Source organism: Cavia porcellus, unplaced genomic scaffold (assembly GCF_034190915.1).
Source record: "Cavia porcellus strain 051 isolate PalLab524CR breed Dunkin Hartley unplaced genomic scaffold, mCavPor4.1 scaffold_24, whole genome shotgun sequence".
NCBI classification, from domain to species: domain Eukaryota; kingdom Metazoa; phylum Chordata; class Mammalia; order Rodentia; family Caviidae; genus Cavia; species Cavia porcellus.
The window spans coordinates 1,811,171-1,883,259 of NW_026947507.1; the positions used below are offsets into that span (position 1 = coordinate 1,811,171).

Here is a 72,089-nt window from a genome sequence, read left to right on the forward strand (position 1 = left end):
CTCTTATGGAATACCACCACTTGATGAAAGGTAACTAACTACAGAACGAGGACCATCACAGACCGTGAAACCTCTGTATCATCTCAGCATTGTGCAGGAGAACTGTATTCCAACTGGGTTGCCCATTGGTTGGCTGATAATCCTCATTTGTAATCCCAGAAGCCCATAACTGAGGCAGACCCTTCCCTAAGAAAGTTTCTAGTTCTCTGACCAGTGAGGTGGCTGAACCTCCCAAACGGATGGCCCAGCCCCACTGTAGGAGAGCCACTCCATAGCAGCACTCTGTAGAAAGGGTTTGTTGGCCCACTGGCTCCCCTATACGGCCCTCAGACTTTTGCAGTTGCTTCACTGGTTACACTCTTCTCACCCCAAGGTGTTATCACCAGCACATCTGCACAAAGGTCCTGTAAAAAGGACATATGAAAAATGACTCCGTGTACAACTGCTCCAATGAGTTTCCATTTAAGCTTCAACCAATGCATTCTGAAGGTCCTAGGAACAAGGAGAGTCAGGTCAGGGACCCTTGGGGAAATCCTTTGGGCCCCAGTAGGGGCCATCTTAAGGCAGGCCTGACCTCCAAAGTCACATGTAAATGGGGGGATGAATTCTCTTCCACTGCCTTTGTAGCAGCATGGGGGTGGGGACATACTCTGCATTCAGGTCCTATCTTTAACAGAGCCCTGAGTCTGGCAACTGTCAGAAAATCATCAGTCTCCCCTGCCTGGCACATGAAATGGACAAGGTTGTGGGAGTAGCTACTGGAGGTACTTGAAAATTCCAGGCTGTGGTTATCTGACCTGACATTGACCCGATTTTGGAGACAGTCTAGTTTCCTTGGTGTTAAGTTTCATGCCAGAAAATGCTTCTGTTTTATAAATGACTGCCCAATCCTCCCAGGCAGATCAGTGCTCTGAGCATCAAGGCTTAAGGTAGTTAAGTCAGGAGAGTTGAACAGAAATGACAGGTGTTTGATAAAGGGAAAACTCCTGAGAAATCTGAGAGATGGTAGACTCAGAGCAGAGTCTCACATTAGCCAAAGGAGAGTGCGATCCACAGCAGCCAATCAGAGGCAAGCATCCTCTCAGTGAAAGGAAGCCAGAAGCTATCTCAGGTCGAAAAATCTAGTCTGACCTGTTGGATGTCCTGGATCCAGAAGAAAAGAGGGGGGAAAAATACCCTGAAAGATTAGTAAGATCTAAAATGTACAGTAGATATTGTAGTAATGAAAGGCTAATAAAGTGCTCAAAAAAAAAGAACAACTGGCATAGGGAAAAGGAGAAAAAGAAGAAAGGAAAAGATTATATGTATGTAGGTATACACATATAACTATGTATGTGTACATATGCAAGATAGATAACCATACCTAGCCTCTGTTAGTGCATCAAAAGAACAGTTTATGCTGTCATTGTTTGATTGCTTGATTATCTTTTAGGCCTAGATCTTGTATCCTGAATAATTACTTCTAAGATAACAATATACAATATACTAACTAGTGTTAATTTCCTTCTTTTTAAAGAAAATTCTGTATCATTCCTATCTTTTTTTCATTTTGCTTTTTAAAATAAAAAAAAACAAGAAGGGAAAATGTCTATGGGGTATATGTGTTGGATTGAAGGCTGGCTATAGTAAAGAAGATAAAATGTTTCCTCTAAATATTGAGTCTCTTGAAAGGGGTTCATACCTAACACCCATGTCCTCTACCTGAATTAAAATCCATAGATAGAAAGATCCAAGAAGTCATCAAATGGAGAGTAACATGGCAGCTTTATTACCAATATGCTGGCTGCTGACTGTGGTTTTAGATCTTCACCTCTGGGTTGTGCCCACAAGGACCAACCCAGTTCCGGGCAAGGTTAGAATCTACCAGGTTTTCTCCACAGAACTGCGCCCTCTGCAGAGACCAGAGCACCAGAATGGATCTGCTCTTCCTGCAGACTCTGAAGCAGGAAAAGACCAAGAGTAGCCAGGCCACAAATGCCCAGGTTTTTCTCCCATTAGCATGCCAACGAGACACCTTCCTGACAGTGAGGGCAGATTAAGGCTGCGGGAGGAGGACGTGGTACCTTAAAAGAGGTTGCTCCTTATAAAAGCACTGAGGAAGGGCAGGGTCCTCCTAATCTTTAACAACTCCTGTGAATGCATAAAAAAACATCCAGAACCCGTATTGTGCACACGATTTCCTTGGTCTGGAACTGATCTAACAGACAGAGGTTAAGTCCTTCAGATTTTCAAGATGAACATTGCTGGTACTATTGTCACAAGCCCAGAGAGGCGTGTATGTGTGACAAAGGCAGATGAGGAACGAGAGCAGAAGATACATGCTTGTGCAGGCCAAGGGGTGCTCTCAAATCTTCCCTGAACATCTTGTGTTTCCTCAGGTCTGGTTTACCTCAGTCAGACTCCTTGAGAATATGGTGGCCATGTGACCCTTCTCAGAAGTGATTCTCCTCAGTCTGTACTCCATAGTTCAATGACCAGGCCTTTGTTTACCCTTGTGTGACTGCAAACTGGCAGATCCAGATAATCCCCTGGACTGTTCTGACCAAGCGTGATCTTAAAGACTGCAGTGCCACAGTTGGAAGGTCTCCTTGTTAGATCTCTTACTCCTCTGAAATGTCTCCCTCAACAATCCCTTTCAAAGAGTTGCTTACATGACTTTCCACAGCTTTCTACAGTAATTGTGCTGAATCCCCTATTAGGTTGGTGACCGGTCTCAATTAGCTGAGTGCTTTGCAGCAGGACTGTGTTTAAGTTTAATCAGTATCTTACTTGTTATTTTAAAGTTTCTGTGTAGTACAATGTTTCTAAAATGTGTTGGCTCTGTGTTAAAATAGACAATTAGGGTCTTAGTGCTGAGCTCTGTGGTGGGATTAACCTGAGACAGGACTATGCTATGGGGTGGAATTGAATTTGAAGGTGCTGGTAGGGTTGGAATTAGAAGACAGGCCATGAACATGAAAGAACAGATCCAGAATGCTAAGCAGCATGCAAGCAGAGAAGATGCTAAGATAGGTAAGGACCTTCCATTAGGGCCAAGAATTAGAAATGTGAGCGAGTCTGGGACACACAAAGTGTTGTGTCACACACCAGCCAAATGCCCTGCACTCACCTTGACTGCAGGATTCTCACTGGTGTCTGGTCCTCCCCTTCCCTTTAGGATCTTGGCTTCTTCTTGCTGTATTAGGAGGAGAATGTGAGCACACCTGAGGGCCTTACATTACTCTGCAGAAGAATTCTAAACATAAAAATCTTTACACAAAGCCTTACTTTTATTTATTTCTGAAAAGTACTTCCATATAAAGAAAATGGTAGTAACATATTAAATGAGATAGAGCATAAAAAAGAATATAGATGGAATGAAACGAGTTATTGACATCCACACTATGAAAAATTCAGTGTAAATGCACTTAATTTTATTTTTCAGCCATCATCCTGGATGCTATAATGGAGAACATGAAGACTAGGGAACTTCCTGCAAGTCCCTGCTTAGACCTAAACAACCTGCTGTCTCCCCGACTGCAGTAGATGTGAGTCATCTTGCTCTTTTGCAAGGCCATGGAAGAATTCCAGGTAAGAGAAGAGGACATGACTTTAGATAATGATGTTATTCATGAGTCCAGTTTATGTCTGGACTCCTGAGATTTAAGAGAAAAATACACATATATGTGAAAATTATATCTGTGAATTATATTCCAGTCACCGTTCCTGTCACTTTCCTTTTGCCCTTTAATATAGTTGAAATGCACCAACACGAGCTAGAAAACAAGTCTGCTTCTTGATTAATCCAACTGCACGCATGTTGTGATATTCATAAATTCTCCAAATTTAGTCCACTGGAATCTTCTCAGATTGAAATCAAATGCACTTCTGCCTGGCTCTCAAATCCCAAGTCAGCAGTATCTCCCAGGGCACACAGCCTGTATGTGACATTTTTGTGGGAGGTTATCAAAATGTAAGGACTGGGCGAGTGCACAGGGCTTATCTAATCAGGCTTTCTTGACACTTGTTTTATTATGATTAAATCTCATGAGCTGATCAAGTGACTGGAGTGGTTAGTGAGCTGTGAGAGAAAAAAGCTCTGTGCAAATGCTTGCCCTGCTTTAAACTGATTCACCCCACAATCGAGAGGGGGTTTGTCTCATGGCTCAGGCTATCTGCTTCCTTGTCTGACCCCTGATTTGGAAACCTGCGCCCAATTCTTTCTCTCTAGTTTTAGAAAACATCTCTGAATAGTGTAGGTATTAGACAAGATGATTTCTAATTTCCTTTGTCGAGTTTGAAACCAAATTGCTACAGCCCTTAGTGTAAGTCCTGCCTGCTTCCTGCTGTGAAATAAGCACTCAGTAAGTGTAAAACAAGCGAGTAAGTAAAAGAACGAATGGATAAACAACTGAGTGAATAGTCAGAATGTCAAGTGACTGTTCTCAAGTGCTTTTCCCAGTCCTTCCATGGAGAACCATTTTCCTTTGGAACAAATAACTTTTAAAAAAAGGCCTAGAATGGACATGCTCCCTGAAAGGTCAGAATTCCCACAGTAGGCAGCCAACCTTCCTTGGATTTCTTGGCACATGGAGATACAATCGATACTCTTCCAAGCAAGCAGGGTTGTCACCTCACACCCAGTATGACTGCTATTGTCAAAATACAGAAAAGAACAATTGTCCTGAGAGTGTGGGAAGTCAGAACTCTTGTGCACAGCCGCCCAGGGTAAAATGGTGCAGCTCTGATGGAAACCAGTTCGGCAGTTCTTCAAAAGTTAGATATAGAATCCAGCAATTAACACAGGATCCAACAACTTCACTGCTAGGTAAAAACTCAAAAGAATGAAAAAAGAGACTCAAGCTGACACTTTACCCATGTTCATAACAGCATTATTCACAATACCCGGAAGGTGGGAACAACCCGAGTGTCTGTCGGTGACTGAATGGATGAACCAAATGCGTGCATATATACATACAACAGATTATTATTCAGCTTGAAAAAGGAAAGAAATTCTGATACATGCACGATGGGGATGAATCTTGAAAATGATATTGCATGAAATAAGCCAGACATAAAAGAACAAGCGTTGCATGATTCCACCATATGAGGTACCTCACAGGCAAACTGCAGATGACAGGAAGGAGGTTTTCAGGGTGGAGGAGGGGCGAGGAGAGAAGAATGCAGGATTACTGTTTAATGATCAGAGTCTCAATTTGACATAATGAAGAAGTCTTGGCTATGGGTAATTGCAGTGGTTGTACAATGCTGTCAGTATATTCAAGGCCATTGAGTTGTACACCTAAAAATGATCACGCTGCTGTTCCAGACTGTTCTTGATGTTTGCATGTTGCTGCTTTTTGGAATTTAACTCAATCCAAAGCAAGGATAGGGAGAAGAAAAAATGGTTACAATGATGAACTTTATGTTATGTACATTTATTTAATAGCATAGTAAAAACAGAAAAAAATCAGATAGAGTAGTTGAAGGAACAGAGGTAGAAAACAGACCTGGAGTAAATTAGGCCTCAACATTCTGCTCACTGCTGAAGCTAGCCTTTCACAGCACACTAGGCTTGCAGGTGTGGTCCCTTCCTGCTGTCTCCATCCCACAACAGACACGGGGGTGGTTAGCCCTCTTCACAGCGAGGCTCAAGGGCTGCTCACTGCCACCGTCTTGTCACAAGTCAGTGACAGGGCTGTGGCTTGCATACGTGGCACCATGCGTAAGCCCCTCCCTGATGTGGTCACCACACAGGTGGCAGAGGTGGAAGCCCAGCAACAGTGAGTGATGGTGGTGGGCTTGTGAGATGTGCTGACTCTAAGGACAACAGTCCAGCCTGTATCCCTATTGGCCAAATGTCACCTCCTCTGGCAGAGGAATGAGATCCTGAGCTTATAGTTATGTCAAGGACATGAAATGAGTTGGCTCTGAAGATATATATTGACTATAAATAAACAGATCCCCACACACTTCTCCGTAATGTTGCATATATTCCAGGATCTTTTTATGACACCGACCCCAAGTTTTAATTTTCTGCACGTCCCAAGCCAGCGCTTCTCTCACAGCCCATGGGCACTCTGTCAAGAGAACTTGTCCGTAGTTCGACAGTTAAACCCAGCATCCTTGGCAAGCAATCACTGCTTGCAGGCATCACAAGGAGTTTTCTCCCACCTGGTGAAATTCATTCAATTCATTTTCACATTGTACACGAGGTTAATCTTTTCAGGGCCCCATTTAGCTTGGAGAGAGCCATCTATCTCCTGATTTTATGATTGCAGAAGCCACTCCATCAAACCATCCACAAGCTTTTTTTGAGCAAAGCAAACCATCTGTATAATTAGTCCAGGCCATTTGTCTGCCCAGATCCAGCAAGGGCCATTCCTCCCACTGCTATCCATGGCAGCTTGAAATATGGCAAGGAAGCCCCTTGATTCCGATTTTCAGTCCCAAGGCATCTACCCATGGAGTTCCTGTTGTTCTTGGCATTGCTGTGTGCTGTTAATTAAACTCCATAAATAGTTATTTCCAGACAGTAGCTGCCTTGGGGTGCCAAGGACAGGCCATGCGTTCTCTGCTGACAGTCCATCTGGCCTAGTTTTGCAGGACATTGCCTCTGGGACAGTGATCCTTTGGTTTACAGTCCTGTTAGTGAACTTACTCATGAACCACAGTGGGGGAGATACAGGGGAGCCTGATGGTGGGCAAACATAGTGTCAAACCAGCCTGCTGGGTTTGCATCCTGATTCTAGCATGAACGATTTTGTCATACTGGGGACCTGTTTCCTCACTGAAAAGTGGAGATGGCAAAGACACATTCAGGAGTAGCAATAATACACTCACTTCTTTGGTAATTCTGATTAAATAGATTTTAAAATATGAAACATTTTGAATAGGGCCAATAGAAGAGTAAGAGCTCAATACAAGATTTTAAAATTTTATTTTAAAAAGATTAAGATAAAAGAGGACATAACAAAACAGATCAGAACAATTTAAGCAACATAGTATTTCACTACAAGATAACCCAACATAATAGTAGCTACCATAATGTCTTTTCCTTTGAAATATTTGAGTATACCATCATATACTATAGTATCAAACCTAACAAAATAGTATAAAACCATTCAAGAGAATGAAAGCATTACAGGGAATTCAGAACCAAATAACTGAAAATGAACAATGGTTACTCTATTATCTTCTTGTCCATAAAAATTTTGTTTATACTATCACATATAATAAAATCCAATAAGATATAACATGATAGAACCAATGGAGACAGAAGAACAAAAGCATGGTAGGACTTCAAAACAAGATGATATTAAATCAGCAATGGCTATTATAATGTCTCCTTTTGTTCAAAATAGCTGTTCATACCATCACAGACAATAAAATCAAACAACCCAGGATAAAACCATTCCAACTAATGAATGAAAACATTATAAGGCTTCAAAGCAATGTAAAGGGGAATCTTGATTACTATATACTTTTATGTATTCTTACCATTTCTTACAATAGGGAGACTATATAATATTTATACATGTGAGTGTGATTTATTTTGTTTATGAGTATGGTCTCAAGTTGCACCCATTTATTTACAAATATCTCAATGTGATCATTCTTTATAGCTGAGTAGTATTCCATGGTATAAAAATACCACAACTTTTTTATCCATTCCTCAGTTGTTGGACACGTAGGTTGTTTCCAAGATCTGGCTATTACAAATTGTGCTACTAAAAACATGGGTGCACATATATCACTGTGATATGATGTTTTCAGTTCTTCTGGGAATATGCCTAGAAGTGGGATAGCTGGAAGAAATGGGACTTCCAATCCCAGCCTTTTGAGAAATCTCCAGACTGACCTCCACAATGGTTGCACCAGTCTACACTCCCACCAACAGTGCAGGAGAGTTCCTTTTTCCCCACAGCTTCTCCAGCATTTGTTGTTGGTAGTTTTCTTGATCCTGGACATTCTTTCAGGAGTGAGATAGAATCTCAGTGTGGTTTTAATTTGCATTTCTATAATGAGTAATGATGATGAACATTTTTTCAGGTATTTATTTGTATTTATTCATCTGAGAACTGTGTATTGATCTTAGATGCCCATTTTTGGATTGGCTCTTTGAATTTTGGGAGTCTGATTTTTAAAAATTCTTTATATGTTTTAGACAGAAGTCCTTTGTCTGAGGGACAGTTCACTAAGACTTTTTCCCAGTTTGTGGGTTTTCTTTTCACTATGCTGGGAATTTCTTTTGACATGCAGAAACTTTTTAATAAGAAGTGATCCAGTTATTGATTCTGGGAAGTATTTCCCATGCAGTTTGATTCTTGTTCATGAATTCTCTACCTACTCCTATGTCTTCAAGGTTTTTACCCAACTTGTCTTCCAACAGATTTAGTGTTTCTGTTTTAATATTCAGATCTTTGATCCATTTAGATTTTAGTTTAGTACAGGGTGATAAACATGGGTCTAATTTTAGTCTTCAGCATACGGAGAGCCAGTTTTTCCAACACCATTTATTAAAGAGACTGTCGTTCTTCCAGTGAACATGTTTGGCCCCTATTTCAAAGATAAGGTGGTTGAGTGTGTTTGTAGTTGTGGTTGTATCTTCTAATCTATTCCATTGATCTTTGGCTCTGTTTTTATTCCAGCATCATGTTGATTTTACTACAGTTGCTTTGTAGTATAACTTCAAGTCAGGGATTGTGATATTTCCTGCCTTGCCTTTGCTGCTTAGAATTGTCTGTTTTTCTGGGTCTCTGCTCGCTCCAGATAAATTTTAGAAGTGATTTCTCTAGATCTATGAGGTATGTTGATGGTATTTTGATTGGGATTGCATCAAATCTGTATAACAGTTTTGGGAGAACGGCCATTTTCACAATATTTATTCTTCCTATCCATGACCAAGGGATGTCTTTCCATTTTCTGAGATCCTCTTCAATGTCTTTTTCAGGGTATTATAATTTTCCCTGTATAGATCTTTTACTTCTTTCACGGGATTAATTCCTCAGTATTTCACTGTTTTGGTTGCTAATGTGAGGGGTATGGCTTCACTTATTTCTCTCTCAGTGATTTTGTTGGTAGTGTATAGAAATGCTATTGATTTTTGAGTATTGATTTTGTATCCAGCTACATTGCTGAATTTATTTATTATATCTATGAATCTTTCAATGGCATTTTGGGGGTCTTCTATGTAGAAAATCAAGTCATCTGCAAATTATGATAATTTAACTTCCTCTTTTCCTATCTTTCCTCTTTTATTTCTCTCTCTTGTCTAATTGCTCTGCCTAGTATTTCCAGTACTAAGTTGAACAGGAGTGGTGATAAGGAACATCCTTGTCTTGTGCCTGATTTCAAGGTAAAAGCATTCAGTTTTTGGCCATTTAGTATGATGCTGACTGTTGATTTGTCATACATGGCCTTTATCATTTTGAGGTAAAGACCATCTATTCCAATTTTCTGTAAGGTTCTTATCATGAATGAATGTTGGACCTTATCAAAAGCTTTCTCTGCATCTATAGAAATGATCATGTAATTTTTACGTTTGGCTTTATTGATATGGTGGGTTACATTTATTGATTTACATATGTTGAACTATCCCTACATGCCTGAGATGAATCCACTAGGTCGTGGTATATAATCTTCTTGATGATTTGCTGCAACCTGTTTGCCAATATTTTATTGAGGATTTTTGCATCTGTGTTCATTAGGGAGATTGGCCTGTAGTTCTCTTTTATAATTGGGTATTTCTCAGGTTTTGGTACTAGAGTAATATTTGCTTCTAGGAATGACTTGGGAAGGATTGCTTCCCTTTCAATTTCATTGAAGAGTTTGAGGAGTGTCGGCATTAAGTCTTCTTTGTATTTCTTGTAGAATTCCGCAGTGAATCCATCTGGGCTTGGACTGTTTTCTGTAGTAAGGACTTACTTACATTTTCAATTTAATTAATACAAATTGGGTTATTCAGCAGTTTTACATCTTCTTGACCCAGCTTTGGTAGTTCATATGTTTCTAGGAATCTGTCCATTTCTTCTATGTTATTGAACCTATGAAAGTAGAGGTTTTTGAAATAGGTGTTGATGATCTTCTGTATTTCTACAGAGACTGTAGTGATTTTGCCTTTTTCATTCCTTATTACATGAATTTGAGCTTTTTCTTCCCTTTTTAAAATAAGGTTGGCTAGGGGCTTATTAATTTTATTTATTCTTTCAAAGAACCAATTCTTTGATTCATTGATTGTTTTCTTAGTCTCTATTGCAGTAATTTCTGCTCTGATTTTTATAATTTCCTCCCTTCTTTTGGCTTGACTGGCCTTCTTTTTCTAGATGTTTGAGGTATGGCATCAGGTTATTTATTTGGATTCTTTCTGTTTTCCTGATGTGGAAACTCAGTGCAATAAATTTTCCTCTGAGGATCACTTTCATTGCATCCCACAGATTCTGGTAAGTTGTATTTGTATTTTCATTTGCTTGTAGCTATTGTTTAATTTCTTCTTTAATTTTCCCTGTTACTCACTGATTGCTCAAGAGTGTGTTATTCAATTTCCATGTATTTGTGGGATTTTTGCAGTTTCTTTTATCGTTAATTTCTAGTGTCATGGTGCTATGATCGGATAACATGCATGGGATAATTTCAACTCTTTTGCATTATTTAAATATATTCTATGGGCTATTATATGGTCTATTTTAGAGAATGTCCCATGTACTGCTGAGAAGAATGTATAATCTGATGTTGTTGGATGGAACACTCTGTATACGTCTATCAAGTCCATTTATTCATAGGTGTGATTCAGTTCTGTTATTTCTTTGCTAATTTTCTGTCTGGTTGATCTGTCCCTTAGTGTCAATGGTGTGTTAAGGTCTCCTTTTACAATTGTGTTATTGCTTATTTGATTTTTCATTTCTATTAATACTTGTTTTGTATAACTGTATGCTCTGGAATTTGGTGCATATTTATTTAAGATTGTTATCTCTTCCTCTTGAAGTTTTCCCCTAACCAGTATGTAATGACCTTCTTTATCTCTTCTGATCATTCTTGGTTTGATGTTCACATTGTCTGCAAACATAAAAGCTACCCCCACTTTTTTTTTTTTTTGGTTCCTGTTGCATAAAGTATTGTTTTCCATCCTTTGACTTTCAGTCTGTGAGTTTCCTTTTGGGTTAGATGGGTTTCTTGTAGACAGCCTATGGTTGGATGTTGTTTCTTGATCCATTCTGCCAGTCTGTTTCTTTTAATTGGTGAATTGAGACCATTTACATTAGTGGTTATAACTGTTATATATTGATTTATTTTTGACATGTTATCTTTCTTCTGTTGCATCTTAAGCTTTCCATTCTGTTTAATTGTCTACTTTGTTTAGTGGTTTTTTCCTAAGTGTATCTAAACTGTCTTTCAGTATTCTTTGCAGGATTGGCTTGGTGATCATGAAGTTCTTCAGCTGTTCTTTGTCATGGAAGTATCTTATTTCTCCATCCATTTTGAAGGACAGTTTAGAGTACATCAGTGTAGGTTGGAAATCATTTTCCTTTAGGATCTGAAATACTTGACTCTATGCTCTTCTTGACATCTCTGTTTGTGCTGAGAAGTCTGCTGTGTTTCTGATAGGTTTTCCTTTATAGGTGATCCGTCTTTTCTCTCTAACAGCTTTTAATATTCTATTCTTATGTTAGATATCTGGAATGGTGATTATTACATGTCTGGGTGTAGTTATGGCTGTTTGGAGTTCTATATGCTTCACTAATCCTAATGTCATTTCCATTCTCGTGTTTGGGAAATTTTCAGCTATTACTTCTGTAAATAGCCTCTTGATATCATTTGTGTTGTCCCCTTCTTTTTCACTTATCCCTATCAATCTTGTGTTGTTTTCTTTGCATCATCTTGCAGCTGTTGAATTGTTATTTCCTGATTTCTTGTTATTTTTAAAAGATCTTTCCCTTCCTATTCACTACCTGCAATCTTGTCTTCGAGGTCTGAAATTCTATCTTCACTTTCACTGAGGCAATTTTGACAACTTTCAATGAAATTTTTGATTTCCTGTATATCTGTTTGAATCTGCTTCTTGTATTGTTTGTTTCTTATATTGTTCATCCAGGGATTCTATCTTTTTGTTTTGTTCCTTTAATTTTTAAACTGTGTCTTCTTTGGATGTGTTCAGCATCTCTTTCATTACTTTTATCATTTCTTCTTTTACCTGGGAGATTATTTCTAATTTTAATTCCTTTAAAGCTTCTTGGAGTTGCTTCTTTATTTCAGTTGCTATTATTGCATGTATTTCAGGTGTATGGCATATATTTTCTTCTATGTACATAGCTCCTAAGCTTTCTTAGGATGGGCTGGAAGTCTGAGGTTGCATTTTGGTCTTTAGTTTTGTCATTTGTGTTTCAAGTTTCAAGTGTTGTTCCAGGGCTTTCCCTGGGCCTGTTGGAAATCATCTTCTATGCCCTCAGCTCCTGGGACTTAATAGAGTTGCTGAGTGTGGTCCAGTCAGGCCCAGAGTACCTCCTGTGTCACCTCCAGTGTTCCAGGAAGCTGAAACCACTAACCTAACCACTAACCACTGTGGATGATGGTCCAAAGTGCTCCGCAGGCTAGGTCCAATGCTGTGGAAATCACTTCACATCCCTCAACTTCCCTGATTGAAGAAGGTTCCTAGGCATAATCTAGTCCTCCCACAAAAACCAACCTAGTCTAGTCTAAGTGCCTGGAAGCTGGGCAGGTCCTTAACCACTGGGGGCAATGATCTTAAGTTCTCCTGGAGCTTGGGATGGTGCGCAGACACTCACCTCTAGTCGCCCAGTTTCCAGGATTGATAGAGGATCACTGAGGGTGGTCCAGGCAGGCCCGGAAACTGCAGAGCCCAGTGGAGAGTGGATGGAAGTTGGGTGGTTCCTTGACCACTGGGAGTGATGATCTTAAACTCTCCTGGGACTCAGATGGTGCACAGACTCTCACCTCCTGCAACCCAGTTCCCTGGATTCAGAGATGTTCCCAGTTAGGCCCAGAACCTGCAGAGCCCAGCTGAGTGTTCCTTGACTGGTTCAAGCCTAGTTCCTTCACCGCTGGGAGCAATGATCTTACACTCTCCCTGAGCTCAATGTAAGTTAATTATTATTGTTTTTAGTGTTAATAATATGTGTCTTAGTTATTTTTTCTGGTCGCTGAGACAAAATACCTGATGTCCAAAGTTGGGAAAGGAAAGGTTTATTTCTTGCAGTTTTTGGAGGTTTTAGTCCATACTCAGTTGGCTCAAGGCAGGGAGGCATGGTAGGACTACAGTTCATGGTGGCTGCAAACAGCAAGGCAGAAACTAGCAAGAAAGCGAAAGATATACCTTATTCCTGCCACTGCATTGTATTCTGGCTCTATCCTTATGTGAGTGTAGCACTGACACCGTCAATCTAAGCGCTAGACAATGAACCAATGACAAATACATAATGCAAATGCATGAGGCCTGGGGGACACCGACATAAACCATGACAATACGCATATGTATATCTTCATCGTATGCCTGCATCTATGGAGAACCCAGAAAGACCTTCTTGCTGGTATTTGCACATGATATCTCTGGAAAGACAGATTCTTCTAACCTTGAAGACTTCTGTTCTGCAGAATGTCTGGGGTCTGAGAAAAGGAAAGAGTGTGAGGATGTGTTAGGAGTCCCGATGTAAGTGTGCCAGGAAAAGGGAAATCAGTAGAGACATCTATTTAAATGGTGGCTTTGGAGACTGTGCAGAGCTAGTGAGAAAAATCTCTGGTACAATCACAGTTTTTTTTTTAAGCAGGAACTTGAACTTTAAGATATTGATGGCAACACAAATTAATATGTACTTTGATTTAAGAAAATCCAATTAAAAACGAAACCAAACCTGGACTGTGGATGTTAAGATCTATGGAATAATATGTGTGAATCTACTGCACGCATTCAGAATTACTGTCTGGCTAGAAATGGATCTGGTATTCACGATGCTGGACGCTGCTGGCCCAGGGAACCCCTGGACACCTGCGGGTATCAGGCCTACAATGTATGTGGAAGTCCTGTGAGACAATCAGAGAGAGCCACAGTGGGACAGAAGGCTGAGAAAACAAAGAAAAGTCCCTGTGCACAGTAAACTATTACCTTTTGTAGCCTGATCATAAAAACCACATGATTTACTCAATGAAGATTTAATTTTTGAGGTTCAGGTTTCTGGGACACCTGTCTGGCCTGTCCAGCTGATGGTAAGCAAATGACTTCCTCCATCTGAGCTCCTGGTTTATCTCTGTATCCTCATCATGTATTTCAGTTCTCTCTGGACTCCTGTGGTGTCCTGTGAGCGGTGATGTTCACATGTGCGCTGTTACCTGCTATCTTACAATATGTGCAGCATCACTCTTCAGAATTTTGAAGGCTAATTGGAGATGAGGGTGGGAAGGGAGAGCAGGAGTAGGAGCTACTTTCTGCTCCATCGTTCAGCACCTCAGAACTGAAATGCTGGCAGGGGGAGGACAGTTGTACTTTTCCCTATAACATGTCCTGGTGCTGGCATTACACGATGGGAGCTGGAGGTGCCCGCAGTGGGAGCCCCTGAAGTAACAAGAACTTCCTCTATGTTAAGAATTTGTTGATGTGAAAAGCTCCCGTCTAACACTGCTACCAATGCAGCACTTGGCTCTGTTTTTCAAAAACCTCTGTGGGCTCTCAGTGGCCAGGAAGGATCTGAAACAGATTTGAAGTGACTTGTGAGAAATTTTCAAGATGTTCCACCTTTTAGGAGATCCAGTAAATGGTAAATATCATTAAAATCAATCATGCTGAACAAACATACCCATGCAATTTAAACTGAATTGTCAGTTTTGCATAATAAAAGGTTAAAATTATGTGTTGCAAGAGGAATAAATTCACCCTGATTACTTGACTCGAAATTAAATTAAAGGCTGGATGCCTCTACTTTTTAATATGCTTTTCATTGTCATATCCAAGCCATATTTCTTTAAAGCAAGTAATATAAATTTGCTATCTCTGGCATCCTTTCTATTACCAAAGTACACAATATTTCTTCACTGTGATTTAGTTTCTGGGTGACAATAATTGATCCATCTTGCTATCACTGAAGGTTGCCCTCTCTCAGATTCATATAGAGAATATATGTTTCTACACAGTTTTACTTTTTTCCTTTAATGGTTGGTGACTCTACTTGCCACAGTAGCAAATGCTACAAATAGTGCTCTGTCTCCCCTCATCTACCAGATCCTCTGAAGGAAAGCAGTCAAGGACGAGGGTCTTGGTTTTGTTTTGGTTGGGGGCTAGGTCTGGCAGCTCTATACCAGAGTGCTTCTGTAGTTTGCAGATACTTAGCTGGCTAGGTCCCCACCGCTCTTCTTTCTCCCTTCCTCCTCTGCTTACTCCAGCCTTTCAGGGTGTACCAGAGCCCGTCCCTGAGCTTTGCCCACCTGCCCCTGCCCTTCTGGAAGAGCTGAATGAATGCACAGGGTTCTCCCTGTGGTGGGGTCCATCTCTAGCCTGATGTGGCTGTTACCTTCTCACTCCTTGGCTTCAGTCTTTGCCAAATAATTCCTATGTTTATCACGTCCATGTGCTCAGTTCTTTGCTAAAAGTGGCAGAGGAATTCAGCTGGTCTTTTGGAATCTATTTTTCATGATGATAGATAGCCAAAGCACAGAGGGCGAAGCTAAAAGAAGGAATAATTAAAAGGCCGTCTCTCTAAGGCTGGGTTCTCAATGTATAAGGACTTCTCAGTGAACAAATCTTGCTCCCAGTGCTACACTCAAATCGTATTGCATGTCTCAGACCATCCAGAGAGAGGTTTCAAGCCCCGATTTCTTATTACTGAGTCATTGTTTCATTAAATGAGTTGGACTCAATAAAGAAGAAGCAGAGCAATTATTTTCTTTCCCTGTGCTAAGCTGAACGGTGCTTCTTGGCTTCTAGATGAAATCCAGGCAGGCCCTGTGGAAATAACAAATAGCCTCATTTATCACATACTAAACATGTCCAGTTCAATCCCAAACTCAAATTTGTCATATAATTTACCCTCCTTCCTGCTCACTAGGTTGGGCCTAATACAAGTTTAGGAGCCAGCAGTGCCATAAGAGCGTGTATGGCACTGCTGGCTTTTAAACTTGTGTTAGGAGCTACAGAAGGTGAGAGGAAGATCAGGAAGATGCAAGAATGGGCCCATTCGGCTTGTCACCATTACAGCTGGGTGTCAGGATGAGTCTTTCTCATGCGCGGCACTTTTGTGGGTGCTTTGGAGTGGACCCTTGACATTTCATTTAACATCATGAGAATCTCCATCCTCTACTTTTAAAGTGGTAAGTACTGCAGTTTGGATACTAAATGTCTCCCAAAGGCCAGGCATTAGAGGGTTGGGCCAAAGCCTGTGGTGCTACTGGGATATGATGGGACATTTGGGAGGCAGGGCTAGGGAGAGAAAGTTAGGTCACTGGGGACCTTAGAAGGGGATACAGGGATCCTGAGCCCTTTCTTTGTCTATCTCTCTGCTTCCTAACCATCGTGGTGTGAGCAGTTTCCTCCACCACATGTTCCTAGTGTTCTATCTCAGGCCCAAAGCAAGAGGCACCCAATCACAGACTAACACCTGTGAAACCATGGGCCAAAATAAACATTCCTTCTTGCAAATTGTTTTTCTCAGATATTTTATCACGGGAGTGGAAGGCTGACTAACAAAGTCTCTCTGGCTCTCTGCCTTCTCTCTGCCAACCCTGGTACAATCCATGTTGGGCACTTGTCTTAGCCACTCTTCTCACTCCTGGCACAGAATATTTGACATCTGCAATGTAAAGGAGGAGAGATTCATTTTGGCTCACAGTCCAGAAGTTTCAGTTCATGTTTGGCAGGTTTAAAACAGCAACAGCATGGCAACAAGACCTGGATGGAGGAAAGCTGCTCTCCTCACAGCAGCCAGGAAACAGAGAGAAAGGAGGAGCTGGAGAGGGAGATGGAGTCTTCAGGCCACTCCCCAGCTGACAAGCTTCCTCCAACGAGGCCCCACTCCTAAAAGTAAGTCAGTTATATCAACCCCATGGTTCAGTCCTCTTCCAAACCCCTGCCTATGAGTGCATGAGTCTCTCGGGGGATTTCTAGATATAAACCATAACAGTACCTTTGCCTCTCAAACTCTGTCTCTTACTGCTGTTTATAAGGGTAGTTCCAACCACAATTATTCTGAGGGGCTTTACAAATGGAGAGCAGATTTTAGAGTAGATCTGTACCTATCCATTTCTGAGCCACACAGATAAAAATCGCTGAATGGTCTCTGAAGCCCTAGTCACTGTGAAGTTAGAAGGGAACAGATTCCTTTCCCTGCTCCCATACCAGGTTAGAGAGTGAAGGTGGTGAGGATCCTGATTTTACCCAATCCTCAAACTGATCTTTGCCACAAGACTTCTCTTTTAAATCCCTCGACTTCTCTTTTAAACCCTTAAGGTGGGAGGTAGAATGGGTTTTGGACTCCTTACCCTCTTTGCTGGCCCCACAGACATGATCTAGCGCTCTATTTAAGATAGTTCTCAGCTTTTTTTTATTTTAAAAAGCAAAACAGAAAAAAGGATAGAAATGATACAGAATTTCAAGAACATAGGAAACTAACACTTGTTAATAAATTGCATATTGTTATCTTAGAAGTAATTGTTCAGGTTACAAGATTTAGGCATGAAAAAAATGATCAAACAAACAACAAAAGCACACACTTCCTTTTGATGAACAGAGATAAGTAATATAGTTACCTATCATGTATATATATTTATGTATATATGCATATATATGTGTGTGTATTATATGTAGTTCTCAGCTTTGAAGGCCTGACTCAAATCTCAGTTCAGGAAAAGTATCATCCTGCTACTGCCTTACAGTCACAATTTAGGAAACCGCTATAGAAGTCAGGCAATGCTGAAATGTTCTTCTTAATAGCAGGACAGCTTCTAGAAATCTAACTATGCTAAATTTTGTTTGTTTTATGCCTAGATTTATTTCCTGGGGAAGAGTGGGAACAATGTGAGGGGTACTGTTTGGAATGCCATCTGAGTGCTCTGAGGGAGCACGTGGCCTGATGAGACGTGTTCCTTATGTTCTAAGAATGGAGCCTGCAAAGAGTGAAATGTGCATTTGAAATGTACCCACAAGGAAACAGCCAAGGAAAAGTGGTTGCCTGAGTCTTTTCTCTGTTGCTATTGCAGATACATGGCACTAGGTCATTTATTAAATTGGTCTGTTTTATGTCACAGTTTTGAAAGCCACAGCTGGTGAGAGCACTGTGCTACTTTAACTTACGGAGGAAAGTGGAAGGGCAAGTGGCGCGTACAGAAGAGAACTCTACTAGCCAGATTCCACTAGCTAACCTATTTCAGAAGGAAAGGCACTATTTATCCAGGGGTGCTCCATGCCTATGACTTATCACTTCCAAGGGTCTGACTTCCCAACACTACTGCACTGAAGAATTAAATTTCCAACATGTGAATTATAGGGGATGCACTCAAATCACAGCAGTAGGATATGAAACACTGAATCCCGGAATCGTAGCAAGCATTCTTGGCAAATGAAAGGGAAAGGTCCTCAGGGGACATATATAAGTGTGTGTTAAGCTGGGTGCTGCAACGACATGAACATGAACTAGAAGATCACCACAAGCAGAGCCATATGCAAAGGAGGAGCCTGCAAGAGGGAACGTGAAGGCCAAAGGAGAGCAGAAGCTGACGAATCAGCAAGAGCTCTGCTGTGGGCTGGGCTCCCATCCGGGGCACTTATTGAATTTGTCAGATTATCCCAGTTCTCAGCTAATATGATCATCTCTGTTTTGCAGATACAGAAATACAAGTGCAGAGAGTTAAAGCAACTTCTTGAAAGTCAGATGGTTAACGACTAAGTCAGAATTCCAAGTCAGGCATCCAAGCTCCAGAAATGCTACTCAACCACTGTTTTCCATTAATTCATCCATTTTGATGAATTCTACCAGGATCTCTGACCCTTTGAGAGTTTTGTTCATGGTTGCAATTCTGACATGTGGGTCAATATGTGGCCTATAGGACATGCTCCAAGTTTATGAAGCTAGAAGAATGTAATAAAAGTAGAACAAGACTCCTCTGTTTTATTTTTCCTTGTGGATAATGAGCGGTAAGTATACTTTCACATTCTAGAGAAATAGACCAACCATAACCACTTTGAATCCTACCAGAAGAGGCGGAGTGCAACATAGGTCTAAGAGCACTTACCTACTGTATGCATAGGACGTACAGAAATCCCTTCCTGAACTTCATCATACAAAGTTTATATTTGTAATCCCAAGAGAAAGTTATTGTAATTCCAATAAGTTAATTCCAATCAATCTAATTCCATGGTGAAAAAAAGACACAAATATATGTCTAAAATGGTAGGGAGCCCAGAGGGTCCTAAGCCCAGTCAGAATAATGGCTATTAGGAACAAAGACCTTGAACCAGGGCCACAGCCAGGTTTTATTAATTCACAAATAGAAGAGTGGCTCAGGGATGAGGTCTCAGGGACTGAGATAAAGGTGAAAATATATGAGTGCTGTGAGCTTGGCTAGGTTGGAGTCCTGAAATCACCTCTGCAATATGCAGAGAAAGAGAGAGAGAGAGAGAGAGAGAGAGAGAGAGAGAGAGAGAGAGAGAGGAAAAAGAATAATCTGCATATCACAGATTGGGGCAGTATTTAGTGTTTTGGGGTCATTGCTTCAGTTTTAATGTGTAATCATCATACTCTGAAATGTCACAGCTTTTCTTGAAGCTGAATTTCAGCTGACAGTGTGGTGTCACTGCATCGAGGTGGTCCTCTACAGGAAGGAGAGAAGAAAGATTCTTTGTGTAGCAGTAGAGATAGCACCATAGCTCTTCTCCTTCCTCTTCCTGCAAATCCCGCTATAGTCATTAAGAAAAATGAAGAAGGGCTTCTGAAGACCTATTGGATTTCTATTTGTTTTTCAGAAAGGGAAGTTGGTACCTCACTTGCTGGCCACAGGCTGGCTAAGCTACACAAACTCAGGAGCCTTCCCAATTCTGTGGCCAACTGGGTCATAAAAGAGTCCCTGGGAGAGTTCAGATGTAGTTGTGGCAAACGTCCTGACTCTCCACAGAAGGAGGAGTCTGAAGGCAGGGAACTGGCTGGCACTCACACAGTTGAGAGAGGTAGGCAGGCAACTGAGTGTTGTTAGCATCCTGTGCATAGAACTGTGAGGGCTGTGCTTGGAGGCTTGGAGGCCGGGAACTCAGCAGTAGCCAGGGAGGGCGGAGTTGCATCCCAGGAGGCCAGCTGAAAGTACAGCACCTCTGTGGGGACGGTGTCCAGAAATATACACCGATTGTGAAGTTTTGTGTTGGGGACTGAAGGGCAGGGAGTGATGACAGGGAGTGACATCCCTAAAAAATCTACATAAGGGCTCCATGAGAAATGTCCAAGTGTGTATACTGGTCATGAGAGACAGCATCACAAATTGAGAGAAAAACACAATTAGCAGAGCATGGCCCTAGTCCTAGAGAAGCCAGAAATAGCAGACAGTGACGAAGGGACAGGAAGGTGGAGCAGGTATAACCCGGACTAGGGTGGCAGGTGGGAGATGCTTCTGTTGAATGACAAGGTGAAGGTTTGATTTGATTAAATTGGCCTTTCTAACATTTGAAGGGGACCAGAACTCTGCAAGATCTGCCCATAGCCTGGTGAGCGGAGAGCTGGCTGAATGGGTTTCAGGCCAAAGTGGGAGAAAAACAGAGCAAGTTCCTTACTTCCCCCCCCAAACCCAGCCTGCTAGGTAAACTGTTACACAAAAAAGGCAGACGCACAGGAGGCTGGGTGGCAGATGGCAGGATGCTAAGAGATAATGCATTTCCCCAACCCATGACATGCTTTCAAAAAACATTTTAATGCTTCTTAAATCAAATGCCATCTAAATTCAAGGACACATATATTATTTTTCAGTAATACTGTTTTTAAACTAGTCTTTATACTGCATTTTAAGACTGAGATTATTTTCTAAGGATACAGCCCTTGGGAGAGCCTTCATTTTACTTGTACAACTTCTGGCTGCGGGTCACTCTCTGACCTTTCTTCTCAGGGAAGCTGTGTTGGCCAGTCAAGGTGAGGGTGTCATGAAAATCCTAGGGTAGGAGTGAGTGGGGTTGGTGGAAGCAATGGGACATTGGGAACTCACATCCAAATTCTCAACAACGCTGGTCCCCTGAGGTTTAGGAATCCTGCACAGTACAGGATAGAAAGATAGGTAATACCACCAGGGGACCCGTGTGGACAAAATAGAAACTATCTGTCTCCTGGAAGGTGACTTTTGCATGTGAATTTTCCTCTGCCTAGTTCAGCAGCAAAATTACTGTGATCTGAAAGAACTTAGAAACAGACCCTAGAATTCTTACCACCTGTTATAGTCAGAGGTTGTGCAGAGAACAATTAGAATCAGGACATGGAACTTATAATATTATTTTTATGATGGTCACCCAGAGTTAACACAAGAAAATGCAGGAAATCTATCTGCAACACCAAGGACATAAAATGTTTAGTCAAAGGCCTGAATCCCACAGCAATGTCCCACATGAGTCCAGATAAAAACCCTGCATTTTCCTGTGTTAACTTCCGGTGACTATTATGCAAATATTATAAACTCCAAGTCCTAATCCTACTTGTTCTCTGTGTACAACCCCTGACTACACACATGGCAAGACTAAAATGTAAGGATCTCCTGTAATTCCAGTGTACTCTTCATTTTTCCATTGTCCTATTCTTCTAAAAACTGTGTTCTCCTTTGTTTCATCTTTGCAATCCACTCTTCCAATGGAGCCTTCTTCTTGGCCAAGTGTTTTAAATTATTCTACTGGCTCTTTGCTCTAAATTTCCAATGTAGATCTGGTCAAAAGTTCTCTAAAGTGACTATGCTACCATCCCAACAGTAGACTGTGCTGAAATTTTTCTGCCACCAGGTAACATCTCTAAAACAAAGAAAATGAAGACCAACTTTCAGCTAAAGCACAGTGTACTACCTGGACTCCAGCAGCCACTGCAGTCTTTCCCAACAGAAGCCTCCCAGGCTTCATCTTAACTGGCAGCATTTCCATCAGCACTCTGATTTTTCAGGTTCTGACCAGAGTCTCTAAAATCGTAAACAGCATACAGGGCTGTCTCTTTGGTCAGTCTCTCAAAAACTTTCCAAATTAATTTCCAAGGCTCTTACGTCACATGACCAAGCAACAACACACCAATAACCCCACTCTCCCAGTACCAATTTTTGTTGTAGTCAGGGGTTGTACAGAGAATAATTAGAATCAGGACATGGAGTTTATTTTTGTGATGGTCAATCAGAGTTAACACAAGAAAATGCAGGAAATCTATCCACAACACCAAAGACATAGAATATTTAGCCAATCCTACAGCGATGTCCCACCTGAGGAAAGTTTCCAGCATAAATAGAGATGTGGAGAAGGAGAAGCTATTGCATTGAGGCCTTGAGGCATTGTGGGTTCACCTGTGAGTTGCTATTTGAGCCATTGGTTCTCCTGGAGAAGCTCTGGTCCTCACATCGAACATTTCTTCCTGGCTCCAGAAGGATACACCTGTGCCACTTGGTCTCCAGGATGAACTCGTCACATTGGCTTCCTGGCATGTACTGGACTGTGCTTGTTGGAGGAGCCTCCATTGCACTGAGGATGGCTGTGGTGCTTTTCCTGAGCCCTTGTCTTTGTTGTGAGTGTGACTTCTTGGCTCCAGCTTGGAACCCTCATCCCACCAGCACAGTTCCTTCATCCCACTGGCATGGACTTCCTAGTTTCCACTCCTGACCTTTGGGCCTTCCCAGCATGGATCCATAAAAGAGATTGGTGTGAGTCCTTCTTGTGGGCTCTGGACCTCCAGTTGGACTCGTGGGAGGCATTGTCATGAGCTCTGGGTTTTCATCTGGACTCATGTGGGACATTGCTGTGGGGTTTAGGCCCTTGGCTAAATATTCTATGTCTTTGGTGTTGCAGATAGATTTCCTGCATTTTCTTGTGTTAACTCTGGGTGACCATCATAAAAATAATATTATAAACTCCATGTCCTGATTCTAATTTTTCTCTGTACAACTCCTGAGTACAATTTTGAGATGTTGCGGAAAATGAAATCTTCCAATTTTACAAAGAAAACTGGAGACTGGGGATGTAGTGCAGTGGTAAAGTGTGCAAGGCCTTGGGTTTCAATACCCAGTGCTACAAAATAAAGAATCAAACAAAGAAACAAACAAACAGGAAAATAGAGTATTATTCTTTCCTGGTAAACTGGTAGGACCCAGTAATATTGGTAGCCTAGCATATAAAGGGAATTTACACATAGAAAAAATAATCCTTTAAAAATAGACTTACATATACAAGTTGTATGAAATATGGTTTGGTAATACCATTAGTGAATGTAGACCTTTAATGAGAATAATACACTCTGGGGTATTAATGTTTTGTTAAAGTGGAAAGCACATCTATGTATTGCTTTTATTGTTTTATTGTATTGCATAAAATTCTTATAATGTGAAGCAATAGAAGAAATATTCTTAGATTTTGCATTTTTTGCTGAGGCCATGGCTATCTGGATTGATAATGTAAACATGGTCTAATCAAAAACTATGGTGAATGCTTAAATGTAAAAATTTATTAGAGTAAAAGACATTGTTATTAATTCCTCTCAAAATATTTCCCCTCTCTTTAAAAGTACTTCTTCAGAAAGTGGTAAGAACAATAGAAGTGTGTTGAAAGCTGGAGAGAGTAGATATTATGAAAGGGAATTAATGGCAATACATCCTTTATTGTTAATACATTTTTAAAATATAAAATTCACTATGCAGTATATTTTGATCATACCATGTATATGATCTTTACTTGGAACTAAGGATCATTTCATCTGTTGTTTATGGAGAACAATGATTGGAAGAGCATTTCCTATTTCTGTGATGGGAGTGGGTGTTTTACACTGGGAGTGTTTCTTTGCATTCTCATAGCTTTTCTGGTGAGGTATATTATGGATACCACCATCACTGCAAAATTTCAATAACATTCTAAGTATCTTCAGATCACTCTTGGTGTCACTTTTGGTGTATTGTTTTAGCTAAGCTGCCTGACTTCTTTTAAGAGATAATATGTTATAGCATTTAGTCTCTCAATCAACTTACCCAGTGAACATGGTCCAGCTTATTAATATTCCCCTTAAAATGTGTTTAGATCTGGGTTGTCTGCCAAAAGCCTCGTGAGTATGGAAAGTGACTAGATCATGAGAGTGCTCAGTGGATAACTCACTGAGGAGTTCAGCAGCTGAGAGAGCTGTCAGAGGCAGGGCCTGGTTAGTGGCCAGTCACTGTACATCTCCCGCCCTGGCTCCTTATCACTCTGCTTCCAAGACATGAGCAGTTTTCCTCCACCCAGGCCCTTCTACCACATGTACTGTTTCTGCCTTTGAGCCTGCTGACTATGGACTGAAACTTTTAAAATTGTGAGCCAAAAGAAACCTCTCCCAGCCAATTGGCCAGCCTGCCCCGAGGGAGGAGAGCTCACTATGGCCACAAACTGAAGAGTCACTTGGTCACCTGCGCAGCCTCGGACACTTCCCCTGCCTTGGCCCCATGCTCTTCAGCCTGGGCTTGCAGGGCTCGCAGAGGCCTTGAGTTGGAGGAAGACAGTGGCAGCCAGGGCACTGGGCCTAAAGATTGCTCCTTAGAAGAGAGAGAAGAACTTTTGGACATTCCTCAAAGAAAATGGAAACTTACTGATGACAATAAGAGGCTGAACTACAAAACTGAAGAAATGATGACAGATATTGATAATCTAATTTCAATGGAAGAGAACAAAACTACTCAGAAGAACAAAAGAAAGCCATGGGAAGAAACAAATTCAACATGGACTCCAAAAAGGGAATTTAGTTTCTAGTAGAAAGTGACCTGCTACAGAGCTCCACAGAAGACATCACCCTATCCCTCCATAAAGGAAAAGGCCTAAGTAAGATGGTCACTGGGGACTACCTGGGTGAGAAGGATGAAGGTCATCAAAGCCTGCAAGATAGGAGCGGGCCACCAGGTGGAGGAGGGAAGGCACATGGCGTATCGCATCTCGGCCCCATGCCCTGAGGAGAAGGAGGAGTCGATGAAACCCATCAAAGCAAGCATAAGCATGGATCCTTTCCATGATGTGTTGGCGATAAGGAAAAGCAGGATTGCCGAAATGAAAGAGAGCATGCTACCTCAGCAGGTAAACTGAAGATCTGAGTAGACCTGACTCGGGGTAGCACATGGGGCTGCACCTCCCCAGGCTGCAGTTCCCTGGAACCACTTGTGGCCCGGACTGCACACCTTGAAAGCCTGTGCTGCTTGTGGCTTGTATCATTGGCAGCTGTGTTTCCTCCTGTTGACACCTGGCTCCTGTGGGAGAAACCAGAAGCCAGAGCCTTTCTGCTGTGGCTACAGCAGTGGAGGGACATTCTCAAGGGCAACCGCCTGGTCCTGACACTCACCTGCCCACCGTGACAGTGTCAGTGACCATTTGAGAAGACATTGTTTTATATCAAAATAGGAAAGGAAAAGCTACTACTTTTTCTCAGAGATATTGGATTATAGCTTTCATATTCCTCTTTATACCCTGAAATTGTAATGCAAGATACAGCTATAAATATAACTCTTGGACACAAGTATATATTGTACACTGAAATACATGTATGAGGAGGGGTGGAGAAGAGAGAAAGAAAGAGCCCCTCCCAAAGGGAGTGCTTATCTTACGTAATGACCAAACGTACAAGGAACTAGGAACAGTCCATTACCTTTCTCTTGTAATAACATAATCTGAAACGTGAGCGCCCCTTGTGAGTGGAAGACACAAGCCATGGCTGAAGATGTGTGGCGTGTAGAGTTTTCTGTGGAGTGGAGGGGCCCAAATCTGAAGTGGGGTAGACTTTGAGAGGTTCTCTGTATTCCTGTGCAAAACCCAAGTCCAGGAATGAAAACCTCAGACTGCATGCTCTTAGTATTTTGTTCTGATAGCAGAAATAAATCTTCCCATGAGCTGCCTTGAAATAGAGACTGTGCAGCCACGGGTCCTTTGCCTCAGGATGGCTGACCTTGGGGTGTAGCTTTACATCATACCAGACCACAGAGGCTTCAAGGTTGAATCTTTCCATCATGCATTAGATTGATGATTTTTTATTTTTTAAATTTTTTTTTTTGTACGGGAGAAGTATTGACAATCAGACTCAGGACCCCAGGTTTGCCAGGCAGGTGGCTGTGCCACTGAGCTACATACCAGGCCCAAGACTGGTATACATGCAACTTGGCCCCTCCTCTGCCATGCACAACCTTCCTGGACCCAGACCAACCATGATGCCTCCACACTGCAGGCCAGCCTTGGGCCAACTCCGATTAAGCTACAGCAGTGTTGGGCCAGCATTTCACACAAGGATGAGCCATGTCCTTTCTCCTGATGTTGTAATCCCAGTCTAACCTAGGAGCATGGTGCTTTCTGTCTGAAAGTATCAAGAGAAGTGGTACTGACTCTTCCATCACCATGGAAGCTTCCATCACACCAGCCAGCTGGCTGTGAGCCAGCTCTCCTCGATGGCTGTTTACCCAGGATCAGCCGAAGGCCCTGGTGCTCAGAAGCTTGAGTAACTTGCCCTCAAAACAGTATTATATAAAATCACTTAATTCCCGGGTTTCTTGTGACACTATAAACCCTAAAACATCTGCTATCATGCTGACTGGGCCAGCTAGGTAGGCTACTGACTGTGTACCTGGCTTCCACCTGGCTGCCTAGAAATGGGACCGGTCCCCTCCCACCACTACAGGGGCAGAGAGTCTCAACCATGCTCACCTACTTCTCACCTGAGGGCCTACGCTCAGTCTGGAGTTACCAGTCCTAACTCTGGCCAAAGACAAAGTTTCTTCCAGAGACTAAGGGCAGTAGCCCGTTGTGAGGAAGAGCCTCACAGGGAAAATGGTGGCTTCCTAGCTCCTCTAGCTGTCTTGCTGGGCCCCAGTTATCATTTGAGATTCATTTGCATTGACCCTGGACCCACACAAGCTAGCATAACTTCAGGATTCTGTAAGAGTGTTAAGTAGTTTGATGTGGCATCACATGGGATCAAAGTAGGAGCCATTCATCCTGAAGCAGCATTTAAAATGCTTCATATAAAGCAATGCCTATTTTCAAAGTTACAAATGCATATATCTGATGTGCACTGATGTGCTTTGCTGAGAGTTAGGTCGGAAACCACAGGTTGGGATTTCTTGTTTTCTTAAATTTGCCTTAGAAAACATTTCTATTCACCTAAATATAGTTAATACGTAAATAATGTGTATATATATTGACTTCTGGAGTGTTTTTTTATTCCATGTGTATACCCCCTACATCTTGCATGAAGATCTTGTTGATACCAAACTATATATTGATATTTTATTGCAAAATGAATAGTAAAACTGAATGGTATGTGGCTGTGAAAACTTGCAAATAAATAAAAATCACTACATAAAAATCACATGGCGTGTTTAAAAAAAAAAAACTCTCTTCCTTTAAGTTGTATTTTCTTACAGTATTTTGCGCCAGCTACAAGAAAGTGACTAAGACAATGTGACATCTAATTATGAACTTCAATACCCCAGGGAAGGTTTAGCCACCTGGGAGTACAAGGTAATGACATCTAGACCTGATCTAGAAACTACTCTTCTGTTAAAACAGTCTAAACTCATACCTCAACTCTTACTGAGTTTGTAAACTATAGCTCTCACATCGTTTTAATTTGAGCTGCTGGTGGAACAAGTGACCGTAGTCTTGTCCCTATTGATCTTTTAGAAACTAATAGATGGCTACATTTTAAATTAACTTTTAACTTGAAGTTTAGTTAACGTAACAGCTAAAAGGGAGTTTTTAAACTGAAGCATATCGTTTTGCCTCAGTTCGGCCCAAGTCTCCTGCATTCTTTCAACAAAAACTTTACCTATGATACACTGGTTACCTGGTGGGTAGAATTCTGAGGTTGTGAAGTCGTAGTACTTACAGCTTACCATAGAATCTTTATCTTTTGGGAGAAATAAAGAATTTTAATCAGGCTGACCCTTCCCACACTGTCCGCGGATTTCCCACCCAGCATCAGTTGGCCACTCGGCACAGTCCAGAGCCGGGCAGCAAGCCTCCCCCGGGCCTCTGCTCACCAGCTCCCGATTGTGCTTATTCAGATGTGATGAGATTCACATGTTCTTAAAGTTCTTCAGTTCTCTCCACCCTCAGAAACTAGATCTTCAAACGCCTTCAGTCCTACAAAATGTCCCAGATTTACATGTCAGTTCTCATCTCTTTGATGTTGGTGACTTGAACTTTCCCCCCTTTCATTAATTCATCACTTGTACACAGGGAACAGTCAAGTATTTATTTTAGGGGCACAGCAGCAAAAGTTAATTTCTCATAGTGAGGAGAGCTGGTTTCTCCTTAAAAAAAAAAAACATATAGCTGTGTGACAGCAAGCCTTGCTATTTCTCCAAACCTTGGCTTCTTTCTCTGTCAACACGGGAGTGGGACTGGCAGCTCGAGTGTCCTGACCACAGAATTGGTAGAATGCTTCTTTCTATGTGCTGGAATACTGAAGCACTCTGGTTTGGGAGGCTTGCACAGAGGGGTCGAGACCCTCTTTAAGACAACAGCAGTACTTTGGATTCAAAGATAAGAGGGAAGAGAAGCCTTGGTAGAAGGGTTCCACTAGCTTGAAAAAAGCTCTGTGTTTAGGCGGATTCTGACTCCTGTAAAGACGGTCTGTGTACTCAACTTTGAACAGTTATACAGTAATTTAAAGTCACCTTATTATTATAATTAAAATAATTTCAAATTATGTTTGAATGCTATGTCCCCCATTTCAGAAAAAAAGCTTTTTGAAGGATGGGAAATTTGAGATACATTACATGTTTAGAAGAATGTCACACAGTGATAGAGAAATATCATTGAGGTTGAACAGTTATGAAGAGAACATCTGTATGATCACAGGGAGATCTTTTATAATAGACTTTAATTTTTAAATTCATTTAGGTCCACAGCAGAGTCAAACCAAAGCAAGCAAGATTTTCTCCATTCTCTGCCCATCTAACTCCAAAGCATCCTCCATTATCAACATCCCTCACCAGAGTGGTAGATTTGTTACAAATGATGAGCCTATTCTGACATATTGTCATCACCCCAAGTCCACAGAGTACATTGGGATTCACTCTTGGTGGTGTATCTTCCATAGATTTAGACCAACGAATGGTGGCTTGTCTCCAAAATTATGGGACTTTATCAAAACTGCTTAGCATACCTAGAGAGTTATACATCAAAGAGAATACACTGTACCCAGGATATCAGCTTAATGAAGCTGAGGGCACAGGCATGGCTTTGTCCAGCTGATTTCCCTCTTTCAGCCTGTAAGGTCTAAGTGACCACTGAGTGCTAGCTGGCCCTACTTTCCCTTGATTCCCAAGGAGCAAAGGTAGAAAATCTCTCTAAAGAAAGAATGAAGCCAGCATTTGGATCTAGCAGGGCTGCCTCTACCCTGCCAGGGTGGAGTGGGTATCAGCAAAGTCATTATAGATTTCAGATAGAAGCCCAGCTCTGCCATCTGTCCAGCTAAGCCTTGGGAAAAGCTAATTGTCTTCCTATCTATGAGCAAGAATCCAGGCTCCCGCCACCATGCACCAACCCCAGGTAAATGGTACTCAGAGTTTACTAGTAAGAGTTTATAGAGCAGCTGCCAAGGAAGGACAGTGTCCAAAGAGAAGAAGCCATGAGACTGAATCAGCAGGCATCAGGGTAGGAGAATCTCCTCTGTATACCACTGTACCCCTCTTCGCACCCCAAAAATGACTGCAAGGCCTCTTTGGTGCCCTGACCATCCAGCATGGCTGACTGGGAGTAATCTTTCCTCTCCACAGCCTCCTCCAAGCCAGCACTGTCAAACCCCTAAATTCTGTTCATGGACTCAGAAACCCAGATCCCCCAAAAGTTCATCTAATTAAAACAACTGAAATGAAAAAAATTGAAATGTAAGTTTCCTGTGCTCATCACACAGACTTCAAGCTAAGTTCTTCTAAGTTCATAGATGAATTTTGGTGAGTTCACAGCACAACACTTCCACAGAAGAACCAAACCTCATTCTGTCATCGTTACCAATGGTGATTCAGTGCCTTATTTTCCTACAATAACATTTAGCGTGCCATAAAGATTCTGAAGCTTTCTTTTTTTTTTTTTTTTCGTCTTTTTCATTTTTATCGGTACCAAGGATCGAACTCACAACCGCCTGCTTGCAAGGCAGGTGCTTATGCCGCTGAGCTAAATTCCCAGCCCCGCCATAAAGATTCTGAATTAATGTCAATCATCATAAAATGTTGTGGAAAAAGCAAAGGGCCTCTGTCTACTCCAGCTTCTGTGGCTGTCTTCATCAGTATTCCTCTCCAGGAAGGCAAAGTTGTCACCTACTCTCCGCTCCCATTGTCCCCTTTACTCAGCCTTGTCCTAAGATGCCAGTGGGCTCCTCTCCGCTCTCTTAACACCATCCGTAAGTTTGACAGGGCACAGGTTCAAAGCTTAGAGTAGTGCTGAAGGGTATGTCAGAGTCTACAGGACCTATATTGGGTGCCTTCCAGTCCCAGCAGGATTTAACACCCTGTGTGCCTCAGTTCTCTCATCTATGACAATGACAGGAAGGCTTCCATGGAATTAAATACATAAATACTATCTTGCCTGGCATGTTATAATCATTCTCTTATCACTCTTCTGAAGAGTTCATTAGGGCTGCTGGCCATTCTCCAGTGGAAATTTGTCAGGTTTCATCTCATTGCATCTATCCACAGTGTTTGACATAGAAGATTGCCTGGTCTCTAAAGTACTCTTTTGTGTGGTGTCCAGGTTAGGATAACTGAATGCCACAGCCATGCAATTTCAAAAGAAGAGGGGTATATTTAGTGCACAGTTCTGCAAGCCGAGAAGTCCAAGGGTATGGCCCTGACATCAGAGAATGCAGCATCAGCAATGGTGGGAGGCCCATTCCTGAGATCCCTGAAGCCCCAGAGACCCTGAGACTGACAATGGGCATGGAGGGGCTCTCTGGAGTCAGCAGGTCTTTCCGGTGTATCCATTCTCTAGGTTCCCACAAATCTCATTGATTCTAACTACATATTTGGGAATTTATAGTATCATCTGCTATTCCCAGTACAACATTTCCTACCCTCAAATAATTCCTTTCTAGGTACATTAAAAACTTCTTTGTTGCCTGTGGTCTTAAGGAATGAAATCTGCCATTCCAGAGATTAAATTTTTCACCCTACTGTGTAAATGAGATACTTGAATTTATATAAAGTGCTATGATTGCACTGAGGATGTGTCAGTTATTTACTTTTTAGTGTGAATTAGTTCACTCAGCTTCCCCCTCCAAATTCCTTATTGATACCAGCCTGAACTCAAGGGTGGGAGCTTTGAGATAGAAGAAAGATTGAGAGAGGTAAATGCTACAGTCAAGTCACCAGGGGAAAGAACAGTGAAGGTATTTTTCAAATACGTAGGCCTCAATATGATAGAGCCAAGTAGATACGGTTGGAGGTGGGATTAAATGTACATTTCTTCCAAATGAAAACCAGGCAGCATCCATATTGACTGCGGTCATTGTGTGAGGCCAGGAAAATCAACTCTCACGGCCCATTTCAGTGGAAAGGTTTGATGTTAATTCAGTTGAGCAGCTGGCACCCAAGGGAAACCTCTATATAAACGTTCTTCTAAACTTCTTTTTCTTTTCAGTCTTTGAAGGGTCTCAGTTTACAAGACTGTGTCAATACTCAAGCAATCCAAATGAAGCATCGAAGTGAACAGTTCTCTGAGGTCCAGAATTGGCAGAGATTCAGTAATGCACAGGCCTGGCCATCATTTGTCCTCCTCTTTCCTACTTGCATGGAAATTTTTATTAATTTGGAGAGTTGGCAGTTTATTTCCACAAATACTCATTCTTGTCTGCAAATAGCACTGTAGCCTCTTTGCTTTGACTTTGTAGTCAAAGAGATGAGCTTAGGAAGCATCTTTCTCCTTTGAGGATCAAGGGAGAAATCTTTTCCAGTGTACCACATGAATAAAACTACACACAGGATATGAGTTTCAGGCAAATCCACTCACGGAAACCAGAATGTTCATGAATTAGGGACATTACTTCTAATGCCTACTTGTGGATTCTCACTTATGTGAGGGTAACCTATTAGGCCAAAGAAACTTGAAGCAAAAATGATCAGCTGTATAGATGGCTTAGTGACCTCAAAAGCTTTTTTGGAATTCCAGAGGCTGTATACACTTGAAACTTCAGGCAACTTAAAGTGCAAATCCAGTCTTCCAATAACCTCTGCAAAATTGTAGCCAAGTAGTTGTCTGCCCTGTCATGGTAATTGGCCCTCATTGCTACTGAAATGATTGATCTATCCTTGGTTAACTTTGCCTGTCAAAATTTTTTATAACTGACAATAACTGGCATTCAAATTAATAATAAATTCAGTTTACAAAATTAAGTATGATTTTGACATTACAACATGGATAAATATAACTACTTGTAGTTTGGTTCTTATAAATCAGTGGTAGTTGTTGCTGATAAAAATGAAGTCTCATGTCCATGACAGTGGTCCTTAACTATGTATTACACACATCATGAGTCTTTCCAACAGGCAGAGTGATTTGACTTTGTTAAAAAATGGTTCTTCTAACAGCTACTGTATTAATCACTTTCTTATCAAAGAATATCAAAAGGTTGCAACTTAAAGGAAAAGAGTTTTATTTGGGCTCATGGTTTCAGGGGATTCATTCCATGATTGGCTGGCTCCAAGGTACAAAGAGCATAGTAAAAGGGTAAACCAGAGGAAGGCTGCTCAGCCCATGGCAACTCAGAAGCAAAGTGAGAAGGGAGGAGCCAGAGAGAAATAATGCCCTCCAAAGGTGTGCTCCCAGTGGTTTACTTCCTCCAGCTGGACTCCACCTCCTAACAGTACATTCAACTATGAACTCATCAATGGCTTAATATCCTAATGACTAGAGTGCCCCATGATCAAATCATCCTCCAAAATCTCCACATGAGACTTTTGAGGGGTATTTTAAATTTAAACCAAAACAGCTACCAGTGGCAGAGTGTTTACCATGAGGTGGGTATCATGTGATGGTGTCCCACGAAATGGAAGACATATACAGTATCTGTAGTAAAGCTGAAAATTGAATGCTGGTGGTTCTGATTTCCAAGCTCACATTTTACGCATGATGCCTACTCTTAAGTCTGACCCTATCTCTAGTCATTTGTTGTGGACCTTAATGCCTGGATTGGATTGAAGTGGATCAAGAGGGACTTTCAGCCAACCGTGGAACAGCTGAATGAGACCGACTCAAGGTCATTCACTTTCCATTTCTCGTAAGCCTTGTAAAAACATGAACCTCAACTATGAATGCCTAAAAGGGATCTCAGGAAAGCACTGTTCAATGATGCATCTCTTGAAACCTGTGATGTGTGCCTTTATTTTTCATATAATAATATTTATAGTAATAGTTATCACAGAACTTTAGAATTGGTTGGGACTTGGAAGATCATCTAATCCAGGCTTCTTCATGATCTACTTGTTGGATACATAGAATAGTCTCACAGAGAGGAAACTTAACATTTGTAAAATAATTAAATGAATAAATAGATAGATAGATAGATTAGATGTAAATAAATGTGAATAACAGGACCAGAATAGTTACTTTGGCTGTACAGCCCCTTTGAGAATGATAAAGAGAATTTGAAGCCAAGCCCTTGTCTTGGAAGGGTTTGAAAAGTAGAAAGATGAACAGTGTCAAATCAAACAGTTCTTTAGAGGCCCAGCTGGTAAATTAGGGGTCCAATTGGTAATTTATGGGAGCAGCTTCAAGAAGGGTGGCTCATCAACAGGCTTAGAATGGGTGAAAGCCGAGGAGGTTTGTTTCTAGGAATAAGAAATCACGTTTGCTCAGCCACATCAGCCACATGTGGCTGGCCTGTTCCCTGCTTCAGCATCATCCCAGAATGCAGGGCAGCTGTGGCTCAGGGAGGACCTTTTGCCCACAGACCCTAGTCCATCAAATTACTCCAACTAAAGAAAATTTAAAAGTAACATTTCATTGGAGCAAGCAATGTATTTTCAGTCTTCAGTGGAGAGTTAATAAAATCATTTCTTAAAACTTCATTTAAAATGGTTCAAGAGAGACTCTCAGCCAACCATAGAACAAGTGATATTTAAAAGAAGTGCTGTAAAATCTAAATTGTTTTGTCATTCTGGGGATGCTTACTTCCAAGTCTAGGTAAGATGCATGGGCTATGCCTAAGCTACCTCTACAAAGAAAGTCTAGAGCCTACTCAAGATGCAGCCTTGTTGAGAGCAAAAAGGTTTGCTTACACTCCTGAGTACACAAGGCATGCTGGGGGAAACAAGGCTTCTTCAGTGAGAGTAACATTCTTGATGGATTTCTGGGTCAGAAATTCTGGGCAAAAGTCCAATTAATCTCAGAAACCCTAACTGAGCAACATGGAGAAAAAAATAGGTAATGGTGATGGTTTGTTCTTGATGTTCTGTGCACCGAAAAGATTTGTCTCAACTTTCATCAATTTCCCACATCAACTTTTAAAAAATAAAGTGCAGAACTGGATAAAATAAACATTAATAAGTATGTTTAGGAAAGAGGAAAAACCGCTCCAGAACATGAGTTTGATTTTAGAAACGAATCTCTAGGTGCTGATGTGAATAATTTTCTAGTCTCTACTAGGACGCTTGGCTCCCTTGGATCCTTTTCCCCTCACCTCCTGCATGTGGAAGGAGAGGGTGGTCTCCTTCCCAGGAGATCCCAACTCCAGGGCTGGCTCTTGTTAAACCTAAGGAGAGACTCAGTAATGAGCAGTATAGCCTAAAACAGGATAAGAAGCAAGAGACCACAACTTTTCTACAGACCTAGCACTCAGGGTAGGAGATTCCTGCCTGTGCTAGAATTTGGATCTTGACTATCCCCAAAAGCCCAAGTTCTAAATATTTGGTCTCCAGCCTGTGTCATTACTGGGAGAAGTGGAACCATTAGGAGGCAGGGCCTAATGGGAGAAAGTTAGGTCATTGGGGTGTGCCCTTGCAGGGGATGTTGGAACCTAACACCTTCCTGTTTCTTTGCTTCCTGTTTATCCTCAAGATAAAAAGATCTCCTCAGCCAGATGGCACAGCATATTATACTGTGCCATCACATGCTCAAAAGCAACAGGACTAAGCAATTATAGATTGAAATTTGAACCTATGAGTTAAGATCAACTTTCCTTTTTATCAGTTGATTTATCTCACATTTCTTATAGTAATGCAAAGCTAATACAGCCTGTATGTGACTCTCTTACAGCATGGTGACCCATTGTTCTTTAATACAACAAATATAAATACTAGAGGATAATAAGTTACCTATGATAAATCTCTTCAAATTCCAGAAATTGAAATAAAGTTGTTAAATAATTAGAAGATCTTTGTGAACAATAGGACACTACAGGGAGGGCTAGCATAAGAATTTTTTAGTTTTTTTTTGGCTTTTTGAGACAGGGTCTTACTTATATAGTTCAGGCTGGCCTTTAACTCACTATGTAGCCCAGGATGACCACAACTCACGATTCTCCCAAGTGCTGGGATTATAGACATGTGCCATCCTACTCAGCTCAGATAAGATTTTAAGGGTTGGGAGAAACTGCAGGCACAGAAAATGTAAAATATTTCTCTGAATAGAATGCAGTGTGGTATATTTCAGAATGCATTGCTATTCCTGGCTCTGACTCACAATGTCTCTGGATTTGTATTTTTTGGGAAAGGATTTATTTAGTGGGGGAAGAGCACCTGAAGTTGTAGGGACTCCCAATCTGTATTTTTGTATTCCTTGATATTATAGTGTGGCAACAGGAATCAGGAAGTGTTATCCTCTGCAGTAAGAGTAGCTCTAATACTCTGAAGAATGGCATTAGCCAAACTTGGCAGTCCCACTAAAAGTGTGAGACATGGGGATTGTTCTCAGTGCTCTCTCATGGAGAAGAAACTTCAACTCATTCATTCAACCAGCATATTGGGCACCTACCATTGTCCACACCCCTTGGTAGATACTGGAGTTGCCATGATGACAGTTCATTCCCACATATCCCAAAGAAGACAACCAACCAACAATTGCTGTGCTGTGATAAGTGTCATGGCAGAGGCTGGGGTGCTCTGGGAGCACAGAGGAAGAACATCAGACTCAGACTAAAGGGTAGAAAATGTCCTGCAGGGGGGAAGTGACCCTCAAACTGAATGGGAAAGACAGTTACCAATATCTCAATTCCTTATTGTTACATCTCATGCATTCGGAAACGGGGGAAGTGTCCGGGCATAGTGAACATGTGTGAGGGAGTAGTCTCACCCAGCCACAGTATGAAGTCACAGTGAGAGGAGTGACAAGCATGTGACAGGGTGGGTGTGAAGGTCATCTTTGAGAGACTAGCAAGAGATAAGGCTCAAGGGCCAGGATTATGAAAGGCCCTGTGCCATTTTGAACTTTATCTTAAAGACACTGGAGAGCTGTTGCAGACTAGAAGCAGAGGTGAGGCCGGACTGAAAATGTGTGTTAGAAAGAGTCTCTGCTTTTGTTCACAAGGTGGGGCACAGAAGGGAGGAGATGAGACAATATGCAGAGAAATAAAGCCAGTCCTTGGGTGACACGTTCCTCTGATCATGCCTCTGAAGCAGCCATGGGCACCATGACAGAGAGCACCACGTGATCCCTACTACAGAATCTAACCTCTTCAACTGCAAGCTTGTAGTGTATTTTAAAATGCATTTACCTCTACCTGGGTTTATGTTTACTCTGTCTTTACATTTGATCTCAATTGTGTCCCAGGGATAGAACGCCTTACAGATCATTTTCTTAAGAAAACCGGCTCCCTTTTTTCTCAGCATTCACTCTTGCTCTGGAGAAGTCTGAGGCGTTCTGGCTCCTGATCCCTAATCTCTGCCTAGTTTTCTCTTCCGGAACTTGTACAGTCTTCTCTTCATCCTAGCACTCTGCAACTGGCATTGATGTGTCTTGATCTGAATCTTATTTACCTTCTTTGGCTGGTGCTAGGTATATACCCTCTCAATTTGGGAATGTGTGTTCTTCCATACTTAGAAATATTTCTTAATTATTTCACTGAGTATTTCTTTCTACTTCCTTTATCTGGAGATCTTACTGTCATTTATCCTTTTAAAACAGGGATTCTCAAGGATTTTTTATACTAATCCTTGAATTTATTTTTTTGTCTGTTTTCTATTGTTTTGTTTTGGTTGTTTTGCTTTATTTCTTTGTTTTTGTTGAATTATTTATTGTTACTACGTTTTTCTAAAAAAAAAATTCCAAGCTAATTTTTATTGTTTCATAAAGATTCCTTAATATTAACATTCTTCTCTTGTCTCACAAATGAAATTTATTTTTCATACTTCTCCAAGGGTTTTAATGCTAGTTTTTTCCCAGTTTATTTTTTTCCTACATTGTCACATTTTTACTGTGAAATTTTTGTTTCTTCCATTTTATTTTGCTCTTCCTGTGATATCTTCTCACCTTGATTGTCTGTTTATATTTACAAAGGAAGGGAATTCTATGTTCATATGGTGGACTTGCTGAAAAGCAGTGATATGATGTGTACTTCGGGCTTGGTAAACACTGATCTCCAGGCTCTATCGCCAATGGGTCTGATTCAGGAAGTCTGGAGCAAGGTGCAAGAATTTGAGCTTTCAGCAAATTCCCCGCTGATGCTGATACCGCTGGTCAGGTCCCACCTTGAGAACCACTACTAAAACTGGCTTTTTCTTAAAGACTCTGCAAGATGAATATTTCTAGGTATTTCCTCTTGGACTAGTCACATTTCTCAAAAAGGTCATTCAATATCACTGTTAGTGTCTAAGCCAGGCTGGAGTATTTTGGTAACTGCAGAATGCTTGTTGGAAATGTCTTACCATTAAATATGTAAATATCCATTTGATTTCCTGTTTTATTACAGTATTCTTGCCATCACCTATTTCCAGAGCTCTCTGGTTTAGAGACCCTTTGCATCAACTCTTAAGAGGTAAACGTATATCAACCTGGCCACATGTGGGCAAGGGTCAGTGTTTCAGCGAGGCAGTGAGAGGGAGAGATGTGTGGATGCCAGGGTTTCTTTTGCAGAATCTCAATCGATCCACTTAGAGCTCCTCTCCTTGATTCCTAATCACTGCACCCCCATGATCAGCATTGGGGGGTTCTGAAGGATAATAAGTTTGTTTGTCACCTCCCCCTGTGAGAACTTAAAAATTCTTCTTTGGCTATTTAGTTACCTTTGTCCTTTGCTTTCGCCAGAATTTTACTTTATTTTTCCTGATTTCCTCTTTAAGCCCTTGTAACTATAATTTTTAATAGAATTTCAAAAGGAGGACATAAATGAAAATGTTCAATCTGCTATCTTTATCCATATCAGCATTATAAAATGATTCGATTTAGTATTAATTGTAGATAATTCTGAATAAAGATAGATGTGGACTCATTTAAACTATTTCAGCTTTATGGGCCATTTTTTCTTCTGTTCTAAAGAAAGTTTCCTTTTTCAAAATAATGTTGGTTAAAAAAATACATCTCCTATAATGACCCCCAGAATAAAATATGAAGACTCTCACTTTTCTGGCATCTTTGATGTATATTAATTAGAAAATGCCCTCAAGAAACAGTAAAGCACTAAATCAGATTCATTTTGATATTCAATGTAACACATTCGCATTGTCAGAATTTTTACAATGCTTCTAATGAAGTGCTCAGCATAATGAATTGTACAATTATAACAAAATAGAGTTCTAATGAGCAATTATCATTCTAAAGAACATTCCAGGTTTTTTTTTTAAATTCTTCTCTCAAACCGGAAGCTAACAAGTAATTACAAAAAAAAAATTAATGAGGAATATGTGTAAGTAGCACAGTGTCTAATTATCATGACTCTTGCCAGCCCAGTTTCCCCCTGAGTTTGTAAGTGGCAAAATCATTTGAGAAAATAGGCTGGCAGGTGTGGTCCCAGGAACTCTCCTGCTCCACACGTCCATGTAGATGAGATAGTGCCCTCTAGATTGTGATGTCAGGCATTAATGAACAGCTCACTAGTGCCAGCTTTAAATTTATAGTGTCCCTTGATAGAAGGAAGTTAAATGGGCCAGAATCTTATTTGGTCATCAAGGATCTGAGGGAGAAAGCCTGTGAAACATTGCACTAGTGAAATAAAGCCTACACTTTAACTAAAGGGCCATCTTGTATAGGCCAGTAAACATTATGCTAGATAATACACTATGCTTTATTTTGCATTCTTACAATGACCTGTGTGATACATATTTTACAGGTGGGGAAAGATGCAGTTTAGAGATGCTGAGTGAAATGCCCCAGATGAGCTGGTCTCTCAGGGAAAGCCACTCTCTCGATTCTTCCTGGCTTTCTCACTGGTCTACAGCTGTTTGCCTTCTTTCTGAAACCTGCTTTGTAAAACCCCAGGAACACAGAATGTGTATGCTAGATCCCAGAGTTATGTAATGCAAAGATTTTGCTTTGCCTGTCTGCTTCCTTCAGTGGAGTAGTAAGACAATCATCACTTTTACTGATTATGGTGTTTCTGTTGCAAGTAAAACAAATTCCTAGTGCACCATATATGAAAAAGAGTCATCTCATAGATGACTCACCTAGAACAAGGCTTGGTTTGTTCAATGACTATACTGTGTTCAGAGCCACAGTTCCTCTAATCTTCTGGCTCTGCCATCTTCAAGGACCTGGCACTGCCTCAGCTGCATTCCCCCAGGGCTGCAGTACTCCAACACAGCAACACACGAAGAAAGGTGTCAACTAACCCCAGAAATCCATACGCTAAGCTCTTGGCATCTGATCTGTAGTGTCACTGGGAGGGGCAGTCTTGGAGAAAGGAGTCTTTCGGAAGGAAGTTAATACCTGGGGTATGCCCTTGTGGGGATATGGAGATCTTAGCCCCTGGTTCTCTTCTTGCTTCCTGGTTGCCATGAGATGAACACATCTCTGTCACCATTCACTCACCAAGGTATACCACGTGCCACAAGCACAAGGCAATGGGACCAAATGACCATCAACAGGAAACCATAACACTATGTAACACAATAGATCTTTCCTCCTTTATGCTGTTCATCACAGATATTTGTCACAGTAATAGAAAGTCGACTAATACAAAGGGGAACAGATGTCAGCAATGCCGCTTTGCAGAATCCAGGTAACATTTCCAAGAACCCTCCAGCAGGCTGCTGCGTCTGCTTCACTGGTCAAACCTGCATCACCCTTATACTTATCACAGCAAGGGGCATAGGTTTTCATGATCAGATTGGGTTTGTTCCTGTCGGTTTAGGAAAAAGTGAAATCAGCAAGGACTCAGGAAAGCACTGGCCCTTAGATAGAGAACAGTGTGCTAAGCCTCTCTGAAGAAAGACCGTATAGAATGAGGTCTTCATGTATATTTTCTGTATTTTCTACTACTTTCCAAACTCAGGATGTGAGTATGAAAAGCGTTGCTTTGAGAGTTTTCTTCAGAGGTACAACAAAACTTGAACACACTTTTTGCATGGTAGGACTTAAACTAAATGTTCATAAGTGTAGATAATTACTGAATAAAGAAACATTTAATTATATCAATACTAAAAAGCAGAGATAGGATCCAGAGTCTGTGAAATAATATGTATTTACCTTTTGGTTAAATCTTAAGAAATGGATGCTTACTCTGATCAGAAACAAATAAAAGTTGGACCCTAAAGTTGCTCATGACAGCACTCACAAGTGGCGCTGTAAATCCCTGCAGTCCAATTTCACCGTTTTGAGTAACACAGTGGAGTTGGCATGTTGCTCTTTTTCTTCTCGTGGCAAAGTTCCCCACAAGGCTGTCAAGTGATGCAATCTGCAACTCTTCGTATGTGTTACTTGTCCTGATCGCGTGCAATTTCCACAGGTCAGTACAGTAGGTCATAAGGGATACTTGATTCACTGTGCTACGCTTAAAGAAACTGTGGGTTGCTGAGCTTGTTTAATATGTGCAAAATGTTTTAAATTCATGGAAGCAAAGTATTGCCTGTTATGAAATAGCAGCTTCCCTAATTATGAGCCAGTAAGTGTTCCACTAAACTTAGCCAGCAGTCAAATGCCTGCAAAAGAAAATATCTCATTTTACATCCCAAATCTGATGATTTCATTACCTGTTCAAAAGCTTCCATTGCACACAGAACAAAATCTGAACTACTTGATAAAACATCGAAGATCCCTGGTTGGGAATCTCAGCCTTCTCTTCTCTCTACCCATTGTGTCCAGTTGCGTAACCAGAACCTTCCCTGTTTCTGGCTGGTATGAACTTCTACACTTTTTGCACTCCTTTTCTTCCACCATTGAAACACCCATTTGTCCTGTAAGTGTCACCCAAACTCAATTTCTCTAGCAGCTTCCCTTATCAGAAGTCCCTTTTGGTTAATCAAAATTAATCTATCTCATTTCTGGGGAGTCCCATCTTTGCTTTAACCACTGTTTAATGTTTTTGGTTATTGGTTCTTCTAATAAGGGTACTTTTGTATTGAGTGATCTCTCTGGGTCAATAAATTGAGAGTTTCCCAGGATAAATGACAGCTATGTTTTTATCAATCCCGCTCCTGTTTCTAAACACACAGGAATCCCTCGTTTCCCACCCTTTCTTGAAATGAGTTGCTATGTGTTTGGATTCTGACCGGTGGAATGGGAGAGAAGTGATGTGAGTGTCTTTCAAAATGGCTTGAAAGAGCCTCTATTTCTCTCTTCACTTTGAGGATACAATCCAGCTTCACAGAGTAGAAGGAGCCATGATTCCTGAGTAATTACTTGTAGCAAAGCAGCCCAGGAGAGCTGCCAACTTGCAGTAGAAATTGTATGAGTAAGAAATAAACTATTACCAGATGAGGACACTAAGCTTCTGGGTTTATTGTTATTGCAGCACGACCTAACTTACCTTGACTAACACAATTGCTAAGGTAGAATTGACTATATAGTATTCATTTTTTATTTCCACTGGTGCTCAACGCTTTGCTCCTAGTAAGCTTTTATTAATATATGCCAAATCAAGGTGAAGAATAAAGAGGAAAATAATACCTGATCTCCTAAGAAAAGACTGTAATTCCCTTATGAGCAATGCCTCCATTTTCTGTCTACCGGAGATAAATTGTTTAACACACATGCGTTTCCGCTGTTTTCTGGCAGTATTTAGTCCTTACTTGATTATGATGAATGACAGAAGCAGGGGGAAGGAAGCGAAAATGGGAGGAAAGTGGGAGTGAATGCTGAATGAGCAAGCATTGCGCTCCTCCCTCGGCCCTCTCTCCTCCTCCAGCATGTAGCTTAATTGTCCCTCCCCAGCCAGGCCACCTCTGCTCCCCTCCACCAATACTGTTCCTTATCTTGTAGTGTACTTCAAAAACTGGCCTCAGATTGTAATAATTTGCACGGTTTGTTTGCGTTCCTGGTCTGACTGGAAGCCATATAAGGAGACAGACTAAACTAATACTGTTCATGTTAGTTTCCAGGCACCTAGCACTCATCTAGTTCACACTTATGGTGACAGCTCAGGTAGGGAAGGACACGAAAGGAGCACAGAAATTTAAAAAGCAGTCCAGGGGCAGGGCAAGTCAAAAGCTCCAAAGTCACAAATTACGAAGAGTGACATCTTCAGTGGTTCTCCTCAAGGAAGTCAAAATTATGTCAGCAAAATATGTTAAAAAAGAGAGAGGAACATGACTGATATGTTCGTATAGCAGTTAAAAATAAAGACGATTTCCTGTTTATAGGATAAGACTCTTAGTTAAATGTAAAAATCATCCAACCCAATGTAATTCCCCCAAGGGGTACAAAAAGTACCATATTACCAATAATTCTTTCGCCAATTCATCAGTTTACTTCTCAGGAAGTATTTACTATGTGCCTGAATACTTTTGTGGACATGTTGGGAATTCTAAGGGGTAAGTGACATGTTCCTTCCCCTGAGCCACTTACAATTGAACACAAAAGAGAGCAGATGTGTTGTCCTCCCTGTCCCTTTCTTCAAAGTCACCAGTGCACCTAACAGAATTCACACGGGTGGCCCATTCTAAGCACAGTCCCGGTTCTTCTGTCTACTCACATCTCCTTTCGCAGTCATAAAAAGACACCATGCATTCCTCACAGTAGACATGCACTAGGTGTTGGCTGTGTTTACAGAATTCACTTTTCTGGATTTGCCCTGATAAAAAGAATGGCTTTCTTCTGCCAGTGTTCCCCGCCAGTGTCTCCTTGCTGAACCTCCTGAAGTCTGTGGGCCACGCACCAGTAATACTTCCTGGGCCTCCCACACTCACCAGGATATTCTAGAGCTATTTCTACCTCATCTGTCAGATTTGCCAAACCTGCTATCTGCTCCCTACCGAGAAAATCATACCTTAGGCTTGAGAGCTGCCCACCTCTAGTGTAAAGTACATTAAATTCTCCTGTTGAATTTCTTTAATAAGTGATTCAAATTTTCCCTTAAGAGGCAACTTAATAACCTAAAATGAGCCCAAGTTGTAAGTCTTGAAAACCTAGTTTCATTTTTTTGGGTCTGTCCCTAACTAAGTGCATGATCCAGAGCAATGGTCTTAACCCCTTCAGATTAGAATAGTGTGTCATCAAAAGTCTCTTTCAATTGCAAAACACTGTGAGTGTATTTTCCATTCTGCCAGCATGAGTCCTACTGACCACTGTACTGTATTATCTGTTCTCAGGAAGAAAACAATTCGCTGACCTGGCTGTTGTGGAGAAACTTGTCTGCTGAATTATCATTAGAGCAAGACAGTGCCCAGCCAGCAGCTGTCAGCTGTCCAATAAGGGTCCATGAAAATACTCGATACATGAAAGCCTCAGATTTTTATTTATGCTAAGCAGCAATCTTTAACAGAGGCAGATAGGAACAGTTAGTATTTATTCATATGTGTGATGATAATAAGCTGCATCCACTTCTTTGTTCAGGTGGGTGTTGAAATTCTACATGCCTGGACTATGATTAGACTCCCTAATCATTCCAATGGCTGTTTAGAAATTCTCTGCACTTCATGGTGCAGATGGACATCTGAAGGAGACTGCTCCCTGCTGCTTGAATATAAAGTAACAGTGCTTAAAAGTCCTTCATTAAATAACCATTTAGCTATCCAGGTCACGAAACAAAATAAGATGAAACAATCGATCACCTAAAGATAGGCTTTTAAAGCAATGATTACAGCTATTTCTGCTAATAGGATGGAGGAAAGCACCACATCATTTTTGCCAAGCACAAAGTTGCTTCTTAGGTTTTGGGTAGGGAACTAGAGAGTTTGACTAAGTTGAAGAGGCTGCTTGTGGGTATATGTTTTCCTCAGGAAAGCTGACTTGTGACCAGGGCAAGCTGGGGTCTGGTCCCATGGGGACCATCCCCTGTGAGCTTGCCCAGTAAACTCTTTTGTTCCCTGAGCCACAGTCCAGACACTGCTCATGATGCAGGTCCAACCTGAGGAGGAATCACTCCTCCTCCATCTACACCCATCAGGCCAAGTGATCAGACATCAATTACTTGGCTGAGTGAGGACAAAATAATTGAACCAGAATGTGTGGCTGGCTGGATTTCTCTAGCTTTGGGTTGACATTTATCTAGCCCTACAGCAGTGAGCAATTTTCCCATGAACAGCTGTTAATTAGAATAGGGTTGTTTCTTTTAATGGATTGATAATTCTGCCTATCTCTTTTTCAAATAATTTTGAAGTTTGTTTCCTCAGGAGAGATACGGCACAGCTGAAGGGGAGAGTGGTAGAGGTCAGGCACTGGAATTTTCTAATGTGGAATTTTTTCAAATAGCATTTTTCTAATGCTAATGCAGTTAATCTATAAAGCTCCCAGATATTCACAGTGGTGTTTTGAGGGCGCTCACCATCTGCCTATGTCTCAGGCATGGCGAATGACTTAGCAGTGCTTTCAAGAGACAGAACCAGACATCGTGCTGCTGTTTGGTTTCCCGCGTGCTGTGTAATGACTAATGGAGTCACATTCCTTTTCCTCTAAAGCAAGGGAGAGACATCCCCACGGTACTGAAAAGGGATTGCTTCTAAGACTACTATGGAAACCAACACCTGCGTATGTGCTAGGTTTTTGTATGAAATGGTGTAGTATTTGTACACAACTTATGCAACTTTCATGTACTTTAAATCATCCCTAGATAACTATAACTCCTAATATCCTATAAATCCTATGCAAATAGTTGTTATTGCTGTACATGGGGGATAACTATAGGAAAATGTATTATTTAATACAGGCAAAACTTTATTTTCATTCTGTAATTGGTTGGATACAGACACAGAATCTAAAGATAAGGAATGCTGATTATATTTTTGAATATCCAGATATGTGATGTTTAGAGAGTGTTTTTGCTTATATTTTGTGTTAGCTTACCTTTACTGTAACAAAACAATTGAGACAAGCAAATTGAAAGAAGGAAATATTTATTTTAGTTTACTGTTTTGGAAGTATTGGTTTATGGTTAGGCAGATATATTGCTTTTAGGTTTATGATGGAGCATCTTATCAAGGCCAGGATCTGCAGCATATCTTTGGAAGAAAGGGAGAAAGAGGAAGAATCCAGGATCCCACACCCCCTTATCAATGACCTAAAAACCTCCCACTAGGGCCATCTCTTAAAGTTCCATCACCTACTAATAGCATCAGGATACAGGGATCAAGCCTTTAACATATAGCCCTTTAGGGGGACATACCAGATCCAAATCATACTACACCCTCTTGGTTTAGCCCTTGATAGCTTCTCTTCACCCTTTCCAATTCTTCTTCTCTCCCCTTAACTGGAAAGCTACATCTCTTTGCAATTACAAACTGTATCTTCCCTGGACTCAAGGCAGATCTCATCCTCACTCCAGATCTCTGATCGTGGAATAAATAGATTGACCAGCTTTGTTCTCTGAGCCCCTCCTCTGGGTTCTTTTCACCAGATGGTTGGGCAATTCTGATTCCCTCCTCTCTCTTTTGATAGACAACCAGCCACTGGCTCTCTCCTCTCCACATTTCTCAGACTAATATCTCATCTCATGTAGTCTTTTCTTCAATTGCCCACTATTTGCCCCAACATAAACAGAAAGAAATCCAAATGCTGACCACTCACTCAGTTTCTGAACATCCCCTGTTAGGGACCATGACCCATTGCCTTTACACCTTGCTGAGTCTTGGTCTCACTGCCAAGTGAGGCGGATGACTGCCAGTCTAGGAGGCGGGTGACTTGTAGTTTTCTACAAATGAAAACAAAACCTGGGAAACAGCCAGAGACCAGGAGAGCCATTTTAAAAGGAGAAATTGAGGCACTGTCTAGTATATTATATCACTCTCACTATGAAAGAACAACCAGTTACTTGTCCAAGCATCATAGTGGGAACTTGATTTTTCAGAGCATGACAGACAGAATCTTATTTAATTCAGACAAATAAGGGAAAATATTAGACTAAATCACAGAAGGCTGAACTATCTAAACCTGCAATTATTCCCTCCTAAGCACCTGTTTGTCCCCTAGTTTTTAAAGCTGCTGGATTCCTCGATTTCTCCTTATCCTTCAGGTTCCATAAGTAGGTCCTGTAGCCTGAAATTCTACATTGTATTTCAATTCTTTCTGTTTGTCTCCACCTCCTCTTGTGCCTCCTGTCCATGCATCATCTCCACCTGCCAGCATCTTAACTGCTGTCCCTATTCCACCCTGTCCCCTGCACAACATTCTCTACACAAACAGCCAGAGCAATGTCTAAGGAACAAATTACATCCCATGACCACCCTCTGTGCGGTGCCCTCTGACACCTTCCTACTGTACACGAAATGAAAATCAGTCTCCTTACTATAGCTTGTGGGACTCTACAATTCTAGACTCTATTAACATTTCTGACCATATTGAACGCTACTTTCTTGTTATCAAAATTGATGCATGCCAGACTGTCTTTTTGTTTCTCACCTTTGAGTCATTCACTTGCTATCCCCACTGCCTGGAAAACTCTTCCCCAGATACCCATGTGTTTGGCTTCTTACATCATTCAGGTTTCTACTCAAACGCTATCTTGAAAAATTACAACCCATGATAGATTAGAGCACGTTTCTCATTTCTGACCAATGCTGGGTAGTTCTATGTTTGCTCCAGTATATTCTGAGTTAGTCTATGACTCACCAGGGAACACAGCTGAAGAGCTTCTCCTCAGGGAAGCTTCTGGCCTTCCCTTCCACAGTATCAACCCTGCAAGATGATGATGTGCCTCAGTGCGAAAGCATCCTCCTCTCATGCACAAAGTCTACGCTCAGTATCCAGCACTGAAACAAAATGGAAATAAAATAGCATTGCATGCAAGGACATTATACAAACTGACATTAAAAAGTAGAGGCTGGGGTGTGGTTCATTGGTAGAGTGTTTATTTAGGATGCATGATGCCACTTGATTTCAAAACAAAAACAACTCCCACCTGTCCCGTCATCCATCCGCCCCACCATCTTGGATACCTTTGCTATGATTTGTTATGAATCAGGTGTGTCCACCTGAATAATCTTGTTTATTTATTTCCCGACAAAGAGGGGAGCTCCCTGAAAGCAGAGTTGTTGGCTGCTCACCCACTACTCTGTCTCCGTCGCTCACAGCAGTGCCAGGGTGAGACGGGGCGTAACATTTGCTTGTGGGAAAGTTGTGAGTAGCAGCAAGCCACAGAGAGGGCCTGAGCAGAGGGGCCTGAGCAGAGGGGCCTGGGCAGAGGGGCCTGGGCAGAGGGGCCTGGGTAGAGGGGCCTGAGCAGGGGGGCCTGAGCAGAGGGGCCTGGGCAGAGGGGCCTGGGCAGAGGGGCCTGAGCAGAGGGGCCTGGGCAGAGAGGCCTGAGCAGAGGGGCCTGAGCAGAGGGGCCTGGGCAGAGGGGCCTGGGCAGAGGGGCCTGGGCAGGGGGGCCTGGGCAGGGGGGCCTGGGCAGGGGGGCCTGGGCAGGGGGGCCTGGGCAGAGGGGCCTGGGCAGAGGGGCCTGGGTAGAGGGGCCTGAGCGGGGGGCCTGGGCAGAGGGGCCTGGGCAGAGGGGCCTGGGCAGAGGGGCCTGGGCAGAGGGGCCTGAGCAGAGGAGCCTGACCTGGCTTGCAAATGCCGCTTCCATTTGCTTTCTTCACCTGGGCTCGGTATTAGAATAGCTTGCTGCTGCGCCTCCATTCATAAAATGCATAAATCAAAGCAGCTATGAGACCTCAAAATGCTCGTGAATCAAAAGAAAATTGCGTTACATTCGGATAGCTATCCCATGTGTTTTTTTTATTCTTTGTAAATTGTTCTCTGTTTAACGCATAGATAGCATGAGCCAATCACAGCATTTGCCAGGTTAGAACAGTTTTATTTCTCACCAGCTGGATGGTGGTGTTTCTTTGAGGCAGTGAGTCTGTCTCTGCTCTATTATGAGCATGGCCAAAGAGCAGAGGGGCACATGGGCCTGCCTCACCATCTGCATCCCTCACTTCTAGGAAACAGCTGGGGTCCGGAGGACACTGTGACTTGTGCCCTGCTGCACGCTGCTCGGAGCAGATGCGGAACTCAGACTTCTGACCCCAGGAGCTGGTCTCTCTTCTAGGCCACACTGCTGAGCCTCCTCACTGAGCAACCCAGCTCAAGGCTTCTCCACCAGGCCCAAAGAGTTCTTTCACTGTTTTTTCCTAGCAGGCACAGGCTTTTCTGCTCTCCCAGTTACTGACCTCTTTCATGGGGTTTCCTTTAAGCAGCAAAATATCCAGGGCTCCAGCATGAGCAGTGTACACCCCCGTGACTGCAAATCACTTCGGTCTCTACTTCTCATCCACAAGTCCAGTGAAGCCAGGAGCTGTGCCCCACAGCCTCGATCCATCACACACACACACACACAGACACACAGACACACAGACACACACACACAGACACACAGACACACACACACACACACACACACACACACAGACACACACACACACACACACACACACACACACACACACACACATGAGTCAACCAGCTTTTTTAAAAGCCCGCCAATAAATACATTGGAAGTGGGGGCTAAGAACTAGAATTCCTCAAAGAAAGCATACTTATAATCTTAGAAAGGCTACAGTTCAGTGAGGGAACTAAAGATTACTATGTGAAAGAAAAGACTAAGTATTGGGTTATTTTTATTTTTTTAAAAGTTCATCCCAAAGTTGAGAGCTGGCCAAAGAGTTTTCCAGCTAGTTACTTCTTTCCCAGTTTCAGTATTAAACTGTATTTAATTTGATTATATAAGGAAAAGGCGCAGAGACTTTTGCCTGAATAACATATTACATGGGTATGCTTACCTAAAGGTACCCAAGGAAGTATTTTTTTCATTCCTAAAATAAAGTCAGTTTGCACACGCATAAAACATGCCAGCATTTCTCCAGGCCCTTTGCCCACAGATGTGGCACGATAGGCCAGTCCCCGCTGGCTGCCGGCAGAGAAAATCCAGGCTTCCCAGGAACTGGAGAGCAGCTCTGTCTTGTCTCAGTGTGGCTCAAGGCTGTCAGACAGTCACAGTTCTGGCTCAGGGTCCACTGGCTCCAGAGATCTAAGGAACTGGAGACGGAGCTTTTAACTTCGGATCTTCTGAACAAGACTGTGAAAAGACCCTGTTGGCTACTCAGAAACGCCTCACCCTCTGAGGTCCTGAGCTTAACCCCATGTAGTCTCCGTAGAGCTCCAGGGACTACTGAGATTGACAGTTACATCTGGGCCCTCTGATGGGCCTAATAAGCAGTGCAGCTTGGATTCAGGTGCTAAAGTTTCTAACCCCAAGTCAGGACCCAGAACCCAGAACTCTGTCTGGCAATGGGTTTGCCATGGATAAGTCACCACTACAAGTATCTCTGTGATAACTTATGGGAAACTAATGTACTGGCTTAGCATGAACGGGGACAGATGTGAGCTCTGAGTTATTGGGGAGCAGATTCCTCTTGGATGGACAGTTGCTGTGGTAGACACAATAATGCTTTCACCACCACCATCAGAAATGTCCACATTTTGATCCTTGGAACCTATGACTTACACTACCTCACTTGAAAAATGAATGAAAAGGATCTGGAAAAGGAAAAATTAAATGTCTCAAATAATATGATGACAGGATTACACTGTGGATTCAATATAATTTTGAAGATTGTGTGTTAGTCAGTTTTCCATAACTATACCAAAACCCTAAGATAATGACCATAACAAGAGAAAAGATTTCTTTTGGGCTACAGTGGTAGAGGTTTAATGCTTTGATCAGTTTGGTCTGTGGGAATGGTGAGGAGGCACGTCACGGGAGAAGCAGGAGTTGTGTTGTTTTTGTTTTTTGTTTTTGTATTGAGACAGAGTCTCACTATGTAGTGCAGGCTGACCTCAAACTTGTAGCAATCCTCCTGCCTCATCCTCCAAGTGCTGGGATTACAGGTATATGCCACCAAAGCAATAGCTGTTGAATGAATTAATTTTTAGAAAGTATTAAAGCATTCTTTAATGAGTGAGAGGAAGAAATTTTTGTTGGATCATCTGAATGAGCCATCACTGTATGAAACCTTAAAAAGCCTCAGAGGAGCAGGGTGTTGTTACTCTACACATGAGACAAACAGCACATTTTTCAGAGTTAACACAATACAAAGTTCTAATCAAAACATGATCTAGGGCTGGGGGTTTAGCTCAGCAACACAGGCACCTGCCTGGCAAGCATGAGGTCATGAGTTTGATCTCTGGTACCAAAAAAGGGATCTAATATAATATATGGTCCTCATTATTATTGGTTCACTGTATAGGCACATTTAATCTGAAATCAGTCTGAGAGAAAGAGGAGAAGATTGAGAATAACTTAAACTCCTTTACCATGGTTACCATGAGATCTTGGCTATTCCACTAAACAGGTATATACCCTACTATGCTCTTTACAGTGTGAGGATCTTGGCAGACTGAAAACGATTCTAGTGTTTAAATATGCATATTATTTTCCTACAACATGATGTCCAATTGGAAGACAAGTACTACATTTGGAATTCAAATAGAGAAACATTACAGGTACTGGAGAAAAAATAGCTGCAGCAGATTTGAATTATTCTTTTTTTAATTTATTTTATTTAAGGAGAAAAAAAAGCAGAGAAAGGGTACAAGTTATACAGATTTACAGAAAAAAAATAAACAGTAGGAAATCACTAGTTAATGGATTACATATTGTCATCTTAGACATAATTGTTCAAGTCACAAAATTAAAGCTTGTAAAGTGGACATTCCAACAATGATACTGCAAACAGTTCTGTTCAATGATCCAATAAAACTCAGTGATATCATTTTCTATCTTATACACTTAAATATACACGCAGTTATATCGTTTAGAGCACTTTCTTTTCCTCTCTTTTGTACAATGACTATTACACATTTTGGGTTTTATTGCTCCCATGGTTCTTATTAGTTTTTTGGAAGAGAGTAAAACCAAATGTGACATAACAGAACAGAGTCGGTCAAATCAAAAGGGTGGACATAATAGATAATGTAAAACATAATACAAGGTGATCAACAATGGTTACCATAATGCCTCCCACTATCTCTAATAGAATTGCCTATATCATTAGTTATAATAAAATTGAACAAAACAGTAAAGAACAAAACCGACAAAACCAAAACATTGGAGACATTGTAGGTCTTCAAAAGTAGATAAAAGTCAACGAGAATGGGCGTCATAATGAATCTCATTATCTTCACAGCTGTTGCCTAAACTTTCGAACCTGATACTATCCAGCAAAACAGAATAGGGGAACATCAGTCAAAAACAAGATGGTGAGAGTAATACAGGGCTTTAAATCGAGATAATGGAAAGTCAAAGTGGGTTACTATAATATATCCTGCTATTTTTATTTATTTTTCCCTTAATTAAAAGGATAAAAATAAAAAAGTAAATAATGGAGTGGAGATTGAGATAAAAGAGGGCATAACAGCAAAACAGCACAGATCAAAACATAACCATTTAAGCAGAACAGTGTTTCACCTCCAGATAATCCTGACATAAAAGTAGTTACCATATTGTCTCTTTCCTTGAAATCCTTGAGTAGAACTTCGTATACTGTAGCATTAAATATATCAAAACAATGTAAAACCATTTAAGAGAATGACAGCATTACAGGGTATTTAGAATCGACTAACAGAAAATGAACAATGGTTTCTGTATAATCTCCTTGTCTTTAAAAGGTTTTTGCTTATACTATCATACATAATAAAATCCAATAAGATACAACCTATTTAGACCAATGGAGACAGAAGAACAAAAGCTTGATGAGACTTCAAAACAAGATGATACTAAATCAGTATTACCTATTAAGATGTCATTTTCTCCAAAATAGCTGTTCCTATCATCCAATCTTCTCTGCCTCATTTCCGTTGAGCTCTTTTTCTGTCAGTAGCTGTCAGTTTGTCTTCTTCATTTTGTTCTCTGCTCCATTCGTTGTGGCCTCCCCACCACTATTTCTGGATTCTTTGTATTTTTCTTTTTTTAGAATATCCTGCAATCCTCTCTGTAGAGTTGAATTGGTGGTTGCAAATTCCCCCAGTTCCTCTTTATCCTGGAAGCACCTTGTTTTTCCATCAATTTCCAGGGACAGTTGTGCAGGATATCTCAATCTTGGCTGGAGATTATTATCTTTCAAAGCTTGAATTATTTCCCCCCACGCTCTTCGTGATTTGATGGTTTGTGCAGAGAAATCTGCTGTAATTCTGATGGGTGTTCCCTTGTAAGTGGTCTGTTACTTGTCTCTGACAGCTTTTAATATTCTGTTCTTGTATTGAATTTCTAGAATTTTTATTATTATATGCCTGGGTGTTGCTCTGTTTGTGTTGTAGGTAGCTGGGGTCCTGTATGCCTCATACATCTGAGTATCTTTACCTTTTGCTAAATTAGGAAAATTCTCCTGGATTATTTCTGTGAGTAGCTTTTGTAGTTCATTTGTTTGTGTCCCTACTTCTTCCTTTATGTTCTTAATTCTTAAGTTATGGATCCTCTTATCATCTTCTTGTCTTTGTATTATTGCTGTTTGTTTCTTTGTTATTTTTAAGAAGTTTTTCATTTCTTTCTCCCATATTACAAATCTGCCCTCCAGTTCAGATAGTCTGTCCTTAGTTTCTTTCAAGCTGTTATGCCAGTTTTCGATAGACTTTTTAGTTTCTTGATAGTCCCTTTGAACCTTCTTCACGTATTCTATGCTTTCTCTGTTTTCTCCATCAAGCAATTCTCCCCTCTTTTTCTGTTCTTCCATTCCACCATCTGTTTTTTCTTGGGTGGTGCTTAGCATTTCTCTAACTATTCTGCATACTTCTAGCTTCAGGTCATTGATAACTTCATTCCTGAACTGATCTATGAGGCTCTCTACATGGCGGTTTATGTCTATTGGTGCGGTGTCCGCTATTACCTGTTTCTCAGAATTGGGGGCCGAGGAGCCTTTCTTGTTGCTGCCTCTTCCCATATTCTCTGTTCCTTATATATGCAAGCTTATATAGGAGGCCCAGTTTCCCTCCCTGTCAGCCACAGCCTGATCGAATTGCGCCAGTTAGGTGTTCCCGCCCACTGCAGCACACCAGGAAGTTCCAGACCAGGCAGCCTACACCGGGCCTGCCCCTCCAGGCCATTGTCAGGCTCTGGGATCTGGGTTGGGCTAGTCTACTGGGTCCGCCAGCAGTGTCATGTAGGCTAGGCACTTTCCACCAATCCCGCCTGAGAGGGGGATGTGTGGCTGAAGTCGCCACCGTGCCCTGCTCCAGCAGGACTGCCCGGACCCAGAATGTCCTCCGCTGGAGTCAAACTGTGGTAGAGTGTCAGTTTCTCTCACTCACCTCACCACAAGTCAGTGCACGCCTCCCTGCCCGTCCTGTTTTCGACTCCGTTCGCAGATTCCCGTTCTCAGAGCTTCCGCGTGTCTCTCTCCTTGCCAAGCTGATGTAGAGGCAGCCGCCGCTCGGCGGAACCCAAATCGTGGCTTCCAATGGCGCGAGCTCCAGCCTCCACACTGAGGCTTTTCTGTTCCTGTTCTAGCACCAGGACTGCATTCCAAGTTGGTTTCTCTCAGCCCAGTTCGTTCCTGAGTCAGCAGAGCATATCTCCACTGGCTTATGTCGCCTTACTCCGCACCCTTCCTGACTTCTGAGCTGAGTCTTTCAGAGAGCCTCCGTAGTTGCTGTTATCTGTCCACCATGTTCTCCCGGAAGCTCCAAGTTTGAATTATTCTTGACTTCTCACTTTTTTCCACACTTCATGTCCAGCCCACAGTGAACCCTGTGAATTACCCCTCCGTAGCATGAAGTGATTTTGCTGCTGCTTCTTATCTCCTCCACCGTCCTACGTCCAAACTTCCAGCATCTCACTCCTGCAGTGTACAGAACATCCTGACTGCTCCCCCTGCTTCCCCTCCTTTCATCCTATAGCTGAAGCCCATTCCCTAAAGCTGTCGGGAAGATCTTGAAAGGGAATATAGCTTATGACCTGATTTCAGTTGGAATTCTTGCTTGTTTAGGAGAACAAACAAGCCCTAAATGATCAAATTCCCTGCCTAACTTTCTAGCCTCTTCTTGGGCCAGCCTTTTTTAAGCTGCCTTGTTTCAGCCCATTCTCCCCACGAAAGCTTTATCCTAGTTATTCTTTCTGCCTGGAAGCTCTTTCCTTTAATCCTTTCATGGAGACTCCTTGTGGCTCAGAACTCAGCTGAAATGCCACCTTCTTAGAGAAGACTTTCCTTATCCCTCCCTGACCCTGCTGAAGTCTTTCAATAGCTCTTACAACTCACTGATACGTGATGATGGCCTCCCCCAGCAAATGCCAAGACTCTTGAGAACATGAACTTTGCTTCTGCCTATCACATCTGTAGCTCTAGAAAAAAAAAAGAAGTTGCTTCATATACCCAAGGGACTCCTGAGGGATTTATCAAGGACATAACTAACTGAATTTCTATTTTTTGCTTATTTGCTCATTTCAGAACCTGACTCCAGAGGGAGAAGGCAAGAGTGTCTCATATGAAAACTGGAGAAATTGAAAACTAAAGAGAATATATAATTTGCTCAAGATCACATAGCTACAATAGTAACTTGGCTTCTTAACCCAGGTTTGTCAGAATTTGACACACAAGCTGTTTCCAATGAGCCAGGGAGTCTCAGGAGTTGGATGTCCCAGAACAGCACTGAATGGGAAAAAGCATTTCAGCAAATAGCCACAGGAACAAGGGTTGGCTGGTCTTTGTGGCAGAGAGCTTGGAGCCACTGTGGTGAACACAGCTCAGACTTGGGCTACCACCACTCATCATCAGCTGAGTGACCTTGCAGGAAACTTAAACTCTCTGAGTTTCTGTTACTTTTACTGGAAAACAAGGACTATAGCTTCTATTCTCATTTCATGACATACGATGTTTAGCATGGTGTCCGGCACACAGTAGCCCTTGATAAATAGTAACATCATGATTATCAGCATCCTCTGGACAAGTTTGGCACATTCACAGTTTTCTTTAAAGCCACATGAAGCCCTGACTCTCACTGAGATGAGTCAAAGGGTCTCCTACAATAACCAGTTGCTTCTCCCTTGAGCCCAAACATCAACTGTTTCTGAGCTAAAAGTGTGCCCATCCTTGTTGGGTACAGGGGAAAGGGTTCAGGAAACTTATCCGTGTTGAGATTGCGAGAAAATAAAACGAGTCTCTTCTTTTTCAGAACAGTCACCCAAGGCCCAGTGTACACACAGCTGCTAACTCTGCCTGATGTTCTCCCCCATCTTCTCTCCCATCCCTGACTCCTGCAAAGCAGGGAAGCTCTGCTTCCTGCAGAAGTCTGTGGTTTTTGCATGTCTATTAGAATTTGTGTGTTAGATAATTCTGCTTACAGTGATTTGAAAATCTGTCTCATATTTGCTTTTTATTGGCTTTTTTAAAAGCAATTCAGAGCACATGAAACTTTCCAGTCACTGTCTTTTAACATCTGAAGACAGCTCTCAGTCTTTCCTTCAGGCTAAACCTCTGTTTCCTTCAGGTTCAATTTCTCTTCCACAAATGATGTTGGGTCATTTCACTAGTTTGATCTCTTTCTAGGGCTAAAAGATAAAACTATTACAAATCCAGCTTTTCAGATTTTAATCGTGTTTAAAATTCTAGAATTGGTAAATAACCTGCACCAAACCTGGCTCAGAACTGCTCTGCCCAACACATACATGGGTTGTACAGTGAGAGAAAAGAGTGATGTATAGACAATGGAAGCCTGATGGATTACAGCTCATGTTTGTTTTATTTGAACACAGATTGAAAGGTTGGCTGGTTGTGATTGGCTGAAACTCAGCTACTCGTTATACTACTAGGTTATAATTTGTTTATACATCAAGTAAGGTTGTAGTTCATTGTGTACAGAGAAACTTTAAGGACAAATTTAAAATATATAGACAGGCAACTTTAGGCCAAATTTAACAGTAGTTAAAAATTTAAATTTTTTTAAAATTCTGTGCTCTGAATGGTTTATAGCACTCCAGAGATGACTGATAGGTTTACAGACTGTATTAAACACAGTGGGGTTAAAACACTCCTCTGATATTTCTCTTAGAGCAGCTTGAGGCCTTTGGGTAACCATGTGGCCCAAATACCTCCTGTAGTATTTGTTGTTAAGCGGAATTCTTTAGTTTATTTTCAACACATTACCAGTCATACTTGTCAATTTCAGAGTTGAGAAACATTTTGGGAAGAGTTGGTACTGTAGTTAGTTGCACATGCACCCCGATGGACTCTGGTCAGCCAGTGCTGATGCTGCCATCATTAGCTGGAAGCTGGGACCTCATCAGGACCTTATTGGAGTAGGATTGATGACTGTGGGCCATGTTCCAAAGTCCAGGCTAATCTGCAGGGCTGTATTCCTCTGACTTGAGAGATATGGGAATCATTGGAAACTCTGCAGTGCTATGGGTTTCAGCCAGGGAAGATAATTAAAAGCCAAAGCATTAGTCTGCCTGCTGGGAATAAGCAAGGCACATGTATTACCTTGGAAGGATTCTTCTTCAGTGCATATATTTTCCAACAAAGACCTTAGCACATAGTACAAAATATCCAGAATACTGGAAATAGTGGGAATACTATGTTTGGGAGCTAAAAATTAAGAAAACAGGGTGCACAGCAGTCTTGGTAACAGAAAATCCAAATGCATGTGGGAAATAGATCTGGAGCACTGAGGTTAGAGATTGACTGTGCCAAACTTTAACTTTTAGCAACTTATTTCTGGAGCAGGTAGCTGTGCTCTCTGCTCCAGCAAGAGAAAGTGAGACAAGCCTTGTCTTTCCTTATTTCCAAGGGCATAAGATATCCAAGTTCTCTCATGTTTTCTGGCTTTCCCAGTGGATCCTTGTCCCTCATCCTCATCACTGAATTGGTTACACATGGCCCGTCAGGTGCACACTGTTGTCTGATGTTCTTAATTAGCAATGGGAAGTATATGTACAAAATGCAAATTAATTGATTCATCTTCTCTATTTGTTTCTGTTTTATATACCGATGTCAGAATTATTTCCCTTGTCTCCAACTTAAGATCAGTGCTCTTTGTATGCTGCGCTTTCTCTGCATATGTTTGGCTACAGAGATAAAGAAATTGTGGCTTGTGTACTGTTTTGTTTAGACTGGGAGCACTGTGAGAAGGGAGCTACATCCGTCTTCTTTGACTTATTCCTGAGTATAACATCTAGCATGCAGTGGTTGTTCATAAACATTAGATGAATGAGTCATCATAGCTAGAGTTGGAACTCACTTTGGGGCCAACGTTTCTCCACTGAGTCCTACATCTAGTCCTGGAGTTGAAAGATTTACCAAGAGCCCCACTTCATTTATTAAACTTTCTAGGGTTTAAGTGTCTGCCAGCCACTTCCAGCCACTCGACCCAATCTAGTCACTGACTTTGCTTGTTTTCTTCTCCACTTTGGAGTCCAATCTCCTCCATCTCCATTCTCTGGCTTGTGATGTGGTCCTGGTTTTCTTTCTTAATGGATGCTGGACATTATGTTTTCTTGATTTGGTTTCTTCCTGTCTAGGTTGAGTTTCCCGCATTCTGACACCACCAGTGCTAGATTATGACTTCCTAATTATGTACCTGTGAGATCCTTTCAAGCTTCTCCTGAAGTTCTCCTGCCACTCCGGGCTCACTGAAAGGCTGAACTATGGGTCTATGTGCCTCTGTAGGTTTTATGTGATGGAGTGAAGATGACTTCTGGTCAATATTTATTTACATTGTGGTATAGGATTCCTACTTCTCTGAAATTCAGAGTAGTTTTAAGGAAGGAGCTGTTTCACAACAAATAGAAAGAGAATTGGGATGACCTAAAACAAGGACACAAGGACACACACTGAGCTACTCAGGAGACACAGGCGTCAGTGCACTGGGGACAAGTCACTTAAGCTCTATGATTCATGGCTTCCAAATTTGTAAAATGAAGGAATTAGTTTCTTAAGCCCTTTACAACTTTTGTGATTCCATAGTATTTTGAGCTTGTCAGAAGAAAGTTCTTAATGAAAATACTAAGACTAACTGCTAAATACTTATAGCTAGAAGGTAACTGATTACAGCTGGACACAACCAGAACCTTAGGTTAATTTCTTCATATACCAAGATGTCTTTATGTGTGTGCTTTTCACAAAGCACGTATTAGATTTTTAGATTTTTTAATTACTCTGAGGCTAGTGTACTGACATAGTTCACATTTCACAGAGCAATATTAAGAGCAAAGGGAACTCTTATGATTCTAAAAATCTCGAAATAGGTTACTCTCTCTTTGGTATTTAGGTTGACATTTATTTTTCTTTTTCAATCAAATCGATTTAAATATCATTATCCCAAAATGCACCAAGTGTAACTGCACTATTTTGGCTCCATTCAGCTATTGCTTTGCAATTCATCCTTTATCACCAAATTTACTTCAAGTATAGAACAAAAACGCTGAGTCTGAATATCAATCATGCCTTTCTGAGCAAGTTTAGTGTGTAGTTTAAATGTGATAGAAGCAAAAATACAGCATAGAAAAGTGCTAATTGGTAATGGCCAATTTGGGACTACTTATTTGAAAGAGTAAATCTCTTAAGAGGTAAAAATGGTTCTACTGCATTGTATTGTATCAAAAATGGAAAACAGTGTAAACTGAGTCTTACAAAAAATAATGCCTTGGTTCATGAGTGCTTCTGTCTGGAAACAGTATGGCTCACAAACAAAATCACTTGGCAAAATCTTGCTTCTGGTTCTCATACTCCACATCAGGTGGCAAACATGACCATGGCCATCTTCCCCACACAAATACAAATGCAGCCATTTTCCTCAAAATATACAACAAATTAAGTTTTTAAACAAAGACATTACCCTATTTCTGCTGAAAATATCTCCTAGGATGGTTATACCTTGCAGGGGTTTAACAGGGATTATTGTAAGTAATTCAAAAGTTTTTAAGAGCTCACCCAAAAGCAGAGAGTATCTTTTGGGATGCAAGTCTTACTGGTTCCAAATAAGGTATCTTTGATGTCAGGGGATCAAGAGTCTAGAAAAAGAAATAGAGAAAAGAAATCCTCTGTTACACTGGAATTTAATTAATTTTTGCAAGTTTTTTTTTTCAAAATCTATTGTTTTTTCTAATTGAGATTCAAATTCTGGGGGAGAAGGGATAGGATTTGTACTGAAGGGGTCCCCTATTGCTATCTCTGTTAAATATATGTCATAATATTAATGTGTATTTAGCTGCATCTGTTGCAGTTAGCCATAAACCAAGGCAGCTTTCCACACAGATTTTCAGCTGAGTTCGTGTTGCCAATCTTATTTTTTACAACTGAACAGCTAGCATCCATCTTTGAGGCAAAGAAGGATTTTGCCTGACAAAAGCAGACAGTGAAGAATGAATGAATCTCGTCTCCCTGGAGGGCTTCCCTGTGGTGAAGAGTTCCTACTTTCAGTGTCCAAACCTCTCATCTCTCAACTTTCATGCTCAACAGCTTCTGGAATTCTTTCTGTTCCCAGCAGTCATTCTGCCTTCAACCAAGTCTTCAAACCTGAAATCCTCAAATCTAGATTTGCAACATCACCTATTTTAAGGAACTTCTCCCAGAAATTTTCTTTCAAATGTTGAAGGCTGAAGGAGGGGCTTAAGAAAGCATACGAAGTTTAGAAAAGTTAACACACAACCATTATAAATAGACTAAAATCAATGACTTCTACCAACTTATTGTACTAGAAAATAGAAAAAGACACTTCATCAAATTGTGAGATATAGAGTGGGAAGGGTCATCTAGCCAGCGCACTTCAGAAGAATTGTAACCAACAAAGAAAGAAACTGGGGCCTCCTGGAAGAAGCAAAAAAGATGGGAAAAGGAAGCAACAACAAAAAGTCCCCAGGTCCCAACCCTGAGAACACTGACCCAGGACAGGTAAATACAAAGGAGAAGGAGAACAGCAAACATGCAATATCAGACACGGCGCCAGTGGACATAGAGAGATATATTCGGGACCTCATACATGAGTTCAAAAGTGAATTATTTAGCCAAATAAAGCAAGATATAAAAAAGTTAATTAAACAAATACTAAGCATCCCTCAAGCAGACACAGATGGAAGAAGGGAGGAACTCAAACAAAGGAAAGAAACCATTTGACAAAGAATATAAAAACAATATAGAATACAAGAAGCAGATTCAAAGAGATCACCAGGAAATTAAAAACTCTATGGAAAGATGACAAATCAACTTGAAAGAAACTAAGGACAGATTATCCAAACTGGAGGACAATTTTGAATGTGGCAGTATGAAAGGGAAAACTTTTTAAAAATAACAAAGAAACAGGCAGTAACAATACAAAGGCTAAAAGATGACAAAGGATCTACAACTTGAGAATAAAAAATGTGAATGAAGAAGCTGGGTACAAACAAAGGAACTACAAAGACTATTCACAGAAATAATTAAGGAAAAGTTCCCAAACATAGGAAAAGGAAATGATAATCTGATATATGAGGCATACAGAACTCCAGCCACCTACAACCAAAACAGAGCTACACCCAGGCATATAATGATCAAGATTCAATATAAGAACAGAATATTAAAAGCTGTTAGGGACAAGAAACAGATAACCTATAAAGGAACACCCATCACAATCACGGCAGACTTTTCGACACAAACCATCAAGTCAAGAAGAGCCTGGAGCAAAATATTCCAAGCCCTCAAAGAAAATAACCTCCATCCCACATTGATATACCTTGCTAAATTGTCTCTAGAAATTAATGAAGAAACAAGATAATTCCAAGACAAAGAGGAACTTGGCAAATTCGCAACCACCAATCCAACTCTACAGAGAATACTCCAGGGCATTCTAGAGAGACAGAAAAGTACTAGGATTCCAGGAACAGTGGCAGAGAGGCCTCAATGAATGGAGCAGAAAACAGAATGAAGAAGATAAGCAGACAACTGGTGGAAAAAAAAAACCAGCACAACAGAAATGAGGCAGAGAAGATTTTATTCAAAACTGATATGATTGATAGTATCAAGTCTGAGAGTATAGGCAACTACACTGAAGATGACAAAACTCTATGATACATATTCTGGTTTGATAACTGCCGGTTTTTGAAGTTCTATGCTATCTACAAAGTTGTGTTTTTATTAATACTGTTATGTACTGATATATTCAATTATACTCTGTCTGATAACAAGAGACAACACAGGAACCATGGTAGAACTCTTTGTACAATGGTCTTATATGTTTATTTCATTTCTGTGTTTATAAGAATGTTTTGTTTTGCTTTGCTTTGTTTTGTTTCCCCCTCTAATATAGAAAGGATATAAATACATATTAAGATCCATGCATGTGTAGAATCTATAAACAGTTTATGAGAACTGATCTTATGACACATGATGAAATGAGCAGATACTTTGAAGAAAAAGAGACACTAAAGTACCCAGTGCTGATCCTGGAGTGTCATAATGTGAAATCCAGCAATAGTATTATTCTTTGTTCAGAGTGATATTAGCCTGATTGGGTTTATTGAATCTCAACATAGTTGAAGATAGGGATAATTGCATATATGCTTAAGTGTATAGGCTTTATAACCATATTTCTAAGTTTTTGTTGGATAGTTGAACAGAACTGGTTGCAATTTCACTGTTTGAATTCCCACTTTATATGCTCCACTTAGTATCTTGAATAACTATTTGTAAGAAGACAATCTGTAATCATCAACTAGTGATTTCTTACTGTTTATTTTTTTCTTTGAAATTAAGTATTATTTCTACCCGTTTTCTGTTTTGGTTAGTCTTTCTTTAAATTAAATTTAAAAAAAGACACTGCAGTACCCAGTGCTGATCACAGAGTGTCATGATGTGAAATCCCGCAATACTATTATTCTTTGTTCAGAATGATTTTAACCTGCTTTAGTTTGTTTAATCTAAACATAAACGAAGATAAGGATAACTGCATGTATGTTTAAGTGTATGGGATTGACAACCATGTTACTAAGTTTTTGTTGGACAGTTGAAAAAACTGTTTGCATTCTGGCTGTTTGAATTCTCACTTTACATGTTCCATTTTTATATCCTGAACAACTATTTGTAAAACGACAATATGTAAACATCAACTAGTGATTTCTTACTGTTTATTTTTTTCTGTGAATGTATGTATTATTTCTACCTATTTTCTGTTTTGTTTAGTCTTTCTTTAACTAAAATTAAAAAGAAACAAAATGTGAGATATAGCACAATGTGATTGTGATGGCTGTGCATCAAAATCTACCTGCTGTGGCTCAGTCTCTATCTCATCATTGAGACAAAGTACCAGACAGCTACAAATTAAAGGAGCAGAGGTGGATTTGGGCTCACATGTCAGACCGTGGTTGACCAGCACCAAAGACGAAACAGTGTGGTAGAGGGATGTAGTGGAGGAAATACTGCTTACGTCATGACAGGGAGGAAACAGAAAAAGAAGGAAGCAGCCTGCAGGTACCCTGTCAGGTCACAATGCCTGTGACCCTGGTACGGCCAGGCCCCATCTCCTAGCAGCAAGTCAGCTATAGTGTCCACAATTCAGTCACTCTCCAGAGCCCTGCCTAGGAGCCCGTGAGGCTCTTGGGGCATGGGGAGCAGGAGAGGTATTTATATAGAACTCTTTATACCCTATTTTTCCACGATGATAGAGATGTGTGCTGCCAAATGAGCACCACATCACCATGAGCCTGCATAGTGCTGGGTGGTCCCTGTGGCCATATTCTGCCAAATGGAAGGGGAGTGTGCTACTTAAGACAAGCCTGTAAGACCTTATAAATGTGCACCTCCACATTCTTCCCCTTTCCTGTTAGCTTCAACCTGAACAAAACACTAATACACCAAGAAAAATTCAGAGTTGGAGGAAAACAAGATAGAAGAAAATGGATACTGAAAGCCTCCTAGAAATCTGTAACACTGCACTAAACACACACACACACACACACACACACACACACACACACACCACATACACAACTTTTAGGTGAGAGAGAAATCAACCTCTATCTTTTCTGAGCTGTGGTGTTTTGGATCTCTTTGTTACAACAGTTTATTCCAATGATAGATAATAATTTAGGTGTTGCTTTTTTGGCAGTTAAATCAAAAGCATATGTTGAATTTTGTCAGTAATCTTATCATTCTTCTTTTGGTAAAATACATTGTAGTATGTCTGTCCCTGAATGTGAGTCCTATAAAAACAGGAAGGTTGTCTCTCTTATATTCACTCTTTGTACAAAAGCAGCAAACATGTGCCCATCCAAATATCAGTACCAAGTAATGCTCCACAGAGATGACAGTCATGACAATCATCTTCAATTTTTATGGAGCAAATTTGTACTTCCTCATCTCCTCTGTTCAACTTCAAATTTGGTTGAGTTCAGTGGAAGGAAACCCGATGGTAACCTCAATGGTTCTCTGTGCTGGACTGCCACACATACCAAACACAGGGCTCAAGTGTACCCTTGCTCTCTGTGTTACTCAGTGTCCTGTTACCACAATAAATCACTTGCAATAACCACAGAAAGAAAGATTTGTTGTAGCTCATCATTGGTCTACTTCTCTTGGGCCTATGGCAAAGCAGAACCTCACTGCAGGAAGCACATAATGAAGCCAAGGTCTTCACCTCATGGTGCCCAGGAAGTGAAAGAGAGAAACAGGAAGTGGCTGGGAGCATAATATCTCCTTCACGGCACACACCAGACAACCTAAGTCCTCCCTCTAAGCCCCATCTGCTAAAGGCCTTACTCCTCCATTGGCAACTCTTCCCACCAAGCTGGTGACTGCACTGCTTCCATGGCACTCTCAATAGAAAGTTAGTGAGGCCTTGTGAATGCATCTTCTCTGGCTGCACTCAATCTTTCCCATCTAGAAAGGACAATCTACAATAGTAGCTAAAATGTTATTAGAAAATGTGTTTATGGGTTTCTCCTGGAGAAATCTCCAAGGATAGTGGCATTCATGTTACCAGGATAGTTATAAAACAGTTAAATAAGGTGCTACAAATCATTGACATTACCATTTCCCCAGGCTTTCTCAGTATTCTGCAAAGACTGAGAAGATGAATGACATTTTCTTAAAAAGCTGAAATTGACAGTTCTTAGTCAACTGAATTGCCTTGGGCAAAGCTTAGCATTGACCTTTATGACAATCAGATTTACCTTCATTGGAAACACAAATTAGCATTCTTTGAAAAAGCTATGAAACAATCTTTGAAAGATCTATACCCCTAATAATAGAACCTCATGCATATTCTGTTCTTATAAATGCTGACATGACTCGGCACCATACTTTAATGCATTACACCAAAGAATATTTTCATCAGGTAAAATGAAAAGTCCTTAATGACCCACAAATTAATAACAATTAGACCTTTTGCAATTGGAACCTGAAGATGGGCTCCTTTGAAGACAATGCCAGAAAAAGAATGCCCTTGAGTTTGTAGAAAGGGATCATGTCTTTCATTCTCACATCCATCCTGCAGCCTCAGTCCATATCTATTAGTCAGAAAGGGATCTACAAACTCATGAACATACACAGCTTTTGGAGACTTCAACATAAAACTGTCTAGAAGCAGATGACATCCTAAACTTGGGTAGCTTTCCCAAGATTATAGATTAAAATTCCTCTGTCATCACCAAATTTTGTCACTCTTCTTTTCCATGTGTCTTCTGCCTCTGTGAGGAAAATAATGCTACGTTTAGGATTTCACAATTGATGACTTTTGCAGAGAACCCACCTGAATGTTCCATGTGCTATATTAAACCTCAGTCCCCATATGATCTTAGAGATCTACTCATCTTGTAATGGATTTCACTTATATTCCAAGTACGACAATTTAGTCAGATTACATCCTGGGCCCTTTCAATCCTTCTATAAATAGAATAATAGATAAATCATATAAATAGGTTTTGCAGTTATATAATCCCACAACTGAAAAGAAAATCAAAGAGACAGACACTTTGACAGTTTCAAGAAAAATTCATCAGCCTCAATATTGTCAGCAGCCTGTGATAAATATGACTGGTGCTTCTTCCTTAGTGACCTTCCACACAAGGTGTTCCAAAAGAAGCTGCTGTGCTCTCCAAAGAAATGCTTTCATCTGGGGAGGAGTTAATGAACAATCTTATACCACATCCAATGAGTAGAAAACAAGAGGGAAACATGAATTAGGGGCTCCAGTAGAACCACTTTCACTCCAGAGCTAAACTGATCATTGGTACACATCTCTTAATATCAACTATAGATTGAAGAATTTGGAACACCGAGGAGGAGATGAGGCCCTCCCAAAGCCTCTCCAACACCAGGACCCAGGTGAACCACACCAGAGGACCCAAAGAACAGCCTCACCCTTTACTACTGCCATAACTGAGATGAAGTGCTCAGGAAGGCCCTGAGACCAGAAGAAATGCCAGGATGGGGGGGGGGGGGAGTGGGGCAGGGAGCGCAAGGGCACACAGGATGGACAGGTGAGACTGGTGGCATGGAAAGCTCAAAGCAACAATAACAATATGAGCCAACAGGTGACTCAGATTTCCGTGGGGCCATTTAGGAAGAACTCCAGGTCTCTCTCTCTCTCTCTCTCTCTCTCTCTCTCTCCCTCTCTTTCCCCTTCTACATGGCTGGAGAGAACTCCAGCCACAGAAAACTAATCCTATCACCCAGACCCAGAGACCAAGTTCAGCTAATCCTTTGAGTACTCTGTCATTCTTTTTATTCTATGCCCTTCTCCACTTTAGCAGACTTTGGGTGATCATGCTTTGTCCTGCAGCTTTACTTCTACTTCCTTTACAGGTTTTTGGTCTTATTTTGCACACTATCCACCTTAAATTTCTGAACCACAGCATAAAACCACTCTACCAAGGGGAAATACTTTGCACCTAAATTCCTAATTTATGACCAGCTCTCTATTCCTATGGACTAAAGTACAAAATCAATAGTTACCATAGTTTGTCAGTTTCTAAATTGTGCTTGATTCTATTGTTATCGCTAATTTTACTGTTCTAGTTATGATGTGATATGTATTGTAATCAATGGCTTTCCTTTTAGTCACAATACAGGGACACATTAGGGTAAAAATCTCAACCCAGCCCTATACAAGAGATTGAGAACTGAGCACAACAGATGCCAACATTCCACCCTTAATTAATTGAGAAGATTGAGGGTCTTATAATAGAGACGAACCAAGCATATCTTACATACAGAAGACATCCCTGCAGTACATTTCCTAAAAAGGCCCTGATACTAGTGATATAGCCACCCCCTACAAAAATTCACAACAACAAAAGTGTTTTGAAATAGAAAGTGACAAAATGAAGAAATAAAATGTAATCTCAGACTTCCAGCCCACCCAACAAGTCCAGAAGATATTGACACAGAACAAATTGGGAAAATGACACCTTTCTGTGATCCAGGGGCAGCCACCATAGGGAATGCGAAGAGAATTAAGAAGCTGAACCATGCCTTCCTGTGAGCCTGAGGTAGCCACCATAGGGAATAGGAAGAGAATCAAGAGTCCAATCACATGTTCCCATGAGTCAGCTAACGCATGGATTTGGAGATGAGCAGAGCAACCCCTCCCCACCCTTGGCAAGCAATTGGGCTGATTTGGAAAAAGTCACACTGAGATGATAGCAACTAAACTAAAAAGAATAACTTAATGCTTGTATTTTTTGCTTGACTTTTCAGGCCTAAAACAGGTAGTCTGAGCATCCATTTCAAGGATAACAATATGCATTATAGCAACAGTGGGAGATTTCCTTCTGTCTTGTTTTTAAAGTCCAATGTTTTGCTCCATTTTACAGTTTTGTTTTATTTCTGTATCTGGTAACCTGAGCAATTATTTTGATGATAACAATATGCAATATAACAAACCAATATTAAATTCCTAACAACTTGTTTTGAAAACCTGTATAGCTATTATTGTTCATTTTTGTGGTTGTCATTTTGCTTTCGTTGTTGTTGTTTTTGATTTGCTTCTTTCTTGATTTTTCTGTCATTTATTTTTTTCTCTTTAAAATAAAAAAATGAGCACAATGCTACCAACAACTTGATTTCAGCTTTGTGAAATTAATCAGACAAATAACCAGCTGAAACAAGTCACATCAACTCTGATTCTCCAAATAACTGAAATAATACTGTTCCTTTAAGTAAAAATAAAGAAAAGAAAAAGAGACTGGAACACATACCTAAAATCTCTGAAATGATAGCAACTGAAGTAAAGAAACAAATTAGTGAGGCTATTGAGGAAATCAGATCAGAAATAATCTCTCAGTTAAAAAAAAGTGTTAACATTTATAATGTTAATGCTCAGAAAAGTCCAGTGTAAAAATAAAAAATAGGAGATGGTACGAAGAGGATGGCAATCATGAAGGATCAATATAGAAAAGAAATAGAATCCATGAACTGAATATCCAGGAAGTTAAAAATTCCATTGAAAGTTGGAAAAACAACTTGAATGAAACTGAAGACAGACTTTCAGACCTTGAAGACAGGATTGCAGCTAGCAACATGAAAGAAAAGATCTCTTCAAAATAATAAAAGAGCAGGAAATAACAATTCAATAGTTGCAAGACAATGCAAACAAAAATAATATAAGAATAATTTGTACAAATGAAAAAGTAAGAGTCAACACAAATGACATAAAAATAAAACTGTAGATAGTGGCAGAAAGTTTCTCAAACATGAGAAAAGAATATGACATGCAGATAAGTAGGGCATATATAACTTCAATTAGCCAAAACAAATCTACATCCAGGCAAACAATAATCAAGATCCCAGAAATTCAGCCCATGAACAAAGTATTAAACACTATCAGAAAAAAGAAACAGATCACATATAAAGGATAGTCCATAAGAATCATGGCAGACTTCTCAATGAAGATCTTCAAGTGAAAAAGAGCTTGAAGTATTTCATGTCCTGAAAGAAAACAACTCCCTATCAAGGTTGATGTACCCTGAAAAACTATCTCTCACAGTCAATGGAGAAATAAGATACTTTCATGACAAAGAACACCTGAAGAAATTCATGATCACCAAACCAAGCTTATAAGAAGTACTGAAAGCTACTTTAGAAAGAGAAAAAATGACCATAATTCCAAGAACAACAGAAACAAACCACCAAGCAGAGCAAACAATTAAGAGAGGAAAAATAATCAACAGCAGAAAAACAGCCTGACAAAGGCAAGTCAATGCATATCGGTTATAACCTTCAATGTAAATGGATCAACTCATCAATCAAAAGGAACAGACTGGCAGAGTAGATCAAGAAACAGGATTCAATAATGTGCTGCATATAAAAAACACATTTTACTCTAAAAGAAATTCATAGACTAAAAGTCAAAGGATGCAAAAAAAAATATTCTATGCAACAGGAATCCAGAAAAAAGTAGGAACAGCTATTCTGTTTTCAGAAAAATCAAAAATCAAAGAATGAATACGAGAGATAAAGATGGTCACTACATACTTGTTAAGGGAAAACGTCAAGAGAAAAAGATAACAATTATGAATATATATGCATCAAATACATGAATATCCAACTATAAAACAAATATTACAATGGACATAAAAAATTAAGTAAGCAATAACAATTATAATGGGAGCCCTTAATACCCCATTGTCAGAAATAAGTTGATAAATTAGATAGAAATAATCAAATAAATAGCAAAACTGGACCAAACCTGTAAACAAATGTACTTAGTAGATATTTACCATGCTCTACTCATCATCAGAATACACAGTCTTCTTAGCTGCACATAGGATGTTCTCTAAAATAAACCTATGTTAGCCCACAGAACATGCTTAAGTAAATGCAAAGGAATTGAAATTATCTCATGCATATCGTCTGACCATGGTGCAGTAAAATTGGAAATTAACAACGAAAAAAACTTCAAAAACCCCATCAATACATCAAAATTAAATAATACTCTCCCGAACAACAAATGGGTCACAGATGACATTAAAGAAGAAATTAAACAGTATCTACAATTAAAGGAAAATGCAAATACAGCTTACCAGGATCTGTGGGATGCAATGAAGTCCTAAGAGGAAAATTTATAGCAGTGAATTCTCAAGTCAGGAAAACAGAATGAGCACAAATAAACAATACTACACCTCAAGGTTTTAGAAAAAGAAGAGCAAGTCAAACCCAAAGCCCACACAACAGAGGAAATTATAAAGATGAGAGCAGAAATTAATGTAATCAAGACTAAGAAAACAATACAAAAATTAAGGAAACAAATAGTTCTTTAAAAGAATCAATAAGACTGATAAACCCCTAATCAACGTTATTTTAAAAAAAGGAAAGAAAAACTCAAGTCCATGCAATAAAGAACAAAAAGAATGAAATCACCACAGACCCTGTGGAAATTCAGAAGACTATCAATACCTACTTCAAAATTTTTACTCTTAGAGGTTGGAAATGTATGAACTACCTCAGCTAAATCAACAAGGTATAAAAATTCGAAATAACCTGATATCAATAAATGAAATTGAAAAAATAATAAAAAACTTACCAACAAAGAAAAGTCCTTGTCCTGATGTATTCACTGCTGAATTCTACAAGAATTTTAGAGAAGATTTAATACCAATATTCCTCAGACTCTTTGAGGATATTAAAAGGAAAAAAATTCTCCCTAACTCATTCCTGGAGGCAAGTCTTACTCTGACAACAAAACCAGAGAAAGACTCCACCAAAAAAGAGAACTACAGACCAATCTTCCTAATGAACATAGACACAAAAATCCTCAATAAAATATTAGCAAACAGAATGCATCAAATAATCTAGAAGATTATACATCATGACCCCATGGGAATCATTCCAGGAATGCAGGGATGGTTCAACATATACAAAACAATAAATGTAATACCCCATATCAACACAGCCAAAGACAAAATCACATGATCATCTCGATAGATGCAGAAAAACATTTTAAAAACCTACAGGAAATTAGAACAGGTTATCTTTACCTCAATCTGACAAAAGCCATCTGTGACAAACCAACAGCCAACATTGTACTAAATGGACAAAAACTGAAACCTTTCACTCTAAAATCAGGAACAAGACAAGGATGTCCATTATCACCACTCCTATTCATGTAGTTCTGAAAATATTAGTCAGAACAATTAGAAAAGAAAGAGAAATAAAAGAAATTTTATAGGAAAGGAAGATGAAATTATCCTTATTCACAGATAACATGATACTCTACACAGAAGACCCCCAAAACTCCACAAAAGCCTTCTAGAATTAATAACCAAATTCAGTAGCATAGCTGGATGCAAAGTCAACGTCCAAAAATCAATTGCATAGCTGTACACAAACAACAAACTCACTGAGAGAGAAATCAGGGAAACTATACCCTTCACATGGCAACCCCCCCAAAAGAAATACTTAGGAATCAATAAAACAAAGGAAATAAACAATCTGTATACTGAAAGTTATAGAACTCTAAAAAATGGGATCAGAGAGGATATCAGAAAACGGAAAGCTATTCCTTGCTCATGGATAGGAAGAACCAACATAGTGAAAATGGCCATGCTCTCAAAATTGTTATACAGATTTATTGCAATTCAGGTAAAAAAAAAAAAAAAACACTATCAGCATACCTCAAAGATCTAGAGAAAACATTCCCAAAATTCATTTGGAAACAGAAGAGACTAGAATAACAAAGGCAATCCTGGGCATCAAAGGCAAGGCAGGAAGGATCACAGTCCCTGACTTGACATTATACTACAAAGCTACTGTCATAAAATCAGCATGGTACTGAAAAACCCCCCAAAATCAGATCAGAGGATCAGTGGAACAGAAGATATAAACATAACTACAAATACACATGTTCACTGAAAAAACAGTTAGTTTCTTTAATAAATAGTGCTGGGAAAACTGGCTTTCCACATGCTGAAGACTAAAACTAGAGCCGTGTCTGTTACCACGCACTAAAGTAAGAGGCAAAATGGATCAAAGATCTAAATATTGAAACAGAAACCCTAAATCTACTGGAAGAAAAGGTAGGTAGAAATCTTGAATATGTAGGGGTAGCAGAGAGTTCATGAATAAAAACCAAACTGCATGGGAAATACTTCAAAAATAAACAACTGGTATCTTATCTTATTAAAATGCTTTTGCACATGAAAAGAAATCACCAACAAAGTGAAAAAAATCCTACTAATCAGGGAAGAATTTAGTCCACTGTCCCTCAGACAAAGGACTTCTATCTAAAACCCACAAAGAATTAAAAAAAAATCAGGGCTCCAAAATTCAAAGACAAATTCAAAAAATGAGCATCTGAGAGAATACACATTTCTCAGATGAAGAAATACAAATGGCAAAGAAATATATTTTAAAAAGTTAACATTTAGTCATTTGAGAAATGCAAATTAAAATATTGAAGACTTCATATCACTCCAAAAAGAATGGCCATTATTAAGAAATCAACCAATAACAAATGCAAAAAGGGCTGTGAGGAAAAAGCAGCCCTTCTCCACCGCTGGTGGGAGTGTGCACTGGTA

At 40.6% G+C, this 72,089-nt stretch overlaps 2 long non-coding RNA genes across 2 annotated transcripts; one reads left to right on the forward strand and one right to left on the reverse strand.

The window, feature by feature from the left end:
* Positions 1-13,114: 13,114 nt before the first annotated feature.
* LOC134472641 (uncharacterized) lies at positions 13,115-49,763 on the reverse strand. The gene is made up of 4 exons (XR_010042534.1): positions 49,399-49,763; positions 47,249-47,388; positions 28,162-28,264; positions 13,115-15,925 (listed from the first exon to the last, which is right to left on the reverse strand). It is a non-coding gene; the product is annotated as an uncharacterized LOC134472641 (long non-coding RNA).
* LOC134472640 (uncharacterized) lies at positions 16,744-27,488 on the forward strand. The gene is made up of 3 exons (XR_010042533.1): positions 16,744-16,999; positions 18,798-19,108; positions 22,555-27,488. It is a non-coding gene; the product is annotated as an uncharacterized LOC134472640 (long non-coding RNA).
* Positions 49,764-72,089: the final 22,326 nt, after the last annotated feature.